Raw genomic sequence first — 60,948 nt, 5'->3', positions numbered from 1 at the left:
AGAAGGAGGTGAGGGCAAAGGGAGCCCGCAGATCGTTCAGGGTCTTGTGGGCCCCTCTGAGGGCTTTGGCTTCTACTTGGAGTGAGAGAAGAACCAAGGAGTGTTGTGAGCAGAGGAGTTTCATGAACTCGTTTAAGTTTTAAAATTATTATTATTGATAATACATTATTATTATTATTATTGGTGTTATTGTTTTATTATTACTATTCCCACGTTAGGAAGGGAGACAGGGAGTTTGAACCCGGGACCGGGAGCCCGCGCGCTCACCCATCTCGCAAAGGCGCCCTGCCACTCACCACCGGGGGGCGCCAGAGGCCCGGCGCCCGGCTTCGGGGGGGGGGCGGGGGCGCCTTGTCCCGCCCCCCCCCGCCGCCCCTCCCATCCCTCCTCCCGGCTCTCGGCCCCACCCGGCTCAGACGGCTCCGGACTGGACCGCGAGCACAGGCCGATCCGCGGGCGCCTTGAATCCCCGCGGGACCCCCGCCCAGCTCGCCCGCCGGGTCCAGCCGCCTGCGCGCCCCATCGGTGAGTGGTCCCTGACCGCAGCTGTCGCCTCCCAGCGTCCGCCCGCGGAGCCCCCGAGTCGGCCTTGGCTCCGGGTTATTCCCCAGCTCGCCAAAGACCCTCAGTCCCCACCCCAGTCACTGTGTAACCGTCTCCCGGGTCTCCCCACTCCCTTCCGGAACCTCCCTGTCTCCCCCACTCCCCCCAGCCCCTTCCAGTCTGTAACAGTGTCCCCCACTCTCCTCCTCCCTTCCAGTGTCTCCCACTCCCCCATCCTCTCAGCCGGAGGGGATCCCCTCCTTGGGGTCTCCCTCCACCGCCCTCATCCATCTCTGTGCTATTTGGTCCCTCCTCCCACGCACAAGCTCCTCTCCTACCTCACCAACCCGATCGCCTGTCCGGTCACCCCCAAAGCGTCCTCTCCAAGATGTCCCCCGGGTCCCTCCCTGCATAGGACACCACCCAGGGCGCCTTCCCTCTGCCAACATCCCAGGTCCTGGCTCCAGCCTCTCCTTTACCTCTCTGGCACACCTTCCCCGAATTCTTTTCCTTTTTTTTTTTACGTATCATTATGATTTTATGTATTTTAACATATTTGATTTGCAGTTATTTTTGATGTTCAAATTGTCCCATCTTTGGCCAGTGGGAGTCCTCTCAAGCTGAGTCTGTGTCCCTGTGACATGCCCCATCTATGTCTGAGCAGTTGCCCACTGTCTGACTCAGGCTCACTTGTTCTTTCCCCACCTCAGCCCCAGAATCAGCCAGTTCTCCAAGAAGCCTCAGTTTCTCTTTTAGTGGAAAATGGTATTTAGAGACTCCAATCTGATGAAAAGTTGGTTCTGTGAAAAGATCAGTGCAATTACAAACATCCACTTAGACTGACCAAGGGGGGGGGGAAAAGAAAAAGCAGACACAAACGACTGATATCAGGAATGAAAGAGGGGACATCACTACAGATCCTACAGAGCATGAAGGGATAGTAAGGAAATGTGGAGAACACGGTCTGGGTGCTGGAAGTGCTCACTGCTGCTGGGTAGGTACTTGTTTCTCTCCCTAACTCCTTAGACCCATGATAGGAGTGCAGGCTCTGAGGTCAGATTGCCTGGAGCCCCAGCTTGAGCACTTGCTAGCAAGGGGATCTTGGGCAAGTCATTGCTATCTTCTTGAACCTACCTTTCCTTGTCAGAAAAGTGGGGATAATAATAGCCCTACCTGACAAGGTTTTTGTGAAGATTAAGTGAGTTAGAGCAGTGTCTGGCAGGCAGTGATCATAAATGTTACTATTCTTGTGAATGCCCAAGCCCCATCATGATCTGGGGGGACCCAGGCAGTAGTTCGGACTCGTTTCTCATCCTTGTGCCCCTGTGTCCAGCCACTCTGTCCATCCATTCCACAGCTCCAGGTCATGATACCCCCCATCCTCTCTGCCTGAATGCCCTTGTCATGCCCACTCTTTAGGGAGCAGCTCAAAAGTCAGCCGAGCCAGAGCTTTCCCAATCCTGTGGTTGGCTCACCATGTCCCCCTCTGGTGCCTACAAGTCCACATGCCCGGCATTTCCCAAGCATCATTGACTGCTTGGTGCCCAGGTTCTCTCCTCACTGGAGGCTCTGACTGGGGGGGGGGGGGGGGGGGGGGCTGGTCTCTGGAGTATTTTTGCATCCATAGTTCTTGACACATGGTGTGATTTCAGTGAAAATGTGCAAAATAATGGGAGGGGTGGAGGAGAAAGAAAAAGATGAAGGAATACACTTCTTCCAATCAGCTTCTGCATCCTTCCCTTTGTTTATCTCTTGGTCTTCCACCATCAATCCCCCTTCTTCAATCATGCCACTGTTACTCTCTTTCTCTTCCTCCAGTTAGAATAATCACCTTCTTCCTCCTTCAGCCATCAACTCCTGTCATCCACCAACAGTGCTCTAAGAAGCTCCTTTTCCCTACCCATTCCACCATCTTTCTCCATCTATTCGACCTCCTGGCTCCCTTTCTTGTCCACCTCTTCCTCCAGGCAGTCCTCCATCAACATCCTCTCCTCCCACAGGTAGCTCTCCTCTCCCCCCCGTGCATCTCCATCAGCGAGCTCAGCAGGCAGTGCGCAGCCGCCATGTTCAGCTGGCTGAAGCGGGGTGGGGCTCGGGGCCAGCAGCCCGAGGCCATCCGCACGGTGACCTCAGCCCTCAAGGAGCTGTACCGTGAAAAGCTGCTGCCTCTCGAGGAGCACTACCGCTTCGGGGCCTTCCATTCACCAGCCCTGGAGGACGCTGACTTTGACGGCAAGCCCATGGTTCTGGTGGCCGGCCAGTACAGCACGGGCAAGACCAGCTTCATCCAGTACCTGCTGGAGCAGGAGGTGCCCGGCTCCCGGGTGGGGCCTGAGCCCACCACCGACTGCTTCGTGGCCGTCATGCATGGTGACACCGAGGGCACCGTGCCTGGCAACGCCCTCGTCGTTGACCCAGACAAGCCCTTCCGCAAACTCAACCCCTTTGGGAACACCTTCCTCAACAGGTGTGCAGCCAGGCGCCAGGAGTGCATCTTCCTGTCCCTGGCCCCCAAACCTGCCCCATCCCTGCCTGTGTTTCTTGCCTTTTCAGCCCCAATTCCCTTCTCTCTACTAGATCCTTCCTCTTCCTGCCTTCTCTAGGGGAGCAGTTAAGCCAGGCACTCATGGGTTCGACCGCTGTCTAGCTGGGTGGCCTTGGGCAAGTGACTTAACCTCTCTGTTTCTCTCCTATCCTCATCTGGAAAATGGGGATAACCACAGTCCTTACTCCATAGGGCTGTTGTGAGGACTAGATGAATTAACACCTACCAAGTGCTTAGAACAGTACCCGGCACAAAGTAAGTGCTCAATAAACATCAGCTCTGATTTTTTTTTTTTTTAAATATATAGTTATTATTCTCTGTCCTGATCTTCCTTTTCTCTTTCAAGATTCTTCCATTCCCTGAACCTGATTCTCCTTGGTGCAGTCCTGGGTTCCCTTCTTATGTGTCCTCTCCTCCTATACCCCTCCCTGCACTGACCCCTGACCTTCCATCTACCCCAGGTTCATGTGCGCCCAGCTCCCCAATCAGGTCCTGGAGAGCATTAGTATCATCGACACCCCAGGCATCCTGTCGGGGGCCAAACAGAGAGTGAGCCGCGGTGAGTGAGGCCTGGACCCCCCGGTCTGAAGGAGGAGGGGCTGAGGGCCTGGACCCCTGGGTCTGAGGGAGGAGGGTCCCAGGGTCTCTGCTAGGACTTGGGCCTGTGTCCGCAGGCCCTGAGCTGGTGGGGTAGCAGAAGGGAGCTGGCGGAACGCTGGGATTCCTCCACGTTGGCACACGTTGAAGGGTGGGGGAGGCGTGTGGGTGAACACATGCGAACGGGCTGCAGCTGCATGTCTGGGTGGGTCTGAAGGATGGAGGGGGAGAGATCGGGAGAGACAGAGAGAGATACACAAAGTCAAAGATGGACAGAGATTCAGAGGGCGAGGCAGCGATACAGAGAGACAGGAGACCCAGCGAGGAGGCTGAGCCGGGCAGGCAGGCCCTGGGCCCATGTGAGCTCTTGGCTCTGTGTCTGGGCCACAGATGGGGCTGAGGAGGACCTGGGAAGGGGAATCTGGGCGGGGGCCAAGGGCAGCCTGGAATTTATAAACAGCTGTGCAGGGGGAGCGCGGAGGGGAGGGGGTGAATTCCAGCGGGGCCTCCGAGGGAGCCCAGCCCCCACCCTCATTCCAGCCGGCATTTCGGTCCCCTTCCACCCCTGTCCCGCAAGGCCAGGCCTCGGAGGCCAGAAACTGGGGCAAAGGAGGCTGTAGTGTGGGGCAGAGGGGAGTGGGAGGCGACTGCAGGGAGGCAAGGAGCCTGGGCCTCGGGGTGAGGGCGCCCACGGTTACGGGAGGGGAGTCCCTGGCCGCCGCCCAGGAGATGCCTGTTCCCCGGAAGAGAGGCAGGAGGCAGCTGCAGAAGTGATGGGGCGGGGAGGGGGGGGGCTTGGGGTGTGGGCCTGGGAGAGTCGGAGCGGAAGGAGGCCTCCAAGCCAGGGCAGGGGTGCAGGGTGGGAGCCCAAAGGAAGGGGGAAGAGCAGAGAACAGGGTCTCCTTCTCTTTCAGCAGAGGTAGGGGCAGAGGAGAGTCCGTCCGCCTGTCTGTAAGGAGGTGTGCGTGTGCTTGAGCGTCTGGGAGTCGGTGCCCGCGATTGTGGCAGGGTGTGACTCTGTGTGCGGCTCTGAGGGACTCTGGAGGGGTTTGTGGGATGGCGTGTGGCAGTGACTGGTGGTGTCTCCGTGTGTGGTTGTTTTGTGAAATGTGTGTGTGAGCGTTTGGGGCAAGGGAGCTTTTCCGTGTCTGTGTGCGTCACTTAGTGTGGGTCTGGGAAAGCGTGTGATTGTGGGTGTGACTCCGAGGTGTCCGGGCTCTGCTCAGGGCTGTACCTGTGTGTGGCCGTGCAGGAAGGACCGAGGGGATTTTGCTGGATTGGGTGTGACCGCGTGTGACTGTATCTCTGTATACAGTTGTGCCCTTGTGTGTACAGTGAGGGTGTGTGTGTGTGTATGTGCGTGAGTGTCTCTCTTGTGTATGATTGTGTCTCTAGTTTGGTGCGTGTGTGAGTGTGCACGGGCTTGTGCGGACCTGCTGCTGTCACTCTGTGTGGGTCTCACAACGTCTTTGCAATTACGTGACCATGGATATCTGGATAGGTTCCAGATCGTGAGCGCGGGTGTGTTTGGGAGTTTGCATCTTGTAGTGTGTGGCTCTGATGGCGTCCAGGTGGACGCTCCTGAGTGCAGGAGTGTGTGTGTGTGCACGGGTGTGCACGGGTGGAGCATGCGGCCTCTGCCTGGAATATCTGTGAAGGCCACACGTGTGTGATTGTAGCATGGTGGAGCCTTCTGGCGGGGTTCAGATCTGGCCTCTGCTCCTTCTAAACTGTGGGACCTCGGCTGAGCCACTTAACCTCTCCGTGTCTCGGTTTTCTCATCTGTAAAATGGGAACGTGATAATATCAGCCTCACAGGTTGCCCTGAGGGTTCGATTTCAATGTCAGAATGTGTGAAGCACTTCGAGCAGTATGTGGCACACACTAGGTGCTATGGAAGTGCCCACGATGACTGCTTTTCCTCTGCGAGGCTGTCGTCGTGTGCCCCCGGGGTGCCTCTCTGCCACGTCTCCCGTTCCCGCGCTGACTCAACCTCCCTCCCTCTGTCCCTCCCTGCATGAGACACACTTTCCAAAGCTGGGCCGCTGTGTGTGTTTGTGTAGACATTGGGGAGGGAGGAGGGGCCCCAGCTGCTGTCCCTCTGGTGACCTGGCCCTTTCTCCCCGCAAAACAGTGTCACCCACACCCACCCCATCCCATCCAGTCCCCAGTGACTGCAGGAGCCTGCTTCCTCCCATGCAGGATTGGCCTGGCACCAGCTCCCCAGCAGAGCGTGGAGGCCCACGGGGCTGCTGCTCTGTTGCTTCCAACCTGCATATCTGGAGGAAATCCCTTAACTTCTCTGTTCCTCAGTTCCCCCTTTTGGAAAATGGGGGTCATATGAGTGCCTGTCTCCTGGGGTCGTTTTGAAGATTCACTAAGTTGAATCAGGAAGGGCATGAGGTGACTTCGGGTGAATCAGCGATGGCTCCCCGTTCAGCCAGTTAACTCCACATCCCCCCAGGTTGCCACTCTGTTGCCTCCTCCTGGAAGCCCTCCCTGACCACCCAGGCTGGGTCAGGAGCTACCCTCTGGGCTGCTGCACCCCAGCCTGACCACTCTGGACTGTGAGCCCAGTAAGGACAGACCCGGGGCTGCCTGAGCCACACTGTGTCCCCAGCACAGAGCAGGCGGCTCCGGGGATGGCTCCTGGAGGATCCCCCAACGGTGTCTCGCAGGCATCAAGAGTGATGTTTGTTGAGTGCTTACCATGCGCCTAGCATCGTTTTTTTTTTTTAAGAGTTTTATTGTGGTATAATTTACATGCCTAAAGCTCACTCATTTTAAGTGTATAGTTCAGTGCCAGGCACTGTTTAAGCTCTTTATATATCTTAGCTCATGTGTATTACTTAAAAAAATTTTTTTTAACTTTTATTTATTTATTTGGCCATGTGGCATGTGGGATCTTAGTTCCCCCCCCCAGGGATCAAACCCACGCCCCCTGCATTGGAAGCAAGGAGTCTTAACCACTGGGCCACCACGGAAGTCCCCTCATGTGTATTCTCTTAATCTTCACACAGTTCTAGGAGGTAGGTCCTATGATGATTTCCATTTTACTGAGGAGGAAACAGAGGTTCAGAGAGGCTACCTGCTTGCTTAAGGTCACCTAGCTGACGGCAGCAGAGCCAGGATTCAAACGTGGGTCTTCCCAGCTGCCAAGTCGGGGGTCTCAACTGCTCCTCTCCTCCCTCCCAAGCGTCACTTGTTGCTGAATGAATGAGCGAACAAGCGAAAAAGCAAACAGCGTGAATGAATGAGTGAGTGAGGAAATGAAAGGTGAAAGGAATGAATGGATGGACCCAGGAGCCAGCTGTTGGGATGGGTGCCCCACGAAGGCCAGGACCTTGTCTGAGTGTTCTCTGTGAGACCCCCAGTGCCCAGGACGGGGCCTGGCACACAGAAGACTCAGTAAATGTTGTCAATAAATTTAAACTATTTAACATCTGCTATGGCAAGAGCGTCATCAGGGCCCGAGTGAAATCTTTAGTTGCTGGATGGCGGGGAGATCTGACAGATACTGGGGAGGGGCTGGGGTGATGGAGGCACTCGGGGGCCTTGCGGGGGGGGGGTTGTCCATAGAAGCACAGGGAGTCTATTAGGAACACTTCAGTGTTTCAATAACTGGACCAATGCCCGCTGCTAATATCAGCCTAAAGAATGAATGAAAAGGGGGAGGGGGCGATTGTTCCCTGTGGTCAGATGGCTTGAGAGGCGGGGGCCAGAGTGATGGGGGGAGTTCTGAGGGCTGTGCAGACAGAGCTGTGGGGCACTCTTGGGGCCTCAGCTGTTTCTCATAGACAAAAATTTCGAAGGTTAACAACCTGAACATCTGGTACGGTCTAACTTGAGTCCAAAGGAATGGCTGCATCCCAGTGGCTGGAGGCTCGGGTGCTGACCTCTGCCCCCGGCGCCCCTGTACCGCCCCCTCCCCCTAGGGTACGACTTCCCGGCAGTGCTGCGCTGGTTCGCCGAGCGCGTGGACCTCATCATCCTGCTCTTCGATGCTCACAAGCTGGAGATCTCAGACGAGTTCTCGGAGGCCATCGGCGCCCTGCGAGGCCACGAGGACAAGATCCGCGTGGTGCTCAACAAGGCCGACATGGTGGAGACGCAGCAGCTGATGCGCGTCTACGGGGCGCTCATGTGGGCGCTGGGCAAGGTGGTGGGCACGCCCGAGGTGCTGCGCGTCTACATCGGCTCCTTCTGGTCCCAGCCCCTCCTGGTACCCGACAACCGGCGCCTCTTCGAGCTGGAGGAGCAGGACCTCTTCCGCGACATCCAGGGCCTGCCGCGCCACGCCGCACTGCGCAAGCTCAACGATCTGGTGAAGAGGGCCCGGCTGGTGCGGGTGAGCAGTAATGGGGGGCTGGCTGAGCAGTAACCGGGACTGGGGAGGCAGCGGCAGCTCTTGCCTTTCCTCTGATGCTCCTCTACTTGACTGCTGGTCCCTGGCGTCAGCTCTCTGATTAGATTAGTTAAGTTCTCGAATCTGAGAAAGTTCTCCTGCTGTGCCTGGCCCTGTGCCGGGTGGTGCTGGGAACACAGCGGTGACCAAGGCAGTCCAGGGGAGAAGACCACCCCACCCCCAGACAGTGACCATCCAACATGGTCAGGGCTGAGACTGGGGAGCCCAGGGGAAATCTGGGAGGGCTTCTTGGAGGAGAGGGCATCTGAGCTGCAAACTGGAGGATGAGGGGGACAGAGAGGGGAAGAGATTCTAGAAAGCAGGACCAGCAAGTGCGTGGACTGGAGATGAGAACATGGCCAGTTCAAGGAAGAGGAAAAAGGTCAGTGTTGAAGCCAGTGTAGACAGTGGGAGTAACTGAATCTGAGGCTAGGGGCAGGGATGGGGTGGGGTGGGTGAGAGTCAGATCACCCAGGGCTGTGGCCTGGAACTTGTGCTTTGTCCTGAGGGCACTGGGGAGCCATGGAAGGATTCAGACCAGGGGAGGGACAGGGTCAGACTCTAGCTGCCTTCTGGAGGGTGGATTTAAGGGCAGCGAGACTCGAGACTCGGCTCCCAGACCAGGGAGGGGGCTGGGGACTGAGGAACAAGGAGGAGCCTGGATCGGGACAGGGCCTCCGGGACTGGGAGGGCAGAGCACTGGTTTAAGAGCGTTTTGGAGGACGAATGGAACATTCACAGGGGAGGCTGCCTGCCAGGGTGGAGGTGGGGCAGGAAGCTGGGCAGGCAGGGAAGCCTGGAAGGTTATGGGGGATGGAGGAGCCTGAGGTGTTGGTTTAAGGAGCTGCAGAGAGGGGGTGAGTCAGAGCCCCGCCCCCACCCCAGGAATCCTCCTTGGGAGGGAGCCGCCCAGTGTGGTCGGCTCCTGAAGGCTCCAGAATCCACCTTTCTCTCGTCCTCTGCCCAGGCCCTGGACTGTCTCTGTCTTTCTGTCTCTCTGTGCCTCTCTCTCTCTCTCTCTCTCTCTCTCTCTCCATCTCATTTCTACCTCTTTCTCAGTTTCTCTCTCTCCCTTATTGTCTCTCTTTTTTTCCTCTTCTCTTCCCTCATTCATTCTCTTTTCTCTCTGTCTTTCTCCATTCTCCCTCCCTCAGTCTCCCCCTGGGTCACCCTCTTCCCCTGCGGACCCCGGTCCCCCAGGTCCCGGGGGAAGCAGACAGCAGCGGGAGGGGGAGCCCAGGGTCCGTGGGACCCAGGGGCGGGGTGGGGCCGGACACCTGGTGCCCCCGCCACGCAGGAGGTGGCTCCGGAAAACCAGACAAACCCCGGAGTCCGGGACCCAAGCCCCGGCCCACCCCGCCCACCCACGTTATCTCTTCCTGGCACCTTCCGCGGCTTCCTCTCTGGAAAAGCCATTAGTGCCTGGCCTCCTCCTGTCTTCTGGGTTCCCGAGGAGCCGCCCTTAGGCCCCGCCCCCTCTCCCCGTTGGCCCTCTCTCGCAGGCCCCACCCACCGGCCTGGCCACACCCCTGCCCTGATTGGCCTTCTCAGACCTGCAGACCACGCCTTCCCCTTCCTCCTGCAAATCCATCTGTGGCTCCCCAGTGCCAATCAAGACACGGGGTCTACAATGCCCAAGCCTTGTTGCTTCTCCCCTGCCCCGTGTCACCCGCTCATGCCCCACGTGTGATTCTGCCACACTTGGTCCAGCCATCAAACAACAGCACACACCGTTTACCTCCCCATATGCTCTCCCCCAACAGTACAAGGCCTTTCCGCACTCTTGGTAACTACCCCTCTGTGCCTCAGTTTCCCTGTCTGTCCCAGTGTCCGATGTGGATGAGTCCTCTGGCTCTGCCCTTTGGTTGAAGTGGTAGCTGCTGCTAGAAGGGGCGCTTTCACTGTGCTGTGATGCATGAGGCCAGGATCTTGGGAGGTTCCGATTCTAAAGACACTAGGATGCCATGAACCTTCATACCGAGCTCACTGAGGTGACTCGATAGCATTAATTCAACCAACAATTATTGAGCGCCTACAATGTGCTCCTGCACTGTTCTAGGTCCTGGGGATAGAGCAGGGAACAAAACCACATGAAGTTTCTTTTCTTGTAGAATTGATTTTTAATTGGGAAGTGGATATTAAACAAATTAATCTCTAATATTATACTGTATGTAATAAGGATTATGAAGAAAAATGAAGCAGAGAGACTGGTGAGAGGCTATTTTAGGGTCATTGGGGAGGGTCTCCTGGAGTAGGCGATATCTGAGCAGAGGCCTGAAGGAGGGGAAGGGATGAGCAGAGTGGAGATCTGGGGTAGACCATACCCAGGCAGAGGGAACAGCAAGAGCAAAGGCCCTGAGGCCGGGACATGCTTGAACAAGGAGCCCAGGGTGGTGGAGATGGGAGATGAGGATTCAGAGCCAGCCAAGGTGCCACCAAAATGTTTAGCATTCTAAACCTATGACTCATTAAAAGGACTTTTTTTTAAAACATCTTTATTAGAGTATGATTGCTTTACAATGGTGTGTTAGTTTCTGCTTTATAACAAAGTGAATCAACTATACATATACATATATCCCCATATCTCATCCTTCTTGCGTCTCCCTCCCACCCTCCCTATCCCACCCCTCTAGGTGGTCACAAAGCACCGAGCTGATCTCCCTTCCTTGTTCGATGCAGCCGCTTCCCCACTAGCTCTCTATTTTACATTTGTTAGTGTATATATGTCCATGCCACTCTCTCACTTCATCCCAGCTTACCCTTTCCCCCCCTCCCTGTGTCCTCAAGTCCTGCATCTTTACATCTGCATCTTTATTCCTGTCCTGCCCCTAGGTTCTTTATTAAAAGGACTTTTTTTTAAACATCTTTATTGGAGTATAATTGCTTTACAATGGGGGTGTGTTAGTTTCTGCTTTATAACAAAGTGGATCAGTTATACATACACATATGTTCCCGTATCTCTTCCCTCTTGCATCTCCCTCCCTACCACCCTCCCTATCCCATCCCTCTAGGTGGTCACAAACCACCTAGCTGATCTCCCTGTGTCATGCGGCTGCTTCCCACTAGCTACCCACCCTACGTTTGGTAGTGTATATATGTCCATGCCACTCTCTCATTTCGTCACAGCTTACCCTTGCCCCTCCCCATATCCTCAAGTCCATGCTCTAGTAGGTCTGTGTTTTATTCCCGTCCTACCCCTAGTCTCTTCATGACATTTTTTTTCTTAGATTCCACATATATGTGTTAGCATATGGTATTTGTTTTTCTCCTTCTGACTTACTTCACTCTGTATGACAGACTCCAGGTCCATCCACCTCACTACAAATAACTCAGTTTCATTTCTTTTTATGGCTGAGTAATATTCCATTGTATATATGTGCCACATCTTCTTTATCCATTCATCTGTTAATGGACACTTAGGTTGCTTACATGTCCTGACTAGTGTAAATAGAGCTGTAAAAGGAGTTTTTAATGAGTGTTTTTAATTGAAAATTTGAGACTGTCTCATGGGAAAGCACTCATGTTCTGTCAAACGTGCGCCCTCCCACCTCTGACCCCACTGGCTCTCAGGTTCTCTTCCCTGCAGGCAACCCCCCGTGAGTAGTTTCTTGTGTCTTTTTCCAGATATAGTATATTTTTATTTAAACCTATCCATTTCATTATTGAGCTTCCTATTAAAAATAGGACATATGAATGCTCATTTTTTTCTCTCCTTGTTTGCGTTTTTTAATAAAAATATTTATTTATTTGGCTGCGGCGGGTCTTAGTTGCGGCGTGAGGGATCTTCAGTTGCGGCACGTGGGATCTTTTAGTTGCAGCATGTGGGATCTAGTTCCCTGACCAGGGATCGAACCCGGGCCCCCTGCATTGGGAGTGCAGAGTCTCAGCCCCTGGACCACCAGGGAAGTCCCCTCCTTGTTTGCTTTTTGATAACTTATGAGATCGTGGCTCAAAGGTTCTCAAGTTCATTGGTTTATTCCACAAATATTTCTTGAGTCTTTTCTCTGCACACTGTGCCAGCACTGGGGAACAGAGGGAACAGAAAAGGTCCCAGCCCTCCTGAAGCTCACATTCTGATGGAAGGAGACAGAATAAGTAAACTAACAGATAGATGAAATAATGATGAATCGTGATAAGTGCTGTGAATGAAACAATAAAAGTAAAGGTAGAAGGGAATTGGATGGTGGTGCTTGCAGCACCTGCTTCCCATAGGATGGCCTCTGTGAGGAGGTGACATCAAAAGGAAGCTGAAGGAGCCAGTTGTTGGGAGACTAGGGCAGAGTTCCAGGCGGGGAGTAGCACGTGCAAAGGCCCTGAGGTAGGAAAGTGGTTGGCATGCTGATTAAAAAAGGATGGCAGGTGAGGAAGCTGGAGCAGATGGAGGGAGATAAAGTTGCATGAAGCGGCAGGAGCCAAGTCGTGTAGAGCAGTCTCAGGCCCTCATTACACTCTTAAAAATTATCGAGGCCCCCCCCAAAGAGTTTGTATGTACACGGATTAAATCTTTCTGTATTAACCATATTAGAAGTTAAAACTGAGGGTATTCCCTGGTGGTCCAGTGGCTAGGACTCAGCACTTTCACTGCCATGGCCTGGGTTCAATCCCTGATCGGGGAACTGAGATCCCACAAGCCTCGCGTTACATCAAAAGAAAAAAAAAAAAAAGTAAGTTAATACTGAGAAAATGTTTCATATTTATTTCTCTCATAATATTAATTAACCAACAATACTTATATAATTTTTTTTTCGGCCGTGCTGCGTGGCTTGCGAGATTTTAGTTCCCCGACAAGGGATCAAACCTATGCCCTCAGCAGTGAGAGCACGGAGTCCTAACCACTGTACCTCCAGGGAATTCCCAAGCAATACTTATATCCTTATTAATAAGTAACGTTTATTATAAATGTTACCTATCATTTTGATCATGTCGATGTATACTAATGAACAGATATTGATAATAATTAACATTGTAAGATCATTTAAAATAGCAAGAAAAAATCTACTACCTGTTAACCTAAGTAACAGATGTTGTATGAAAATTAACTGTTTTCCAAACCCCCCAAAAAACCCAACTTAGGGAGGACAGTGGCCCTGTTTTACATGTTTGCAAATCGCCTTAATGTCTGGCGTCAGAGGAGACATCTGGATTTGCTCATCTGTTTCTACAGTCAATTGCAATATCTTTTAGCCTTTAAAAACTCCACTGTCCGCTGGGGAGGAAATGAGAGTAAAAAAGACACACAGCACCTTAATATTCTTATGAAAATAGTTTTGAGTCTGCAAACCCCTGAAAGAGTCTCAGGGACCCCTGGGCCACGCTTTGAGAATTGCTACAGTAGGGCCTTGTCAGCTGTGGGAGGAATTTTCCACCTGGATTAGAAGCAAATTGATACATAGTAGCAGTGTCTCCCGGTGCCACACTTGTTCCTTAAAAAAGCAAAACTAAAACGACCCTCCAGCTGCTACTTCATGGGGAAAGGATTGGCGGGGCTGGAGGGGCCAGAGGGAAAGCCAGGAGTCCAGTGGGCTGACTGGTGTGTCTCCCCAGGCAAAAGATGGGACTGCTGGGACGGGGGGGTGCGGCAACTGAGGTGCAGAGACATGGAAAAGTACAAGAGAGATTTAGGAGTTAAAGGGGCTCGCTGATGAAATAGATGTGGCCAGTGAGGAGAGAGAATCAAATCAGGAATGATTTCCAGATTTCTGGGCTCCACTGGGTAGGGAGAGGTGGAGGTGCTGTTTGTCTCTCGAGATGGGCACAGCTATAGGGGCTGGAGCTGAATTCCATTGCGGGCGTCCTGAGATGGAGCTGTCCAGAAATGTTGACAAGGCAATCAGCTCTGAGTCTTGAGTTCCAGGGAGAGGCCAGGGCTGGTATGTAGATTTGGCAGTGGACATGGAGGGATGTTTATGCCACGGGAGGGGCTGAGAGTGCCTAGGAGAGATGGGAAGCCCTTGTACCCATGGCAGCAGCAGCTCACCGGTACTTGTTAGAAATGCACATTCTCAGGCCCCACCCCAGACCTAGTGAATCAGAAACTCCGGGCAGCCCATGTTTTGGGGGTTTTTTTGTTGTTGTTGTTGTTTGTTTGTTCTTCTGCGGTACGCGGGCCTCTTACCGCTGCGGCCTCTGTCGTTGCGGAGCACAGGCTCCAGACGCGCAGGCTCAGCGGCCACGGCTCACGGGCCCAGCCGCTCGGCGGCACGTGGGATCCTCCCGGACCGGGGCACGAACCCGCGTCCCCTGCATCGGCAGGCGGACTCTCAACCGCTGCGCCACCAGGGAAGCTCTAGCCCATGTTTTAACGAGCCCTGCAGGTGACTGTGAGGCAGGCTTAGGTGAGAACTGTCCCCCTCACAGGTTCACACCTACATCATCAGCTACCTGAAGAAGGAGATGCCCTCCGTGTTTGGGAAGGAGAACAAGAAGAAACAGCTGATCCTCAAGTTGCCCGTCATCTTTGCCAAGATTCAGCTGGAGCATCACATATCTCCCGGCGACTTCCCGGACTGCCAGAAGATGCAGGTGGGAGGCTGTCCAGGAGGAAGGCAGCAGGGGTGATATGATGGGAAGGTTGGCTTCCATGTGCTCCGGGATGGGACCTGGAAAACTAGAGGGATGGATGGCAGGTTTCTGAAAGCACTTCCCGCAAATGGTTCTGTGGGAGCGTGGTTTTGTGAATTAAGGGAGTGAACAGCAAACCCAAAGCAACTGTGGCTTAGTTAGAAGTTTATTTCTCTCCTTCATAAATGTCCTGGAATATGGTCCAAGGCTGGTTTGGTGCTTTACAGAGCCAGGGACCCAGTCTCCTTCTGTCTTAATTCTCCTCCAAGTCTGGCCTCCAGTCCCAAGAACCTCCTCATGGTACAAAATGGCTGTGGAAACTCCAGCCATTGTGTCTGCATTCCAGCCAGCAAGAAGAGGAGGAGGAGCAGGGCGGGAGGGGAAGCTAATGGTACAGTCTCTCTCTTTAAGAACACTTACTAGGGGCTTCCCTGGTGGCGCAGTGGTTGAGAATCCACCTGCCGATGCAGGGGACACGGGTTCGTGCCCCGGTCTGGGAAGATCCCACATGCCGCGGAGCGGCTGGGCCCGTGAGCCATGGCCGCTGAGCCTGCGCGTCCGGAGCCTGTGCTCCGCAACGGGAGAGGCCACAACAGTGAGGCCCGCATACCACCAAAAAAAAAAAAAAAAAAAAAAAAAAAAAAGAACACTTACTAGAACAGTGCTGTCCAATAGTACTTTCTATGGTGACTTTCTATGCCATGCTGTCCAATGTAGTTAGCCACTAGCCACATTAAAACTGAAATTTTAGGTTGTAATTTTAACTAATTTAAATTTAAATAACCACATGTGGCTACTGTATTGAACAGGGCAATTCTAGAGTTGCGTGCGCAACTTGTGCTGACATCCAATTGGCTAGAACTTAGTCACATGACCACATCTGCTGCAAGGGAAGCTGGGAAGTGTAGTCTTTTCTCTAGGTGGCCAGATGCCCAGGTAACATTCAGGGATTCCATACTGAGGAAGTAAGGAAGATGGATATTGGGGGATAACCAGAGGCTCCTCACGTGTCCAGGCCTAGGATTAACCAGTGTCGGGGAAAGCACTGGGTCTGGGTGTGGCAGCCTCGGGTAAATGAAGAGCCACAGGAGGTGGGCAGGGCAGGAGTGACCCGTGGACATGGGGACAGAGGTCCAGGCTCAGGCATGGAGGCAAGGACTCAGCGCCCCTAGCCCAGGCTCTGTTTCTAGGTTGTGTTAGGCTGATACTGAAAGCCTGTGACCTTTAGGTCTTAGATATTTCTAGTCCAATACTGAAGAATTATAATAGAGTGAACTTCCCCTTGGTCACTGACTAGCTCTGTGAACCTGGTCAAGTCACTTAACTTTTCTGAGCCTCAGGTTCTTCAACTGGAAAATCGGCATCCTGATAGTATCTACCTTGGATGCTTAATTGGCTAGTGTTCGCGACTTCCTTAGACAGTGTCTGGCACAGAGTTTGGGCCGAATCAAGGTTTCTCAGCCTCCACACTCCTGACATTTGGGGCCAGATAATTCTTCCTTGAAGGGGGTGTCCTGTGCATTGCAGGCTGTTTAGCAGCATCCCTGGCCCCTATTCACTAGATGCCACTAGCATCCCCGAGTTGTGACAATCAAAAATGTCTCCAGATATTGCCCACTGTCCCCTGGGGGACACCATCATCCCTGGTTGAGAGCCGCTGGGCTAGATAAAGAGCAGCTGTGAATATGACGCTGCCACTTATTGAGCACTTCATCCAGATGAATTCATTAAGCCTTTCCCACCTCCCAATGAGGGGAGTGCTAGTTCTCAACCTGTTTTACAAATCTGGAAACTGACAGGGAAATCAGAGAGGTCAAGTCACTTGACTGAGGACACACAGCTCCCAAGTGGTAGAGCTGGGTTGGAACCTGGGCAGCCTGGCCCTGGAGTCCTCCCTACTCATCACCATTAATCACACCCCTGTCTCTTTATGGTCATGATCCGTGGAGCTCTCTGCCTTGCTCTGGAAACTAATGTGGTGCTGCGATATGGGTCGGTCTTTGCTGCAACTCTTCTGGTGCTTGGGGATGGTGCCCCCTGACTTCTCTGTGTTCCCCTTCCCACAGGAGCTGCTGATGGCTCACGACTTCACCAAGTTCCATTCGTTGAAGCCAAAGCTGCTGGAGGCGCTGGATGAGATGCTGACCCACAACATCGCCAAGCTCATGCCCCTACTCCGGCAGGAGGAGCTGGAAAGCACAGAGGTGGGCGTGCAGGGGGGCGCTTTCGAGGGCACCCACATGGGCCCCTTCGTGGAGCGGGGGCCTGACGAGGCCCTGGAGGACGGCGAGGAGGGCTCGGATGATGAGACTGAGTGGGTGGTGACCAAGGACAAGTCCAAATATGATGAGATCTTCTACAACCTGGCGCCGTCCGATGGCAAGCTAAGCGGCACCAAGGTCAAGACCTGGATGGTGGGAACCAAGCTCCCCAACTCCGTGCTGGGCCGCATCTGGAAGCTGAGCGACGTTGACCGAGATGGCATGCTGGACGACGAGGAGTTCGCCCTGGCCAGCCACCTCATCGAGGCCAAGCTCGAGGGCCACGGGCTGCCCAGCAACCTGCCCCGCCGCCTGGTGCCGCCCTCCAAGCGGCGCCACAAGGGCTCCGCTGAGTGAGCCAGCCGCTGCCGGCCGGCCCTTCCCCCCTCTCGCCCTGCTGTGGCTCCCCAGCTCCGGATGGCTGCACGCACATCCCCACCCTGGCCACGTGCACCCTGCCTGCCCACTCTCGCAGCGGTGAGGCTGGGGGTCCCTCCTGCCCCCCCACTGCCAGACGGTGGGGACCAGGGGAGGGGCAAGGCTTCTCTGCCCACCCTTCACATCTCCGCGTACACTTAGCACATCATTCCGACACTGATACACACACACACACACACACACACACACACACACACACACACACACACACACAGGAGCATCCATCCATGCATCATTCATTCAGATATTTGTTTGAGCACCTACTATGTTCAGGGCTCCTTCTAGGCACTGGGGGCTACAGCAGAGAGCAAAACAGACACATCGATACGACCTCATGGAGCTGCCATTCTCAGGAGAGATCACCTACAGAGTCACTCAGACATACAGAGACACACACCCAGGCCTAACCCGTCTGATCCCTGGGTCTGAGCAGGACCCCTCACAAGTGAGCGGCCACTTGGTTGAAATGACTAACAGAGGGGTCCCCTTGCCCTGCTTCCTCTTGCCCAGCCAGGCGGGGACCCTCCACTCCATGGTGTCCTCAGGTCTTGGGACCACTGGGGGCTCAGGGGGGAGACACACCTCCTACTTCCTCGGCTGGACCCCTCAGCCCCTCCCCCCAGTTCCTGCCACACCCCTTTCTTTAAGAAGGATCCTCTGCAGACCAAAAACCGCCTTCCATCCCTGCTCCTCCCAGAAGGCGTCCACTCTGAGGCCTTTGTGTCCTCCAATCACCTGCCCTGGATTGATAGACCAGCCTGCTCCCCCCACCTCAGCTGGTGGTCCGAATTTTAGACTGCTGGGGCACAGCCTCTCGGCCCACCATCAGTCCATATTTAAGTGGAGCCCCTGCCAGATAGGCCCCAGGGCGTTATTTTAGTCCCCTTTTCAGGGACGTCGTGGGGGGAGGGGCTCTTGGTGCTACAACCCTCTCTCCCCTCCCCTAAAGGGAACTCTCACCCCCCCCCCTACACACACACACCTTTTCCTGACTTCACTATGTATTAGTGCTTGACCCTGCTGGGGGACCACACGGAAAAGATGGCGAAGAGCGAAACAGATGGGGACGATGCCCCCTCCAGGGTGCTCGCTGGGATTCCCACACCCATCACCCCTCACCCCGTGCCTGGGAGGGGACTGTGAACGTAATAGCGTTCCCACAGTGCAAATAAAGCCATGGCTTCTTTCCTTGTGGGAGTCAGGCTGTTTTGGGATGGGTTAGAGGTGGGGATCGCTCTCCCCCCCAAACCCCCTGGGGAAGGAGAGCCCTGGGTAGAACTTCAGGGGGGTACTCTCCAAGCTCTCAGGGGCAGAGGTGGAGGCCATGACTCAATGCTGCGGGAGCCTGATGACTCAGGCCTGGGCTGGGGACCAGATCGACATATTTTCCGAAGAAAAGTTACTCTGAGGCCCTCCCTCCGGGACATCCCTCCCTCAAACCTCCTGCCGCCGGGGCCTGGGAACCAAGCCCTAGGCCGTGGGGTTGTGTGTATGTGTGTGTGTGCGTGCCAACTTGGTTACAAGGTGCCCCCGTCCTCCTCCCTGCCCGCCGACTTCCACCCACACAACCTGGGTACACAGCTCCTGACACGTAACACCGAGGACAAGCGGGCTCCTGGAGGGGGAGGAGGTGATGCTACCCATCAGGACCACCAAAGTGTGCGCACGCGCTCGCTCACGCCCGGGGGGATCCCCGCTCGTGGTCCAGCCAACTCACACCCATGGCCACACCCACGGCCCCCGGGACACGCTGGCCTCGCGCCGTCCCCGCCCACGCTCCCCCGGTGGCGCGGCTCCCGGCGCCCCCTGGTGGACACACGAGAGCTAGGCTGGCCGATCGCTGAAACCCCTGCCCCAGGTGGTGGGTGATCAGGTCTCCAGGGCCAAATCCCGGGCCTGTCACCGTCCCCAGGCCGAGTTCCGCTGTGTGAACCCCCGCGTGGCGCCTTCCTTCTCTGTACCTTTTTCCTTTTCGAGTGGAGAACGGCCTTATGAGGCTCTGGATCCCTACGGATGGTTGCCAGGGCCCAAGGGCATCCGAGCTCCCTTCCTATTTGTAAACAGCATAGATTAATTGATTCTAAGATAAAGTCTCAGGGAGCGAGGTAATAACAATAGTTAACATTTAGATCCCGGCACAATCTTCAGGATTTTGTATATATTACCTTGTTTAATCTCCAGAATAACCTATGAGGCAGATGAACAATTATCGCCCCCATTTTACAGATGAAGCAACTGAGGCACAACTATGTAGCTTATCCAAGATTAATGATTCTGAGCCTGTGCTTCTAGGCTTCTAATAATGTATGTTTCTAACATTTCTCGCACGGAATGTTCTGTGCTCCCAACCTCGACATTCCGAAAACTCTGATTTCCAAGATTCTAGGTTTGGAACATTGACAGGTCAAACGTTCTGAGACTGGAAAGTCTCGTGTGCCGAATCTGCCACTGCCGGGTATAACTTTCCTTTTTTAAGAAAGCTAGGGCTTCCCTGGTGACGCGGTGGTTGAGAGTCCGCCTGCCGATGCAGGGGACGCGGGTTCGTGCCCCGGTCCGGGAAGATCCCATGTGCCGCGGAGCGGCTGGGCCCGTGAGCCGTGGCCGCTGCGCCTGCGCGTCCGGAGCCTGTGCTCCGCAACGGGAGAGGCCACAACAGCGAGAGGCCCGTGTACCGCAAAAAAAAACCCCTAAATCTTTAAAAAATTCAACAAATTTAAAATGATACTCAGATTTTTAAAGTATTCCTAGGCGGCCGGGAAAGGTATTTCGCCTAGGGCTAGAGCCCCAAACCTACAACCTGGGGCGGACCGGAATCTGCAGAAGAGGGAGGAGCCATTTATCCTTTACCGAGATAGTAGCCTCCCCGCCCCTTTGCGGCTCCAGCCACCCTACCAAGATGGCGGTAGCCGGAAGTACGTCACGAGAGGGGGCGGGATTTCTGCGTGCGCACGCCCCGAACAGGATTTCCGGACGCCGGAGGCCCAGTTCTTCCTTTTCCAAGATGGCGGTGGGAAGCGGTGGTGGTGTCGGGCTGTGCTCGAAAAGCGAGGCCAATTCTGGCTTCCTGGGGCTGCGGCCCACTTCGGTGGACCCAGCGCTGAGGCGGCGACGGCGAGGCCCAAGAAATAAGAAGCGGGGCTGGCGGCGGCTCGCTGAGGAGCCGCTGGGATTGGAGGTTGATCAGTTCCTGGAGGACGTGCGGCTGCAGGAGCGCACGAGCGGGTGAGTGGGGCGGGACTGCGCACAGCTGGGCCACGTTCTGTGTGGCGGGGTGCGAGGCCTAGCTGCCTGGGGGGGACTTCTGGGGGCCTGGGAGCCCCTGTCCGGCACCGCTGGGGATGCCGAGGGGATGTACTGGGAACTCCGGGTGACAGCCTGGGGGACTTGGTAGGGTCACCGGGTACAAGACGCCCAGTTAAATTAGAATCCAGGTAAACCACAAACACTTTTCTGGTATCAGTACGTACCATGCACTCAGCCTAGTTTAGTGCGTTTTAAGTAGTAAATTCTGCAAACTGGAGGGAGGGTCTCTGGCCTGGAGGGGTCCCAGGCGGGAAGATAGTACTTGAATGAGCACAACAGGAAAGCTGAGCCTGGAGAGGTTAAACCTGCTCCTTCCGCGGCTTCGTACTCCTCTCCCCAACATGTATGGTTGATATTCTGAATTTCCACCTCCCAGTGGCTTGATATCAGAAGCCCCCGATGAAAAACTCTTCTTCGTGGACACTGGCCCCAAGAATGAAGGTGAGGAAGGGTTTTTGTGGCGGGTGTGTGGCAATGATTAATCCTTATTTAGTGAGGCTCCCTCAGCCTCTAAAAGGATCTGTGTTAATGACGTGGCTTGGGTGGCAAACACCTGGAAAAAAAAAATGTCTTTAAAGAGGACCTGGGATGAACAGAAAGCAAGTTAGGGATTATCCTAAAGAACTCGTTTTTTTTTTTTTCCTGAGGTTTCAGAGAGGTCTCAATGCCCAGAGAATCCAGTTGGGATCTGACTTGTTACGTAGATAATCATAAATCAGGAGGTCTCCGTTAATTTGCAGAAAACCAGGTCAAGGACATGCTATAAGGAATCATGCCTGATTTACTCAATAAGATGTTTGCTCTCTAATGAGAACAAAAAGATCAACTTGAATAAGAGACTCCTCTTGACCTGCTTGCTTTAATTTGCCAAAATGCAGGGTTCGGGACCTTCTAAAACAAGTGGAGGAGAAGCAAGTTAGGGTTTGCTTCAGTGAGTAATAAGGTTTACTGTCAATACCTGGAAAAACAGATGAAGAATAATTGGTTTGTTTTAAGGAGGGGCTAGAAAAGCTAAGGGGTCCATTTTAACGGGAAAGCCTATAGCTTTAATGAGCAAAACCTCAGGCTGCTGTAACAGCAGGATGGCCTTTATTAGCATGTATGAGATCAGTCAAGGGATCTGGTGTAAGGGAAATGAAAGGACCTCTTGGGGGAGAGCGGTCTTTGAGTGAGCTGGTAAGGAAGGGGTATTGAAGAGGTCGACTTTCACAGGAGTGAGAAGATCTGCTCTGTGAACAGAAGGGTAAGGCAGGGAGCTACCCTGGTGAACAGGCAAGGAAGTAGTTACAGATTCTGCTTTAGATTAAAAAAAAAAAAAAGTAGAAGGATAACAGCGATTGCATGCTTTCACGGGTGATCACTGTGCTGTGGAATCTTGAAATACAATGGACCCTTGAACAATGCAGGGGTCAGGGGCACTGACGTTCCATGGGGTCAAAAATCCACGTGTAATTTGTAGTCGACCCTCTGTACCTTGGGTCCGCATCTGTGGATTCAACTAACTGCAGATCGTGTGTTCCTGTAGTATTTGCTATTGAAACAAATCCTGGTATAAGTGGACTCTTCGCAGTTCAAACCCATGTTGTTCGATAGTCAGCTGCAGTTATTGGGTTGGCCAAAAAGTTTGTTTGGGTTTTTCCGTAAGATGTTATGGCAAACCCCGAATGACGTTTTTGGTCAACCCAGTACATCTCCGCCAGATCCTGCGAGGTAGGCATTAAACCTCATTTTGGCAGCACAGAGGAGCAAAGTCACTTTCATGAGGTCCCTTAGCAAATGGAAGGATACGGATTCCATCCTAGTATGTTTTGTTCTAGAGTTCTTTTTACTCTTAGGCTTTAGAAGTAAAAGCAGAAAATTCTGTTGTGCTAGGAATTGGCCATCTTGGGTCCTGAGTCCAGCTCCCTGGGCCTCATGTCGCCTGACCACCTGCTTTCTTCCTTGTTAACATTAATCGTTCTGTGGCCTCTTCCCCGTTGCCTCTGGAAGCCCCTTGTCTGCAGGGCTGTGGGTCTGACTCCTCTGTGTCCCCAGCACAGGGCTGCCTCCAGCTGGCCCAGGAAATGGGTGTGGTGTGGGGAGTCACAGCTTGGGCACCCTAGGCCCTGCCCTTGCGGGGGCCTCTTTGCTCAGGTGGGAGCCTAGGGTCAGCCTGGGGCCTCCAGGTCTGTACTGGGATGCAGGTCTCCAGGGGAGCCGGAATGAGGGGAGTGGGAAGTTGGCCTTGGGTAGTGAGGGGGCCTGAGGCCTTAATTCTTTCCTTTCTCCCACCCCCAGGGCTGAACAAGAAGAGGACCAAAGGTCAGAAGAGGTCGCTGCTTCTCAAGAAACCCCTTCGGATCGACCTCATCCTAGAGAACACATCCAAGGTCCCTGCACCCAAAGAGTGAGTGTCCCACCACCCCCAGACCCTCCTTCTCCTCTGGTTCTGGCCTCACGTTCTTCTGTGCAGGCCCTACTCACTTCCTGACCCTAAAGGAATTCTGGGGAGGGAGGGTGATAGGTGAAGGGCACTGGAGGGGAGGATGGGGTCGGATTTGCACTTTGGAGAGCGGATTGGAGGCATTGAGGCGGGGGCCGGGGTGCTGTGGCTGGGCAGGCGAGGATGGGCCTGGACGTGGCTGAGGGCTCTGGGGCTGGAAGAGGGGGCTGGGTGGGCAGCCACGGCCAGGGGATGGGTCAGGCAGGGCTTAGTGACTGACGCCTGAAGTGGGGGTGGAGCGTGGATGGCTGATGGGGCGGACAGTGGAGCGATGTGAGGTTGGTTGTGAGATGGTGTGTGGGGTCCCTGGGAGACATCCAGGGCAAGGGCCCCAGGGGCTCTTGTGCGGTCAGGTCTGGGGCTCAGGAGAGAGGCCTGTGCTGGGGGCAGACATGGGGGGATGGTCTCAGAAGCTGCTGGATCGAGTGAGGAGTAGGAGAAGCCTGGGGAGCCCCCTGTGGAGGGAGGAGGCGCCGGGACACCTGGCGGGGGCAGGGGAGTCCGCCTCACCCGCTGCGCCTGCGCCGCTTCTCCCCGGCCCAGCGTCCGCGCCCACCAGGTCCCCAACGCCAGGAAGCTCAGGCGGAAGGAGCAGCTATGGGAGAGGCTGGCGGAGCAGGGCGAATTGCCCCGGGAGGTGCGCAGGGCTCAGGCCCGACTCCGCCACCCTCCCGCGGCCAGAGCCAAGCCCGGGCCCCAGGACATGGTTGAGCGGCCCTTCTACGACCTTTGGGTCAAAGACAGTGAGTGTCCCTGCCGCCGCGCACCGTGTCTCGGGGGCGCCCTGCGGGGTTGCTTTGAGGGTCTTAGGCGAGTCGGGCGTCTTGAAGCGGCACCGTGCTCCAGCTCGTGCCCCCTTCCCGAGCGGGCCGGTTCCTGCCCCTCCCTACACCTGGGGCCTCTCCTGCTACCTGGACCCCGTCCACATGCTCTTCTGCCTGGCATTCGAAGCCCTTTGGGGTCTGAGAGTCAGTCCTTCCCGGGCCATCTTAAGGGAGGAGGGCTGGGAGGGAGCCCCTCAGGGCCCCGATGTTCCCCCAGCAGCCGCCCCTCGCTGCCTCCGCAGACCCTCTGGACCGGCCCTTGGAGCACCAGGACCCTTTTTTCCTGGAGCAGACCAAGAAGAAAGGTGTGAAGGTGAGAATTGGTCAGAAGGGCGTCCTGGGTGATAGGGGTCAGAGCGCGGGGCTGGGGAGCGTTCAGGCTGTAGAGCCTCAGCGTCAGAGCCCGACCGTCCTGTGACCGGGAACCCACCTGCCGGAGCCAGGCAGGCAGTGCCGCCTCCAGGGCACAGAGCAGAGTGGTGGCAGGTCAGTGGGACATGCTTTAGGGAGATGAGGGAAGCCTTCACTGGAAAGTAAGTTGGTACTAAGGGGCCAGAGACCTGGTGTAGCGAGCGAGCCTGCAGAGATGGGGGTGCAGAGCCTCCAGCGAGGGCGGGGCTGTAGGATGTGGAGGCCCGCTGCTCGGTGGGGGTGGGGTGGGGAGAAGGCTGCGGGAGCCCACTTCGGGCTGTGGGCTTTTATCCTAAGTGCTTTTGCACACTGGAGAGGTGGGATTGTGGGATGCTCTGAGGAGGTGGGACAGGTGGAGGCGGGCACCCCAGCATGGGGGTGACCCAAGGCAAGTCGTCGGGCAGAAGCACCTAGCCTGGCGGGCAGTTGGCTGTGGGGAGGGGCAGGGGGTGTCAGGGGAGACCCCCAGGCTTCTGTTGTAGACGGGGGGCCTTTGCTGGGGTGGAGGCCAGTCGGGCAGGGATGCGCCAAGTCCAGATGGGGAGATGCTGCTCAGAGCTGAGCATGCACTCGGGTCCCCTGGGGGTTTGTTAAAGTGTAGGTTCCGGCTAGCGGGTTTCAGGTGAGCCCAGGGCCCTGCGTTTCTCCCAAGCTCCCGGGGGTGCAGGGCTACGCTCTGAGTGTCTGTCAGCCCTTGTCTGTGGTGTCCTGCGCTGACGGACACAGAACCTCTGCCGAGCACAGCTGCCGATCTCAGTGATGGCCTGACGACCGTACCATACAAGTTTTGCAAGTCTCACCCGTCCCCACCACCCTGGTGACAGGAACCCTACTCAGGAAAGACGAGCGGAGTCCCTGCGTGCTCTTGCTGGGGTTGCTGCGCCCGCAGTACCAGCTGTCCATCGTTCCGGATGCCACGGGCACTGCCCAGCCTGAAGGCCGTGTGCCGTGCCGCCTCCCAGGCCCAGGGTCCTAGCGCTTGTGGAAGCTTGAGTCATGGCGCTCCCAGGCCTTACCCTGCCTTGGTCCTGTCCTCCTCCAGCGGCCGCAGCATCTCCACACCAAGCCCTCCCAGGCGCCTGCCGTGGAGGTGACGCCCGCGGGAGCTTCCTACAACCCATCCTTTGAGGACCACCAGGTACGCCGCCCCGCCAGGCCTCTCACTCGGTGCTTGGCCACTTCGTTGGCATGACCTCTCAGGGCTCGTGGTCCAGTCGGCGAGACAGACCTGCTCCCGGACAGTGATGACCCAGAGTGGGCAGGGCTGGGATGAAAGGGCACAGGGGGCAGCAGAGCCGGCCTTGGGGGTCAGGGAGGGCTTGCTGGAGGAGGGGGCAGCAGAGCTGAGACTGGGGGCAGTTTGTTATGGTAAGAGAGGAAGGAAGGGGGGTGTTCCAGTCGGAGGGAACAGCATGTGCAAAGGCCCAGAGGTGGGTGAGACCGTGGCACCTTTCAGGAACTCTGTGGGACATAAATGCAAAAGGCTTTCAACCGTTGGCAACAAAACATGTGACCGAGTAAGCTTTGTGCAAGGGTGAGAGTAGTTTAGCAACAGGAAAAGCTGGTGGTAAGAGTCAGTGTTTATCTCACAGACATCTGTTGGGTACAGATGTCATGAACAGAGAGAGGACAAACCCCCGCCCTCTGGGAGCTCAGGTTCCCGGAGAGAAATCGAGGTCACTGAGTAGACGCAGGTGCTGCTGTGAACGCTGTTCAGCGTTGTTCACCGTGAGCCAGACTCTTAGCTGACGGGGCAGGGGGCCACGTCCCTCTGCCGGGGAACAGCATCTATGGGAGCAAACAGCGCCGCGCGAAACATTGAGAGGACGAGGCCGGCCACAGGCGGAGGCTCTTGCTCCTGGGGAGATGTTGTCGTTTTCTTCTTCTTCTTTTTTTTTTTTTAACATAATTACTTTATCGAGATAGAATTTCCATCTGTGTGATTCGTCCACCTACAGGACACAATTCAGTGGTGGTTAGTATATGCAGAGTTGTGTGGCCGTCACTGCAGTCAATTTTAGCACATTTTCGTCACCGCAGGAAGAAACCTAATGCCCATCAGCGTCACCCCCCAGTTCCCCGTTTTCCCTGGTCTCGGGCAGCCACCGCTTCTTCCTGTCTGTGTGCATGTGCTTGTTCGGGGCACTTCCTAGAAGTGGAACCCTGCAGTGTGTAGAGACCAGACTGTCCTTTAAGAGGACGGGCAGAGCAGATGTGAGGTTAGGGATTAGAAGCCCCCTTTGGCCGGTGCAGGGAGGCCGGGGGAGGAGGAGGCGCCGGGGCCGTCGAGGGGGGCGGGCTGAGCCCTGGGGTGGAGGTGCAGGTGGGAGGTAAGAGGGCCGGGTCTGGAAGTCCCAGGAGAGGCCTCCAGGGCCTGGGTCCTCACCTGCACCCCCCACCCCCAGACCCTGCTCCGGGCGGCCCACGAGGTGGAGCTGCAGCGGCAGAAAGCAGCCGGGAAGCTGGAGCGGCAGCTGGCCCCGCCGGCCTCAGAGCAGGCCGCCACCCCGGTGAGCCCAGGCCCGCGCGCCCGCCCGCTCCCTGCCCGCTCCCCACCCGCTGCCCGCCTTGAGCCTGACCCGCCCCCTCTCCCCAGGAGTCTGCCTTCCAGGAGATGTGCCAGGGGCTGCTGGAGGAGTCGGATGGGGAAGGGGAGCCGGGCGCAGGCCAGGACGAGGGGCCCGAGGCTGGAGGAGACCCGGCCACAGGAGCAGAGGCCTCGCCCACAGCCGTCCGCCCGGCCTCCGTGGAGAAGAAGACGGAACAGCAGCGGCGGCGGGAGAAGGCCGCCCGGAAGCTGGTGAGCACTGCGGCTCTGGTCTGCTCTGCCTGATCCCACAGCCTGCTTTCTCCCGCCCGGAGCCTGCTTCTTTGGGCTGTTTGGGATCCGTGAAGCTCCTTTGTCATCTGAGACCTAGTTCCTGGCATCCTCCAGATACCTCTGTGGGCTCAGAGGATGCAGCGGGGAACACGTCAGGTCAGGCCCTGCTGCCCCGGTGATGATGTTCGGGGGTAGGGGGTGGGGAGGGTTTATGAACCACAGACAGAGAAAAACGGATAAGGAAGGTCGGTTCAGAAAACAGGCACTGGGCTTCCCTGGTGGCGCAGTGGTTAAGAAGCCGCCTGCCAGTGCAGGGGACACAGGTTCGAGCCCTGGTCCGGGTAGATCCCACATGCCGCGGAGCAACTAAGCCCGTGCACCACAACTACTGAGCCCGCGTGCCTAGAGCCCGCGAGCCACAACTACTGAGCCCACGTGCCTAGAGCCCGTTTTCCGCAACAAGAGAAGCCACCGCAGTGAGAAGCCCGTGCACCGCGACGAAGAGTAGCCCCTGCTCGCCTGACTATAGAAAGCCCTGAAGACCCAGTGCAGCCAAAAACAAATAAATAAACTTTTTAAAAAAGGATTAAAAACCAAGGGCTGTGGAGAAACAGCTGCTGTGACCTGGGAGCAGGTGGAGGAAAAGCCCCCCGGGCGGGGTGGTGCTCCACCTGGCCCCTGACCTCTGACCCCGCCCCCCCCCACCCCCCCCCCACCCCCCCCCCCCCCCCCCCCCCCGCAGAGGGCGCAGCAGGCAGTGGCGCGGGCCGCCCGGCTCCGGCACCAGGAGGTCTTCAGGCTGCGCGGGATCAGGGCGCAGGTGGCACAGCGGCTGGCGGAGCTGGCTCGACGGCGGGAGCGGCGGCGGGCACAGCGGCTGGCGGAGGCGGACAGACCCCGCCGGCTGGGGCGGCTCAAGTGAGGCCTGGGCGGGGGCTCCCTGGGAGGCTGGGAGGGGCCCCAGTCCCCCATCTGGTGCCTTCCTATCTTTGCTTAACCTGGGTCTCTCCGGGGAGACCATCCCTTTCCCCCAGAGTTCTGTGTTCTCAACCCCACTGCCCGGCCTCTTGTTCCCAAGAGGGGTCTTTGGCCCTGTGTCCTGGGCCAGGCTGACCCCCCACCCCCCGGACGCCCCACATTCCCCAGGTACCAGGACCCCGACATTGACGTGCAGCTCAGCTCGGAGCTGGCTGATTCACTCAGGACCCTGAAGGTACCTGTCTGGCCGGGGTGCTGGGGTGCTGTAGGGGAGACGCCCGTGCCTGGTGATGATACCCATCCTTGCTCCCCATGTCCCCCAGGGACTATGGGCGACATCATGGCTGCCCCCAGGCTGGGCTGGTTGGGCTGATGCCTGGGGGCTGAGGGCACGGGGTCCCCGGGGCTGAGGGGCCGAGTGATGGGTAGTTGCAGCCTGGGGCCCTCAGAAGACCGTTCCTCCTGGCCAGGTCCCATTGTAGCCCCTGGTCTCCGGGCCCCACTCTCGGCGTCTTTAGTCCCAGAGGGGTCTTCCTAAAGCTCAAAATAGAGCCTGTTGCTCCCGCACTCGGAGCCTGCTGTGGCCCCCCAGTGCCCCCGGGAGGAAGCCCTGCTCCTCACGCAGCCACGGGCCCTGCGTGGTCTGGCACGCCGCGGGGCTCCAGCCAGCTGTACTTCGAGTGGGCCGACCGCGCACCCTTCTTCTGACCCCGCCTTTGTCCCTGCTTCTCCCCCTGCCGGCCACGCCCATTCCCCCTTCTCCAGCCTCCTTCGTGTTGCTTCTTCCAAACCCAGTTCAGGGCCAGCCCATGGGTCAGTACCTGTCACCCCATGAGCTCAGGGCCAGGCTGAGCCCCTGGTGTACGTGAGGCCAGACTGGGGGCTTTGGCTAATGGGACTGTGGCGCCGACTCCCCGCCTCCACTGGACCCTGTGGGGAGCGGTCAGGGCCCTGGGGTCTCTGCCTGGCACCCGCTGAGAACTCCCTGTCCGTGTCTCGCAGCCTGAGGGCAGCATCCTCCGAGACCGGTTCAAGAGCTTCCAGAGGAGAAACATGATTGAGCCTCGGGAGCGAGCCAAGTGAGAGCCGGGGGCTGCCGTGCGGGGTGGGCGTCAGGAGCCTCTCCGCGCCGGATGGACTCGAGGTCGCCGACTGCTCTCTTCTCCCTCCCCCAGGTTCAAGCGCAAGTACAAAGTGAAGCTGGTGGAGAAGCGGGCGTTCCGCGAGATCCAGTGAGTGGCGCCCCCATTCTCCCCAGTGGTCGCCGGCGGTCCCGGGGCCCCTCCCAGACCCGGTCGCCGTGGCCAGTGATGGAGCGATGCTCCCTTGGCCGGACCCGGGACAGGGTCAGCCTGCCAGGGCCACCGGACCCCAGTCAGGCCAGGGAGGGTCCCCGAGGAGAAATGGAAGGGCCCAAACCGGAAGAGGGGGTGGCACGTGGATGAGGATGTGGGCCCCACTCCCCCGTCCACCCTCTGTTCCCAGGCTGTAGCTGCCGCGAGATGTTGGAGCCCCCGCCCTTCAATAAAGCACCTTCTGACCAACACCTCAGACTTCGCACGTGACTTGTCTCCCTCTAGCACACAGGGATGTGGGTACCAGGGCCTTCGTCTCCACCAAAGGCTGGTGGGAAGCCAGGGCGTGGCAGGGGCCTGTCCAGCGGAGGCACGGGCGGCCGTCTTACGGAAGTAGGCAGAGGAGACAGGCCTGCCGCTGTGGGGTGTGGGAGAGGGGAGGGCTGCACTTGGGTTTCTGGTGGGGGAAGGTGGCCCGTTGCACCGCAGTGACAGGGAGGCGGACCTTGACCGCAGGCGTGTCACATTGTCCAGAGCAGCAGCTGACGTTTGCTGCCCACCTATCCTTTCTCATCAAGCCTCGCGACAGCCAGTTTAGGAGGGCTGGCATTACCTGTCCCCGCCCCGCGTGGCATGTAGCATCTGTTACCTGACCGGGGATTGAACCTGCGCCCCCTGCAGTGGAAGCACAGAGTCTTAACCCCTGGGCCGCCAGGGAAGTCCCCGTTTTAAAGGTGAGGAAACTGAAGTCCATGAAAGGAGGTTGATCCTCCCCCCCACCCCCACTATAAAGGACTTTTAAAAACACTTATTCTGCAAGTAATAAAGGACTGTGGTCTCACTGTGACTCATTGATACGGTTCATACACATACCAAAGAAACGTGAACATCACCCTTGACCTTTGCCCTCTTTTTTTTTCCCCCACTTTCCCTTTCTATAGAAGGGGAAACTGAGGCTCCTGAAGAAGTAATTCCCCCAGTGTTACAGGAGGAAGGAGAGACCCAGGGCAGACGGAGGGGAGAGAGGTGTTTGGGTTTTTGTTTTGTTTTTTTAATATAAATATTTATTTATTTTTGGCTGCATTGGGTCTTTGTTGCTGCGCGCGGGCTTTCTCTAGTTGCGTTGAGCAGGGGCTGCTCTTTGTTGCGGAGCACGAGCTCTAGGCGCGCAGGCTTCAGTAGTTGTGGCTCGTGGGCTCAGTTGTTGTGGCTTGCGGGCTCTAGAGCGCAGGCTCAGTAACTGTGGCGCACGGGCTTAGTAGCTCCGTGGCATGTGTGATCTTCCCGGACCAGGGCTCGAACCCTTGTCCCCCTCATTGGTAGGCGGATTCTTAACCACTGCGCCGTCAGGGAAGCCCTGCCCTCCATTCTAATCCTCTGCAGAGGTAGCCAGCTCTGCAGTTTGCTCTGAGGTGTTCCGTCGTGTTCCACGTGTGAGTCTGTTAAATTACATACGTATACATTAGAAAATAGAAGGGTTTTACTTTTTCTGTGTCTGGGATAGGATCATACCATATGTGCTTCTGTAACTTGCCATTTAGCGCATGTTGGGGAATTTATGTCTGTGTAGGGTGCGTCCTCATTCTTTTTCACAGCTGCAGAGAATTCCGCTGCACAACCGTGCTGTGATTCCACTCACCCAAGGCCCATATTGCTCCTGGTGAAGCTGGAGGGGATACCTGTGTACCTGTGCCATTCCACATGTGTCTGTAGGACAAGTACTTGCAAGTGAATCTCTGGGCTACAGGGAAAGTGTATCTAAAAGGTCATTTGGATCCAGCCAAAATGCTCTCTGCTTATAGGAGCCCCCCCCCCCCTTGTTTGCTCATAGCTTTACCATGGTATGGTCTCACTATTTTTATTTTATTTTTATTTTATTTTATTATTATTTTTTTTTTGTGGTATGCGGGCCTCTCACTGTTGTGGCCTCTCCCGTTGCGGAGCACAGGCTCCGGACGCGCAGGCTCAGCGGCCATGGCTCATGGGCCCAGCTGCTCCGCGGCACGTGGGATCTTCCCGGACCGGGGCACGGACCCATGTCCCCCGCATCGGCAGGCGGACTCTCAACCACTATGTCACCAGGGAAGTCCTCACTATTTTTATTTTATCGTGCATGGTTACCAGTAAGGTTGAGCACCTTTCCATATGATCACTGGTGGTTTCTTCCATGCTGGTTCAAACGTTTGGATCATTTTCCTCCTGGGCTGTTTTCTTGTTTGTTTATAGTAGCTCTTTATTTATTATGGATCCGAAGACTGTCATACATGTCACAGACATTTCTCCCAGGCTCTTCCTTTGACTTTGTGCATGGTATCTTGTCAGGAGTGTCCATTGCTTTTAGTTTTCTGTTAGTCTTCCTCTATTTTTTATCATGGCCTTTAGGCAGGTTGCTCCAGGACAAGATGTTTATAAAAATAGAGCAGGCAATTTATAAAACAAATGGCTGAAGGGAGAGACTAACGTCAGAGCCTCCTCCTTCCCCCCACATCACAATTTAAGGAACTGTTCCTGCTGTTCCTCCCCCTCTCCCATCTTAAAAAGGACTGTTGTACAGGCAAGAAAACTGCAGTGTGCGTGTGTGTATAGGGGAGGGGCCAGAGGATGGTAAGCTGAGGTACAAATGGAAGCCACTTGGTGTCTGCTAAAGCCTTAAGCCCCAGCCTTTGACCCAGTAACTTCATCCTGGGAAGGGAGTCTGAAGAAAGCTGCTGGAAAAAGGGAGGAAACTCTTAATGTCCAGAGATGCATCTGTCAAATGCTGGGATACCCAGGGGATGGAGTGGTCCCAGCTACCCGAGGGCAGATCCTGCCAGCCGGGGCATTAGGCAGAGTCCTCAGGAAGTTCTCACTGTTTAATGTCCTGGGGAAATGCGTCTGTTCCTCTGTGTGCAAAAAACACGGGGTAACAGCAAAGACAGGTTTGCGGGTTTCCCTGCCTGTCAATTACATTTCACTTCTGATTTTTACATTAAAAGACAAAAATTTAAAATGCTGAACTCCAGTTAGAGGTTGGCAAGCTGCAGTGGTGCCCTGATGTCTGCAACTTCTTTTTGAAATGCATAAAATAAAGGGGATGAATGGACAGACAGGGGAGGGACAGATGCCCAGATGTGTGATCAAACAAGTTCAGGGAAATGTTAACGATAGAATCTGGGTGCTGCTGCATACGGGTGCTCCCAGGAAAACTCGCTTGCCTTTACTGTTTGAAAATCTTGCTAATAATTATTGGGGAAAAGCACATTCGGATTTAGCGTGATGCTGATGGAGCCTTAAGGTTCAAAGTCAATTACTTGCACTGGTCCCTTCCAAGGTTCTATACCTCCTTTTGAACTTGTAACTTAACTATTTTTCCTGTAGCGGGTCCCCCAAATTGTAAAAGCTTCAGACACCACAAAACCTGAATCTGCCCAATTGTGGTATTAAAAAAAGTGAATTACCCACCAGTTGAGTGGTGCCTGAATAAATGATAGTGCATCTATACTGCAGAAGGAGCTAGAGTTGGTTATTTAAAGGATGAAGGAGGCCATCTGTAGGCAGCAGCCTTAAATTGTGGTTAAGAGCATGGACTTGGGAGCTAGAGTCTTGATTTCAAATCCTAGCTCCGTTACATACCAGCTGTGTGACCTCGTGAAGGTTACTATACCTCTCTGTGCCCAAGAGTCCCCATCTGCAAAATGGACATAATGATAGTGCCTACTTCATTGGGTTATTCCAAGGGTAGAGTCTGCACACAGAAGTGCTTAGGACAGGGTCCTGGTACAGAGTAAGCCCTAGATGAGTGTATTATAATGTTAGGGAAAAACAAAAATGGGAAAAAAAGAAGTGTGGAAACTTGCAATCTGTGCCAAAGACTCCTCACACATGCTCTTACCTTTTGACCCACTGATTGCACTCTTGGGAACATGCCTGAAGGAAATGGCCGGAAATTTGGGGAAAAGCATAATGCAGAGGCAGGTCAGTCAGAGCACTGTGTAGAATGGAAGGAAGCGTGGTAATGGCCGTGGGGTGGTCCTGGCCACTCGGGGGAGGGAGGCCTCTGCGGCCACTAACCCAGGGGTCGGAAGCATGTGTAATAACCGGAATGTGTTTATGTTCTGCTCTTTTGTGGAATAAAGCAAACAGGATCTGCTCCCATCCATGCTGGGGTTCATTGAACTAACCCCGTGCCCAGAGTCTCTTGGGCGGGGGATTCCAGGAGATGCTTTTTCCATCTTCAGCCTTTTTCCAGCTTTTCCAAACTTTTTTAAAAATAGGAATTCAAAATATGGACATAGATGCCTTGATGTGCTGTTTGGAAGATTAGAAACAGTCCAAATATAGACAATGGGAAATGGGTTTTTATAAGTGAGATGTCTACACAATGGGATATTTCATAGCTGTTTAAGGAAAAAAACAGCTTTGGGGACAATATTTGGGGGGGGGAGGGGAGGAATTTTTAATGATCAGGGGAAATACTTCTTATGGTCTGTCTCAGAGAACTGTTAAATGGGGAAAGGATTATGACCCCGACTAGTTTAAAAATGTAAATAAACACATAGGCAGAGAAAGGCATGTGGGAAGATGTACACCAGGGTTAACAGGGACTCTTCTCAGACGGTGAGTGATGCTAGAGTTGGATCTTCCTCCTTAAATCTGCTTTTATGTGTCTTCTCCACTGGGGCGAACTCGGTGGGCTTTGCCGACCTCCACCCACCCTCCTTACAGCAGGGGCTGGAGGCAGCAACTGCATTTCCCAGACACCCTCGCAGCTGGATTCTAGATGTAGAACAGACCTCAGCAGACATGGACGGCAGAAGTGACCCCAGGGTCACAGCAGGACTGGGCGTTCTTGAGCCCAGAGGTTCCCTGGAAGCAGGTGGGTTCTGTGCAGCCATCCTGGGCATTATCCCTAGAGCCCAGCCTAGGGCCCAGCCTAGAGCCTGCTGCTCCAGACTCCCCTGGTTTTGTAAGCACCTGATTCCCTGTATTAAATCCCTTCCTGTTTAAAACACCTGGAGTGGTTTCCAGTTAGGCTCTGATCCCTGCCCAAGATGCATTGTTTTTATGCTCAGGAAAGTAATTTTTTTAATTCTAAGAGCTTTCCGAGGTCTGCAAGAAACTAAACCATTTCTGTGACGTTTTTGCTGTGTTCATTTGCCATCCAAAGAGATGTTGGCCCAGAGAGGGCAAGGGGCTTACCCAAGACCACACAGTTGCTAAGAGTCAGGGGCCAGGCAGAACTTTGTCCATTCCACTGAGAGAGCCCAGCCTTCCATGAATGAGACAGGAGCACAGAGGAGAGGAGAGAGGGGGATGGGTGAGGGAGGGCAGGAGGAGTGGAAGTGGGCGGGGATCAGCAAAAGGGACCCAGCAAAAGCGGCCAGAGAGGTGGGAGGGAATCTGGGCTGCGGAGGAACCACTCCCACGAGGCTGGACGTGCCCCATCAGGGAGGAGTGTTGGCCAGGAGGTCGGGTCCGGGATGGATCGCTGAGAACTGTCCTGGGGATCCAGGGCGGGGACGCCCCTGGTGACCATACCTGGAGCGGTCTCGTGGCGCCGCCCGTGGTCCTACGTGAACATTAACGTCCCCCTCTCCCGGAGTGTCGGCGCAGACCGTCAGATGCAGGATCTCGGAAGTTCTAGGCCTTAGCGAGTAGAGATGCTGGAGAGACGGTGGCCGCCAGGGGGCGCCGAAAGCCCGGAACCAGCTGGCCTGGAGGTTCCCGGGCGACCCTAACTCCCCCTCCCCCTTACTCAAGACCCCTCAAAGGACCACACTGCAGCAGGCGGGATAAAAGCTAGACGCCCCCCCCCCCCCCACACACACACCGCCAGGCGAGGGGCAACGCTTTTTGAATGGGTGGAGCAGATCGGAGGCGGGGGTCGGCAGGGGTCCTGGACATGGAGAGGTGGTGGTGGGGTGAGCTGTTAAAGGGCGAGGCCCAGAGGGAGCGTAGGAGAGACAGGGATCCCGCCATGATGGGCTTGTTAGATCTCGGTGGGGGCGAGGGCAGGAGGGGCAGAGACAGTTACTCAAAGGTTCTTGTCTCTTTGCTGTAGGCAAGGCGTGTCAGGCCTCACTTCTGACTACTGCCCTGTCCCACCTGCCCTGTCCCTTCCCCCATTTGCCAGGCAGAGACCTTACCCAGAACCTCTAGGGGCTGGCAGGCATCATTTCAGCCCATCCATCCATCACTGGATCCATCTATCCATCTATCAATCCATCCATTTCCATCCACTTATCTGTCCATTGGTCCATCCATTTATCCACGCAACCAAACATAAAGAGTGCATGCTGTATGGTTTCGTTTATTCAAAGTTCTAGAACAGGCCGAACTCACGTACGTATGGTGAGAGAGGATTGTGGTGACCCTTGTTGGGTAACTGACAGGGAAGATGCGTGAGAAAACTTCCTGGGGAACCGGGAATGACCTATATCTTGATATGGGAGGTGGTTAAATGGTGTTATACATGTGAAAATTACACTGATCTGTAACTTTAATATTTGTGCACTATACTGTGTTAAAAAGGTAATTTTTTAAAAAAGAGGATGGTCAGGGAAGGCCTCGCCTAAGAGGTGACATTTGAACAAACACTCCTGTCACCAGCACCACTGAAAGTTCGGAGGCTTCTGCAGGTACCGTATTTCTCAGTGTAGCCCGCACCAAAATACTTGCCCTAGTTCCTTTGGGTACCATATTCACCAGAATATGTCACACGAGATTCCTGCCTCCTACCGTTTGCACCTGTGTCGGTGGCTCATTATGCCCCATGTGAATGAAAGAGGCCTGATGGAAACTCGGTGGGACATTGGACAAATCTGCCTCCAGTGGAAGAAGAGCCTATAAGCCCTACTTTACAACATTTCAAATCGGAAATATGCCCTTTCCCTTTAAGGATGTAAATTGGCTTCTTATCGGCCAAGGTCCAGTCTGCAAGGAAGTGAACCCCCTGCCCCCACTCTCCCCGCTCCAACTTGCCTGAATTCTAAGCGCCTGGTACTCGCCTAGAAAGAGATAAGAATTATCACAGGAAGAGGAAGATAAGAATTCTCCTGGTGTTAACAAATGACTTAGTTTGCATTCCTGTTTCACAGACATTAAAAAAAATAAATTTATTTATTATTTTTGGCTGTGTTGGGTCTTTGTTGCTGCGCGCGGGCTTTCTCTAGTTGCAGAGAGCGGGGGCTACTCTTCGTTGCGGTGCACGGGCTTCTCATTGCGGTGGCTTCTCTTGTTGCGGAGCACGGGCTCTAGAGCGCATGGGCTTCAGTAGAAGCGGTGCGTGGGCTCAGTAGTTGTGGCTCATGGGCTTAGTTGCCCCAACTCATGTGGGATCTTCCCGGACCAGGGGTCGAAGCCGTGTCCCCTTCATTGGCAGGCGGATTCTTATCCACTGCGCCACCAGGGAAGCCCCACATACATTTTTTATACTATTCAATTGTATCCATTAATATAAGAGACTCTCTAATAAGCTTACTAAATATTTTCGTAAAGATGTGTTTATCTGACAAGTATTTACTGAGTGCTTGCGTGCCACTCACCACTTTAGATGCTGGACACATACCAGGAGGGAAGAAAAAACAGAAAAACACGGAGTGTACATTCTAGGCGGGGGAGACGGCTAACAGCTTAAAAAAGAAAACCAAACAGCAAAAAACGAAAGTAAGATACATAGAATGTCAAGGGTGTAAGTGCCATGAGAAAAAGGGGGTACAGAGGGCTGGAGGAGGTGTTGCATTTTTCAATAGGGTGTCAGGAAAGAAATGACATTTGAGCAAAGATCTGAAGGAAATAAGGAAAGAGCCCTGCAACTGTCTGAAGGAAAAGTGTTCTAGGAGTGGGAACAGTAAATGCAAAATCTCTGAGGTGGGGACTTCCCTGGTGGGCCAGTTGTTAAGAATCCGCCTTCCAATGTTGGGGAACTAAGACCCCACATGCCTTGGGGCAACTAAGCCTGCGTGCGGCAACTACTGAGCCCGCGCGCTCTGGGCCCCATGCACCACAACCAGAGAGAAGCTCGCGCGCTGCAACAAAGATCCCGCGTGCCGCCATAAGACCCAACGCAGCTAAATAAATAAAACAAACAAACAAACAAAAGCCCAAATCTCTGAGGTGGATACATGCTAAAATGCAGACGAACCTGGAAAAAGTTATGCTAAGTCAGACACAGAAGATCATGTAGGGACTTCCCTGGAGGTCCAGGGGTTAAGACTTCGCCTTCCAGTGAAAGGGTGCAGGTTCATTCCCTGGTCAAGGAGCTAAGATCCCACATGCCTCGCGGTCACACACACACACACACACACACACACACACACACACACACACACAAAGCATAAAGCAGAAGCAATAAAGACAAATTCAATAAAGACTTTAAAAATGGTCCACATAAAAAAAAAAATCACATATTGTATGATTCCATTTACACGAAATGTCCAGAACAGGCAAATCCAGAGACAGAAGGTAAATTAGTGGTTTCCAGGGGCTGGGGGGAGGGGGAGAGTGGGGAGTGACGCTTAATGGGTACAGGCCTCCTTTTGGGGTGATGAAAATGTCTTGGAACTAGACAGAGGTGCCGGTTGCACAACATCGTGAGCGTACCAAATGCTTCTAATGTTAAGTGTTAGATTAGGTGTATTTTACCACAATTAAAACACACAACTCCCATCGCCACCATTTCCTATAAGAAATGATGACAAGACCATTTTTTTAAAAAACAGGATGTACTCTGTGAATGTACCAAATGCCACTGAATCGTACATTCTAAGATGGTTAATTTTCTGTGATGTGAATTTAACGTCAATTTTTAAAAAAGGAAAAAACTCCACAAAACCCCAAAAAAACTCTGAAGAGCCGTGTCAGTTTTGTTCCGGGAAGAGCAAGGAGGCCAGAGTAGTTGGAGCGTAGTGAGGAGGGCATAAGATCAGAGAGGTAAAGAGGGGGTCAGGACATCTGGGCCTGCGGTCCACGGTGATGACTTTGGGTGATGAAACCGGGCGTGAGCAGACGCTGGCGGGGACCGGCGCCCCCTGGCGGCCGCATAGGGAACAGACTGTGAGGGAAAGTAGGGCAGGGCAGGAGCTCCCCGAGTCTCCAACAGCGCCCGCAGGTGGAGGTGCGGAGGGGTGGGTACATCCGGGATACGTCGTGAAAGTAAATCCACCATCACTGACTGATCTACAAAGAAAGAAGCCAATGGACTCCAAGTGTTTTTTTTTGCCTGGTCTGGAGTTGCCATTTCGAGATGGGGAAGGCCGGAGAAGGAGGGGCCCAGAGGTGGGGTGGGCGAATCAGGACCTCAGGTTGCTGGTGCCCGTTAGACGCCCAATTGTCGGTGTCAAGTAGGCAGTTGGATGTAAAAACCTGGCACTCAGGATGGAAGTATGCGTTTGGAATTTGCATTAATTATACCCCAAACCCGTGAAAAATGCCCATTCTCTCCGTACCTAGTGCAGTAGAGTAGAAATTTCATAAAGCGATTCCTGGCAGCCCCCTCAAGCCCACACACAATGGAGCAGCGAACAGCGTGGCATGGTTTGTGTTTTAGACTTTTTCTTTTGCGCACCCTCCTCCCTCTGGGTCTGACCAGGCTTACCAGTTGTGTCAGGGTCCCCAAACCAGCCCCGTGTTCAGGAATTTGCTAGAAGGTCCTAGAGGAGTCTGTACAGAGTTGATGGATTGATTTCTTTTGGCCGCGCCATGCGGTTTGCGGGATCTCAGTTCCCCGACAGGGATTGAACCCGGGCCACGGCAGAGAAAGCCGGGAATCCTAACTGCTAGGCCACCAGGGAATTCCCTGGAGTTGATTTATTATAGTGACATAGTAGGACATGCAGCGGATCATAATGGGAGAGTCTGGAGAAATCCTCGTGCAAGACTCCTTATGCTCACTCCCTCCCATGAGGACTCACCCTGAGCGCGTTTCCCCAGCAATGAAACTGCGGCAACGTTTCTGCACAGAGAAGCCCATTAGAGGGATTTCCCTGGTGGCACAGTGGCTAGGACTCTGCGTTCCCAATGCAGGGGGCCCAGGTTCTATCCCTGGTTGGGGAATTAGATCCCACATGCATGCCGCAACTAAGAGTTCGCATGCCACAACTAAGGAGCCCATGTGCCGCAACTAAGACTCGGTGCAACTAAATAAATTTTTTTTTTAAGTTATTGGTTTAAAAAAAAAAAAAAAAAAAGAAGTCCATTAGAGACCCAGGACCCAAGCGTTTGGGGGAGGCTATTCACATAGGTACCCTCTACCCAACATGTACCCAAATTCCAGACTTCCAGAAGACAAGCAGACAACAGCAGCATAAACCATATTGTTTTGCACAGTCTAGGCCGACTGAGCATTCTTATCTTTAGGAAAGTTTCATATCAGTGGAGGAAAATGTTTGTCAGCCAATTTCTCCAATGCTAAGCAAGGGCCAACCTTGCATGCAGACTCTTCTGAGGCTAGCCGACCCAAGACTGCTATAGTAACTGCTTCTGGCACTCTAGCTCCCTCACCCCTTTGACGCCTGCAGGTTGAATCTTTATCTCTCCAAGAGGCCAAGTGGCAGCGATGGAGTTGAACAAGATGAGAAGCCAGATAAGGAAAAAAAAAAAAAAAAAAAAGCATAAGCTCTAAAAGAAGATCTAAAACCCTTCAGCTTCTCTAAGAAAATAGAGGAAGAAATTTTAGTGACCTTAGGTTTGATGTAGATACCTTATAGATGACACCCAAAATCATGAAGTATAATTAAAGGAAAAAAATACAGTGGACTCATCAAAATGAAAGTCTTGCTCTTCAAAAGACACTGTTGCATTGGGCTTCCCTGGTGGCGCAGTAGTTGAGAGTCCGCCTGCCGATGCAGGGGACGCGGGTTCGCGCCCTGGTCCAGAAAGATCCCACATGCCGCGGAGCAGCTGGGCCCGTGAGCCATGGCCGCTGAGCCTGCGCGTCCGGAGCCTGTGCCCCGCAACGGGAGAGGCCCACGTACCGCAAAAAAAGAAAAAAAAAAAAAAAAAAAAAGACACTGTTGCAGAAATGAAAAGGCAAGCCACAGACTGGGAAAATATTTGCAAAACAGATACCTGCCAAAAGACGTATCTAGAATATATAAAGAGCTCTTAGAATTTAATAAGAAGACAACTCAGTAAAAAATGGGCAAAAGATGTGAGGAAATAGACTTCACTTCACACCACACTTCATCACAGAAGACATAGGACTGGCAAATAAGGGCATGAAAAGACTTCATTAATTTTTAGGGAAATGCACATTTAAATCACAATGAGATACTTCCCTAGGCCCATTGGAACGCTGAAATTAAAAAGACCGATTCTCCCACGTGCTGGCGAGGATGAGGACGGAGCAACTGGAACTCTGGCACCCTGCTTGGGAATAGGAAATGTTACAACCACTGCGGACAACAGTTTGGCAGTTTCTTAAAAAGTTAACCATACACCCACCCTCTGATCCAGGGCTTCTACACCTAGGTATCTACAAGATAGAGGAAAGCAGGTGGCCGTGCAAAGACGTATGTGCATGAAGGTACAGAGCAGCTTTGTGAAAAGCTGGGGGAGCCCCCCGGGCAGGACCAAGCCCTGAAGTTCACGGGGCTCCCGGCACAGGTCTACCCGCAGGCGCTGCTCTAATTGCTAAAACCTCAGGCCTTGGGACGGGCTCGGGGCTCGGGGCAGCCAGCACCTAGTGGGAGGGCGAGGCTCAGCAAGGGGTGGACTTGCCAAGGCCACCCAGCCAGGTCTAGCTCTTAGGACCTGAGGGTCCCACGTCAGCAGCCCCAGAGAAGGCAGAGTGTGGGGAGGAGCGTGGGGGTAACCCCAGACGGCGAGGGGCACCCTGAGGTCACTGTCCTGTCCCTCACGTCCCCGATGGAGGGCTTCTCCCCACCCCTACCTGGGCTCACGGTACCTCGGCTCCCGTCGCCGCCCCTGGCCTCCTGTTCCTGCGTGTGCAGCACCTCAGGGCTGTTGGCGAAGATGCAGGTGGGGTGCAGCACGGCGCCCTGCTTGGTCTCGGTGTGGGAGATCTGGAGAAGCTGAAGGTGGGCGCCGGTGACAGAGGCCTCGGACCTGCTCTTCCCACTGCCAGGTTCCCTCCTCCTCGTCAACTCAGAGTCCCCTCCTCCAGGAAGCCCTCTCCTTGACCTCCTCCCAGGCTGGTCAGATGCCTCCTTTGGATGCCTCCAAACTTAGCCCCGCCCACTCTGGGTCTTCTCCGTCTGGGGACAACATATATCAGGGTCTCCGTGAATGTTTGTTGAATGAATGAATGAATGAGTGAATAGTACTAAACAGTTTGGACCTGTCTAGAGGGCACTGGGGGGCCCACAGAGAGGGGTGACAGGGTCAGGTCAGTGCCTCAGGACACGCTCCAGGCTCCCCCTCAGGCGGGGGCCTCTGCACGTGCTGGTCCCATGAATGGAGTCAGGGTCCTCCGCAGACAGGCCCGGCCCGCGGAGGCTCAGTGGTCGTCCCTGGGGTGGGGGTGGGGCGCACAAGGAGGAGCCACAGCCTCAGGGAGGCCCTGGCCCCGGGCAGAACGACGGCCAGATGGGGTGCCCCGCCGCTAGCCTTACCTGCATTCAGGTGTTGAAGACATTGAAAGCGTCACGGGGTTCTGGGTCACTCTCCAGGGCCACCGTCTCCCCCGGGGCAGGGATGAGGCAGAGGCTGGAGCTCCTGGCTTCTTGGAAGTCCAGGCCCCCTTCACCCCTTGGAGCTTTCGGGGTCCCTGACAACCCCCCATCCCACCTGCCCCCCCTTTTCTCCGTCTTGCTGACAGGAAGGTGGTTCAGAGCACAGGCTCCACAGCCAGACAGCGGGGTCACATCCATGCTCTGTGCCTGGTGTGACCTCATCCAAGGACCTCAGTTTGCCCATCTGTAAAATGGGATAACACATTTCCTGCCATTTAGGCCCGAAGGAGGCTTCTGTTTCCTTGTGTATTTAATAACAGAGCTGCCTTCCCTGATCTATTTACAAAACTCCCCTGCCCAGCACTCCCTGCCGTCCTTCCTGGCTTTATTTTTCTTCCCAGCACTCACTAAGCTCTACATAAATAGGAATCCTTATTTATTTATGATTCCCCACGTCCGTCTCCCTGACCATAACATGAGCCCCAGGAGGCAGGGACCATGTCTGTTCGCTGCATGTGCCCGAGCCTGGGCGTGGGTCACGGTGAGGCTGTGAGCGGTAGCCTCCAGGTGCCGTGCGATTGGGCTGCAGCGTCTCTGCCTGGGTGTGTCCCTGGGGTGGTGTGTGGGTGTGCAATGGTGTCCATGCCCAGATGCATCCAAGTGAGAGTCTGGCTGGGAGTCTGGCTGGGTTATTTGTAGGTTAATGGTGTGTGTGTGTGGGGGGGGTGTGTATTCCGTGGGCATTACTGATCATGTCTCTGTGTGCAGCTGTGCGGTTGTGTATCAATGTCCGTGGCCAAATCTGGCAGTGTGTGCTCTGTATACAATTGTGGGTCCCAGTGAGCGCGATCTCTGCGTGAGCTGTTGTTGTCTCTGTCCGGATGCATGTGTGTTGTGTTACTGTGTGTCCAGGGTACAGCCGTGTGTTCCACCCCGTGGCCGGGTAGAGGCGGCAGCCATCGTGCGTGAGTTGCGCATTTGGAGGTGTAGTTGTTGTGACCCTGGCTGGGTATGGGCTTGGCTGTTGTATAGGGAGAGCCTGGTGTGCTTTTGTGTCATTGTGCAGCAGAATAGAGGCTTATGCTGTTGCGTTGTGTCTCTGGCTGGGCTGTGGTTTGTCTGGATGTGCAGTTGTGTAGCCAGGAAAGGGGGAGAGCTGTGTGTTACCATTTGTGTGTGTGTGTGTGTGTGTGTGTGAGAGAGAGAGAGAGAGAGAGAGAGAAAGAGAGAGAGAGAGAGAGAGAGAGAGAGAGTGAGGGATGGATTCCCAACCCCAGAAGCATGACTGCTGCCTCCAGCCTCCACCACTCCTGGGCAACAAAGACCTCTTTGTTCTCAGTAGCAGAAGGGGGGCGTCTCTCACTCTTCAGGCCCCTGGCAAGTTCTCAGCCCTAAGCCCAGTCAACAGAACAGCCTCTGAGCATGTGCTCTGTGCCCAGCCACTTGCTGGGTGTGCTGAGAAAACGTCAGACCTGGGACCACCAGAGTGGTTGGGGCAGTGACTGGGGAGCCCCACGGGGACCCTGGTCAGCCTGCGGGGTTTGGGTGGCCTTCCTTGAGGACAGCATTATTAGAAGATAATTTTGGGGGAAAAAAGGAAAATCATGACTCATACAGATCTAAAACTGAACACATGTTAAAGCTTCCACTTAACACTGTGAGGTGTTATAACTGGTTCAAAGGAAAATCAACAAACAGACGCATTTACAGATCAGGAATATTGAAACAAAAATGCAAATAGAGGCAAAACATTTGGGGGGTCTTATGGTCTGAATGTTTGCATTCCCCTGAAGATGATGGAATTAGGAGGTGGGGCCTTTGGGAGGTGCTTAGGTCATGAGGGTGGAGCTCTCGTGAATGAGATTAGTGCCCTTATAAAAGAGACCCCACAGACATCCCCTGCCTCTTCCATCAGGTGAGGACACAGTGAGAAGGTGGCAGCTATGAACCAGGAAGAAGGCCCTCACTCAACCATCTGGCACCTTGATCTTGGACTCTGAAGCCTCCAGAACTGGGAGCAATAAATTTCCGTTGTATATAAGCTATAAACTGTAGTATTTTGTTATAGCAGCCCAAACAGACTAAGGGAGAGAGCGTTGTCCCTCCACCAGACAGAATTCATTTGCATGCCTGTACAGAAGAATTATTTTGTAATGCCGTCATTTATCTACAGTTTATGGACTTGTAAAACAGAACCCCACAGAATCAGATAACTCTGAATGGCTTGTTACAGGCTGAATTATGTCCCACCAGAATTCATATGTGAAGTCCTAACCCCCAGTACCTCATAATGTGACCTTATTTGGAAACAAGGTTGTTGCAGATGTAATTACTTAAGATGAGGTCATACTGGCATAGGGTGGGCCCTAATCTAAAATGACTGGGTCACGGGAATTCCCTGGTGGCAAGACTCTGCACTTCCACTGCAGGGGGCATGGGTTCGATCCCTGGTCAGGGAACTAAGATCCCACGTGCGACATGGCATGGCCAATAAATAAAATAAAATAAAGATAAAATAAAGTAAATAGGGAAATTTGGACACAGGGAGAGTGCCACGTGAAGTTGAAGGCAGATATTGGGTGATGCTCTTAGAAGCCAAGGAACACCAAAGATTGCCAGCAAAACACCAGAAGCTAGGAGAGAAACATGGAACAAATTCTTTCTCACAGACTTTAGAGGGAACTAACCCTGCTGACACCTTGATCTCTGCCTTCTGGCCTCTAGAACCGTGAAATAAATTTCTGGGGTTTAAGCCACTCAGTTTGTGGTGCTTTGTAATGACAGCCCTAGCAAACTAATACAGATGTAATATGGAGAAGGTATAATTTATCACGACACAAAATTTTCCCTACAGTACGTTGGAGCTGATTTCTGGAGGATAAGCAGGATCAGGCAGTAGGAGAGGGTAGAAACAGCATGTGCAAAGTCCCAGAGGCAGGTGAGTGGGTGAGGTCCCTGATTCCACGTGGCTGAGGCACTAAGAGAGGGGCAAGAAGGGAACAATGGGACCAGTCAGGGGCAGAGCATGCTAAGGCTTGGGGTTCTTTCGCTTGTTTTCTTGGCCAAGCCGGGCAGCTTGCGAGATTTCAGTTCCCCCACCAGGGACTGAACCCCGGCCACAGTAGTGAAAGCCCGGAATCCTAACCACTAGGCCACCAGGGAACTCCCAAGGCTTGGGTTTTTGTTCTGAGTACCCTGGAAGCCTGAAAAAGACCTCTATTTATGGGACACTGACTAGCCCAGCCACATGTTATCTGCTCTACATCACAGGCTCATTATATCTTCCCAAGACCACTGCGATCAGAGGACACACAGCCAGCAAAAGAGGTGGGGCGGAACTTGAACCATGTCTGCCAAGTGCCCCGAGATGTCAGGGTCACAGCAGGTGAGGACCAGCGGATCAAAGACAGAAGTTGCGGTGGGAAGACCTCGGGCAGAGCTAAGGGCAGGGACTTTGTCTATTTTTTCACTGCTGTATCTTCAGAACCTATGACTGCAGGTAGGTACCCAGTACGTATTTGTTAGATGGGTAAATGTTCTCTGAAGGCGATCGTGCCCATCTTCCGGAGGAGGAAACTGAGGCTCAGAGAGAGGCATCGCGCCCTAAGCCTTTAACTCACCTGCCAGCTTCCAGCACTTTCCATGAACACCTTGCCACAGAGAGGACTGGAAAGAGCAAAAGGGGGGGTTGCCAAGCTGATCAGGCGGCGCCCGGGTGCGGATGCCAGGCTTTAAAAAGGCAGCGGGGGCCCTGAAGCGCTCACTGGAAACCCCAGCTTCAGGGGCTGCCCTGAGTACCCCGAATCCTTTCGGACTCGGCCCTCTCGGCCTCTCCGCCTCCCCGCCCCCCAGGTGCTCGCCGCAAAACAACCTCCTTCGCTTCTACTTCCGTTTTCTCCTAGTAGCAGTTGGCCCTGAACCCCCGCCCCGCGAGGCCATACCATTCCAGCCCGGAGGGGGAGATCCGGGAGGGGGCGCGCAAAGGCTTCTCCCGGGACTCCCTCTGCCGGCATGCTCCCTGGCCTCACAGGGCGAGAGGAGGGAGATTTGCGTCGGGGGCCCCAGGGTGGTGGTGGGCCGCAGGGCCCCCCTCATCCCCGCTGTGGGGCCTGTCTCACCTCATCCCCCCCGCCGGGGTTGGTCCGCTCTGTGGACCGCCCAGTACCAGGCCTCTCTGCGCATGCTCCGCCTCGGGGCTTCCACCTAGTTTTTTCTCGCTGGGGTGAGGATCGGGCGTCCGGACGGAAGCTGATGCTCCGGTCCGGAATCATGGCTGTTCCCGTTCGAGTCGTTTATTGGTGAGCACGAGGGCCGGAGGTCCCCTCTTCGAATTCCCGCCCGGGCCCCGCCCTGTCCTAGCGGAGCCGGGCGCTGGGGACGTCGGGGGCAGGACCCATGGGGATCGTTCCACTGGGAAAAGGATTCCGTGGGGGTGGGAAACAGAGGGAGTTGATTTCTCTGCCCTCCCCCTCCCCGTCCCCAGTTTGTAACATTCTAGACGTCTTAGGTCACAAAAGGTAGAACTGCGACACGTGTGTGTTTTAACCCCCCCGATTCCGGGCCTCAGTGTGGGGAGCAGGTGGGGGTCAGTTTGTAATGAGAGAGGAGGTTCCGTCAGCGCTTAGGTTTCCCCGCCCCCAGTACCTGGAACAATCGTGGGGTGGGGCCGGCCAGAGTCGAGAAGGTTCGAGAAGGTTCCGGCGTGCGTTTGGCAAGGACTTGAATGCATACAGTGGATGCCTTTCGCTACTAATCCTAGTCTTTTTCTGACCTCGCTTTTCCCGTCCGTAGAGGGAGTGATTTTAGTGATCTTAACGTTACCGCGGAGGGAATGCTGTGTGTTGGGTGTTAAACATTTGATCTGATTGGTCCGTTCAGAGTGAAAAAGTGCCAGGTCTGCAGGGAATGTTCTGTCCTGTAGACTGCTTGATCGCCCTGGCATTTAGGACTCTGCTGGCGTGCACAGGCATGCTGGCCTGTAGGCGCTGAATAAATACATGTTAAGTGAATTTCCTCTCCCGCAAACCCCTTGAGTGGGGGTGGGGGAGGGTTGTGTCTAGCTCCATTTTACAGGTGAGGAAACTGAGGCTGGGAGTGGGGCAGTGGCAGGTCGGTAGCTCGAGGTTCAGGCTGCAGATCACAGATTACCCGAATCTGGGTCCACTGGCTGTCATGTCTGTGAGATGTCCAGAGGGGGTTATGAAAGGCTCTGATCTGTCACAGCATTAGCGGTGTCCCTGACCTCTCTGTCACGCAGCGGGTGGAGTGAAATTTTGAGGCCTGGGGGGCCTGTGCACCAGACTCCAGTTCCAAAATAGCCTCCCGTGGGGGGTTGGGGAGGCGTTTAGATTTCCTCCTCGGGCCTGGCAGGGCCTTGGGGGATCCAGGAATAATGGTTTCCTTTGGACGGTCGGGGGTGGAGCTGTTATTTCAGCAGTTGTCCTAACCCAGTTCTCTCCATTGTCTCCGCCTCTGCTCTGCCTCGTGCTGTGGCCTCTCCTTGTCACCCCTTGTTTCTGCACCCCCGCTCGTCTCTTGTCTCCCTTGCTCTGTGTCGAATTTTCCTCGCGTGGGTGGCTCTCTCCTTCTTGTGTCCCTGCCTCCCCATCTGTGTGCTGCTCCCCGACTCTCGGGCGTGTCTCTCCTCTCTCTTGAGGATGTCTGTGCCTTGCTTGGTTTCGTCATCTGTGTCCCTCTTCATCTCTTCCTAACCCCCCCCCCCCCCCGCCCGCCATTTCCCTCCATCTCTGCTCCTGCCTCTCCCTGGATCCCCACCGTCTCCCTCTCTCTCCCGGGACCCACTCTCTTGGACACTCTCCCACCAGTGGCGCTTGAGGCTACAAGTCCAAGGTAAGCAGAGTGGTCCCAAGAGGCACCCCTGGAAGATGGGGGAGGGGGGCTAGCTGGCGGGGCTCCTGTGGACCCCGGTTGTGACCTCCCACCCCCTTTTGCAGTATCTTCAGCTTAAGAAGAAGTTAGAAGATGAGTTCCCTGGACGCCTGGACATCGTGGGTCTTGGGGATGGGGAAGGAGTCAAACATGGGTCACGTCCGTCCCTCAGCCCTGGCTGTCTGTCCTTCAGCCCTGGCTGGCAGCGGGGGTGGTGTGGGTCAGCCCCACCCTTCACCCCCGTTCTCCATTCCTTGGGAAATGGCAGGTGTCCCCAGGAGGGCATCTCGGCCCTGCCAACACCTCTCCCTCTCCCTCTCCCCAGTGCGGCGAGGGGACGCCCCAGGTCACCGGTTTCTTTGAAGTGTTGGTAGCGGGGAAGTTGGTTCACTCCAAGAAGGTATGTCTGTCTGTGTCCATTCTGCCCCCTTTTGGGCTAGTGGGCTGTTGGGACTGGGGTTGGCGTCTTGGTCCCAGCTCATCCCTCCCCTCTCCTCCCTCCTCCAGGGAGGCGATGGCTATGTGGACACGGAGAGCAAGTTTCTGAAGCTGGTGGCCGCCATCAAAGCCGCTTTGGCTCAGGCCTGATGGGCCCTGAAGGCAGAGGTGAGGGGACCCAGCTCCTAGACAACAGGATTGACGCCTCCTAGTTGCTAATGTACTCCAAACCCAAGTACTAGTGTCCAACCCAATACCAGAGCAAGTAGCAATTTTCGTGTTGTTCTCTGGATCATAGAACTGCTTTTCAGCACTTTCTGAGCCTGCTTTGGAATTTTGAAGCCTGTACGTTGTAGATGAGCCCCAAACCCAACCTGTCCTGGAACTGGGCCCTGGTTACTAACCTAGTCCATAACCGAGCTCTGGCTCCTGGCTTTTGAGAGCCTAGAAGCACTTTCTGCCCGCCTCTAAGCTTGCGTGCCAGTTCCCACCCCATGGAGTGCTAGCACTGAGTGTCCTGTGCCAGGATACTTTGGACCCGGGACCTGCCCCCAGCATGCTTTGCACCAGGAACCTGGTTCTCAAACGCTTTGAACTCAAGTTCCATTTCTTGTCATCCTTACTAGAGCAGAGTGAGGTTGCTGTCAGTGGGAATTTGGACCCGCAAATTTGAACTAAAGCAGTACAAAAATATGAATGTCTTGCCTCCTGTGCAGGTCTGAAAAGCAGTGAGTCTTCCCAAATTAAAAAGAGAAAATCAAGAATTTCATAATTCCAAAGCTGCACGAGCTGGCAATGTGTGGGCTGTTGCTATGGGGGGTGGGGGTGGGTGTCTCCTTTGTGGGGTTTGAACTCCTAAAGACAAACAGCGCATCCCTTGCATAAACACACCATTTGCCACTTCCAAACTGTCAGTAACTCAAAGGCATTTGCTTAAACCAGCACAAGGTTTGCTTGGATTCCAGAGGAGTCCCCAATGGATGATTTCATCTAAAATAAGCAAAAGTGGGATTTATGTAAGAGAAAAGAGAGGAGAAGAATGATTCTTGTTTGCGTGGATTTTGAGTGCAGTTTCAGGAGTCTCGAGACCACCGTCAAGCTCAGCGATTCTCTTGAAGGGCTCACAGAACTCAGCAGAGCTGTTTTACCCATGGTTATAGTTAATTACAGAGAAAGCTTCGAGAGGAAAGTCAGTGAAGTGACTCCCTTTAATCTGGCCTCTCTCCCTGTAGTCTGAAGCCCCCTCCCCCCCTCTCTCTGCGCAGGCCAGTGACCTTGGCCCAGCCCCTCTCGGCAGACGCTTCATGACAGGAAGGACTGAAATGTCTCGTCGACGCCTGGTCCTTCCCTGATGTTCTCACGGCTGCCGGTTGGGGTAGAGATGGGCACCGCTGGCCTTTGCCTGTGTGTGGGGGGGAGTGTGTGTGTGTCCCCAGCAGTCTAACTTCGCGCGCTGGTCCTGCTGCTTCCTTCCTTTCCCCCCCGACGTCCCTCATCTCCCTGCACCCCCCGCCCATGTCTTCCTTCTACCCTCTGGTGTTTGGGGTGGTCCCGCTCCAGGCTTCCTTTTCACGGGGAAGCCGAGAGCGGGGTCAGGATGCGTGAGTCTCAGATTTCAGCAGCGGTTCACGACTCAATAAAAGTTGATGAGGTTGACAAAATGTGCCCGTGTCTGCGTGAGTCCATTTTACCCCGGGACCTCCTCCCCCTGGTTCCAGCCCAGGAGTTCAGCGATTTGATATGTACAGAGCTATAACTAACTTCAAGGTTGAACTTTCAGTGGTCCCCAAAGCCAAGGTTATGGTGGCCTCTGGACGCCACCTGGAGTTGCGTGTAACCATCACTGGTGTAAGTCCTCCAGTGGGAAGTGGGTCCCTGGTTGCTGTGTTTAGGAGAGAGCTGGCAATGATTGGAAGAAAGGTGCCGGGTGGAGTCATAGATTGTGTTTGGGGGCCGTGTATTTCACCCCCTGCTCGCGTGTATGCCTTCCCCCCTTTACCGTCCTCACCTCCTAACTTTGGGTTCGATCACATGACTTGCTTTGGCCAATGTGATGGGGCAGAAGTAACGGGGGTCAGGTCTGAGCCTGCGGCTCAAGATGCCTTGTTCTTCTGCCACTGCTGAGAACACCGGGAAGTGCCTGGAGGTCTCGCGGGCCCACTTCCTGATATTTCATGTGACAAGACTGTAAGCGTTAGGGGTGACTGGCCACTTTTGTACAAACCACAGTTATTTCATTTTTTAAGAACTCCGTCTTGCCATTATCCCAGCTGATTACAGTTGGGATCGGGCTTGAAGATGTGTGTGAGTCACTGAGGTTTTAAAAACTACCTTTAGGATCCATTTTGTAAAGGGTAGGTCCTGGCGGGTATCAATAAATTAAGGTATTTTGAAATTTCAAAATTTAAAATAGGTTCTTTCAGAAGTCCTTTCACTGAGGGCCATTATATCTTACATGCATCTGCGTATCCTGAAAAGTTGATTCACATCATTAAGACATATGAACAAACTTTGGTCTATATAAAATCCACTACGATATTTATAAAAGGCGCCCCAAACAGGAGGGTGCTGTTCTTGTTTTGACGGCTCTCACCTTCATTGTGGGCTGACAAATTGGGAGCTCTAACAGCTCTACAAAAACTCTGGAAATACTGTAGCAAATGAACCAGGCCTGGTTATGCCTCAATTCACCCTCTCTGAGCCAGGCCATTGGGTGGCCTGGGTGAGGTGAGGAGGTCCACTAGACGCTACAAAGAAGCCCTTGGATGCCGAAGTCCCATCTCGAAGGTTTCTAAGTTGGAGACGTCTAAGAAACCGCAGCTGGAAGAGACCAGTCACTGGGCAAAAGATAAGAGGATAAGTGTCTGAAAATGAGAAAAAATCACAGCCTCAGAAATAGTTTTTTCTTTTAAAATAGCTTTACTGAGATATTACATACCATGCAATTCACCCATTTAAAGTATACAATTCGATGTTTTTTACTATATTCACAGATATGTGCAACCGTCACCACAGTCAACTTCAGAACATTTCATCACCTCATAGAGAAACCCCCGCATGCTTTAGCACCTCTCCAATCCCCAGCCCCGAGCAACCACTAATCTACTTTGTTTCTATAGATTTCCCTATTCTGGAGATTTCGTAAAAGTGGAGTCATACAACATGTGGTCTTATGTGGCTGGCTTCTTTCACTCGGCAGAATGTTTTCAAGGTTCATCCGTGTCATGATGTAGCTGGCGTCAGAACTTCATCCTTTTTTATGGCTGAATAATATTCCACTGAATGGATGGACCACATTTTGTTTATCATTTCATCAGTTGATGGGCATTTAGGTTGTTTCTACTTCTTGGCTACTGTGAATAGTGCTTCTATGAACGTTCGTGTACAAGTTTTTGTTTGAACACCAGTTTTCAGTTCCTTTGGGCATACACCTAGGAGTGGAACAGCTGGGTCAACAGCAATGATTTTTTTTTTTTATAACCTTCCTGGCAGAAGGTCATATGAAGACCGTTAGATTCCCTCAGAATTGAGGAACTCTTAATGCTTTTGATGGTCACGAAGTCCACACTTATCTCAAATATAATTCAATTCTAACCCGATGAACTCTCAAACCTTGAGCCACTCGTTCTGTGAGGACGGAAATGGTTTCTCCCCTAAGACAAATGCTGATGACCCATGAGACTGTGCCTGTACCCCATGGGTCCATAGCCAGTGACATCTGGGAAAACTCCCATGACAGCCATCAATAATGGCGACAAGAAACAAAGTCCCCACACGCCTTCATTTCTAATGATTCTGACAGTTCTCTTAGTAAAACAATTCTTTGGAGGTTTAGATCTAAACCAGGTAGGTGGAGACAGACCACAGAGAGAGGCTAGTGAGCGACTAACGCTCCATGGAGCTTGATCTTAACCCCCCTGGAGTCTGCGTGGTGTTACCTTCAGCTCTCCATTTGGTTTACCCAAGTCACATTACGCCACCACTTGATAATTTAAATGACATAAGACTCTCAAGTCCTTAGTTTAAGCAAGAAATCTGGTGGGTCAGGCTAGGCTGGGTAATGCTTCAGTGGAAATACACGAAACCAAACCCAAATCTCAATGGGTTAATGCAACACATGCAAAGCCCTCTCCAGGGCAACTGTCCTCCCTGCACCCATTCAGTGACCTAGAGCAGCACTGTCCAATAGAGTTTTCTGTGGTGATGGAATTTTTCTGTATCTGCTGTAACACCATGGCCACTGGGCACATGCCACATAGTGCTTTCGAGACCTTGAAAGGTGGTGCATGTGACTGAGGAACTGAATTTTTATTTCACTTTATTTAAACACATTCAAGTTCACGGCAACTGTGGCTAGTGGCTATCTCGTTGGATAGTGCAGATCTAGACAGATGGAGACTGTTCTCCTGTTGCTGCACCTGGACCCACAGCATCCTTAGTCCACATGGCTGGAAAAGAGCACAAAGAGACACGTGCTAGCTCTTCAAGACATCGGCCGGGAAGTGACACCCATCACCTCTAGTTGCAGCCCATTGGCCAGAACCGTCACACAGCCCTGCCCACCTGTAGAACCTGCCTGGGGACTGTAGTCAGGAAGAGGAAGAGAGCTGGAAAAAATGGGGAGCACCAGAAGTATCTGCCACCGTCCTTTTATTTTAATTGTACCTTTGCATGGAGGGGAAAGAGAAAATGCGGTCATCCTATTTTGGCTTAACAATTTGGGCTAAGACAATTCACATCCTCAAGAAAAGGAGGGGACTTCCCTGGTGGCGCAGTGGCACTGGCGCCTGCCAATGCGGCGGACACGTGTTCGAGCCCTGGTCTGGGAAGATCCCACATGCGGCGGAGCAACTAAGCCCATGCGCCACAACTACTGAGCCTGCGCTCTAGAGCCCGCGAACCACAATTACTGAAGCCCGCGCGCCTAGAGCCCGTGCTCAGCAACTAGAGAAGCCACCGCACTGAGAAGCCCTCGCACCGCAACGAAGAGTAGCCCCCGCTCTCCGCAACTAGAGGAAGCCCACGCGCGGCAACGAACACCCAACGCAACCAAAAATTAAATAAGTAAGAAAAGGGAATTCAGCAAGAGCATCACTGGAAGCCTGAACCGGGAGAAACAGTGATTTCTTTTCCGACAGCGCCACCATGTGACCAATTGGGAGAACTGCATCTTCCTCACATCACCTTGGATCACTACGAATGAATATGGGACCATGGAATCACTTCCGCTCATTGAGATTTAGTGCAAAGAAAATCACCATCTTGGGCTTGGTGACATGACACTTTTTTTTTTTTTTTTTTTTTTTTTTTTTGCCGCACTGCAGGTCACGTGGGATCTTAGTTCCCCGACCAGGGATCAAAACCATGCCCCCTGTAGTGGGAGTGCGGAATCCTAACCACTGGACTGGCAGGGAATTCCCTGACATGACACTTTTCAAAGAAGTCAGGAAGAGGGAAAAATACATCTTCTGTCTTTTCAAATCCTTTCTCTCTCTGGACCCCTCCCTGTCCCAGCTTCACCACTTGCTGGCTTTGGGACCTCAGACAAGTGACCTCACATCTCTGGGTGAAGATTTGGTGGAGGGAGGAAGCAAGGGAAAAGGGAGTGGGGGCTCAAGGCAACCCCAGGCTGGGACTGGGCATGACTCAGGTCATGTGCAAAGTGACAGATTTTACCCTCAGTGCCTCTGTTGCCTCCTTCGTCCCTTCTTGACTCAGAACTGCTTCTTATGGCTCCCTGCCTTTCCTCACTTCTCTCCATCCAGGGGAGAGACTGAGTCCTCCTGTCCTCTTAGCTTAACCCTTCGGCAGGCTCCACTTTGCAGCACCTCATGACAGGCAGCTCCATCCCCCCCACACACCCTTTTTAAAAAAAACTTCAAGGATATTTATTGTTAAGAAGTCTTAAGGTTGGTAGTCAGCTCAACAACGTAGTCAAGGTTTCCGAATTTTTCTATCTTTTCATGCTCTCCTTTCTTTAGCTTGTTGGGTTTGCATCCACTTGGGTTTTGCCTCATGGTGGCAAGATGACCATTGCAGCTCCAGGCATCACATCTGTGTTCAAAGCAGGAAGAAAGAGGAGGGCACCCTGCCAGCACACTTTCCTGTTGTGCGTGTCCTCCTGCCATTTAAAAATATTGAAGTAAAATACACATAACATAAAATTTACCATTTGAAAGAAGCCAGACACAAAAGAACACATATTGTATGATTCCACTTATATGAAATATTCAGAGTAGGCAAATCTATAGAGACAGAGAGTGGATTCATGGTTACCAGGGGCTGGCTTCTTTCACTTGGCATAATGTTTTCAAGATTTGTCCATGTTGTAGCACGTGTCAGTGCTTCATTCGTTTTTATGGCGGAATAATATTCCATTGTATGAATGTACCATATTTTGTTTATCCATTCATCCTTTGATGGACACCTGGGATGATTCCATCTTTTGGTTATGGTGACTAATACTGCTATGAACATTCATGTACAAGTTTTTGTTTGAACACCCGTTTTCCGTTCTTTTGGGTTAATTTTTGTTTTTACAGGACAAGGCCATCATTGCATCTAACAAAATTAGCAGTAACTCCTGAATATCATATAATCAGTCCCTGGTCCATTTAAACATGTCCCTGATTATGACAGAGATGCCTTGTTGCAGTCGGTTTGTTTGAATATGATTCCCAAATAAGAGAGACACATTGTGTCTGTCCCATACGTCCCTTGAATATCTTTTTACTCCAAACCTGTTCTCTGTTTCTCCCTTGTTTTTATTCTATTATTTAATAATGCCTGTCTTAGAGGGTTGCTAGCCTCCCTTGCTTATGAATCTCTCCATCAGCCCTTTACCTAAGCGAGGTGCTTCCTAACCTCGGCTGCTCACAGGAATCACCTGGGGAGAGATTTGAACACTCTCCGTGCTCAGCCCTGCACCCAGGCTAATTCAGAGACCCCACGTGTGGGGTCAACGTCCCTATTTTTAGAATTTTTATTTTTTAATTGAAGTATAGTTGATTTACAATGATTCAGGTGTACAGCGCAGTGATTCAGTATATGTATATATATATATATATATTCTTTTTCAGATTCTTTTCCCTTATAGGTTATTGCAAGACATTGAATATAGTTCCCTGTGCTAACAGTAGGTCCTTGTTCTTTATTTTATATATATTTATTTATTTATTTATTATTTTATTTTATTTATTTTATATATATATTTTATATATATATACACACACACACATATATATATTTTTTTTATTTATTATTTTATTTTATTTATTTTATATATATATTTTATATATATATATACACACACATATATATATATATATGTGTGTATCTGTTAATCCCAAATTCCCAAATTATCCCTCCCCTGTTCCCCCTTTGGTAACCATAAGTTTGATTTTTATGTCTGTGAGTCTATTTCTGTTTTGTAAATAAGTTCATTTGTATCATTTTCTTAGAGTCCATTTATAAGCGATATCATGTACTATTTGTCTTTCTCTGACGTACTTCACTGAGTATGATCATCTCTGGGACCATCCATGTTGCTGCAAATGGCATCATTTCATTCTTTTTTATGGCTGAGTGATATTCCATTGTATATATAAATATACATACCACCTCTTCTTTAGCCATTCATCTGTTGACGGACATTTAGTTTGTTTCCACGCCGTGGCCCTTGTAAACAGTGCAGCTGTGGATACTGGGGTGCGCGTATCTTTTTAAATTAGAGGTTTCATCTCCGGACGTATGCCCAGGAATGGGGTGGCTGGATCATATGGTAACTCTATTTTTAGTTTTTTTAAGGCAGCATCTGTATTTTCAATTTTAAACAGCCTTTCGTTTTTAAAGAGCAGTTTTAGGTTTGCAGCAAAATTGAGCTGCAAGTCCAGAGATTTCTCTTACATCCGTCCCCACCACGCATGCGCAGGGTCCCCGCGCTACCAGCACCCCCAGAGTGGCGCGTTTGTTACAATGGATGGAGCTGCACTGACACGTTATATCACCCGAAGTCCATAACTTCCATTAGTGTTCACCCTTGGTGTTGTATATTCTGTGGGTTTTGACAGATATATAATGACGTGTATTCATTATGGTGTCACACAGAACAGTTTCCCTGCCCTAAAAATCCTCCGTGTTCCTCCTCTTCATGCCTCCCTCCCCTCTAACCCTTGGCATCCACTGATCTTTTTTTTTTTTTTTTTTTTTTTTTGTGGTACGTGGGCCTCTCCCGTTGCGGAGCACAGGCTCCGGAAGCGCAGGCTCAGCGGCCATGACTCACGGGCCCAGCCGCTCCGCGGCATGTGGGATCCTCCCGGACCGGGGCATGAACCCGCTTCCCCTGCATCGGCAGGCGGATTCTCAACCACTGCGCCACCAAGGAAGCCCTTTCTTTATTTTTTTAAAAAGTATTTATTTATCTATTTTGGTCTGTGCCGGGTCTTTGTTGTGGCATGCGGGATCTTCAGTTGAGGCATGCGGACTTCTCAGTTGTGGCATGCATGCGGAATCTAGTTCCCTGACGAGGGATCGAACCCAGGCCCCCTGCATCGGGAGTGCAGAGTCTTACCCACTGGACCACCAGGGAAGTCCCTGACATTCTTCTTTTGCAGCTCAAATAATTCCACCTTTGGCTTCTTCAAGTTGGCCCCCAAGTCTTTGGACAGAACCCCAGTCATCCCGGAGAGCTTCATATTTTTGGTGTGACAACACGTTCTAGGCTCGCCTTGATTTTTCCTGCCTCTGACCTGGAGTCAGCCTTTCCGCCAAAACTTGGGTTACTTCCCAGAGGGAAATAATATTTTAAAGACAATAATCTGTACTCTTAGCAATCTAGATGAGAGGTAAAATCTCCAGGCTCTCAAGACGCCAACACTGCCCACGTGTCTATGAGTGGGAGAGACTCATTCTAATTGGTCAGCGCCTCTGCCTCTCGGTTTCCCTCCTCTGCTCCTGTTTCCTCAGTGTGCTTCTGTATTTATCCCTAACAGGGTCTGTTAGATAAGCAGGAAGAGCTTCTGTTTTATCCTGGCAGCCACCAGGGCTGTCCGCCCCTCTCCCCAACCTCTGTAAATAACCTGCCCCATGACTCCCTTCCCTCTCTCCAATCTGATCTAATTCTCTCCCTGCTCTCTTGAGCTCTCTTATGCTCTCTCTTATGCCAGCCTGGCCTAAGAGGATTTGGAGCATTTGCTAAATGGGACCAGGACAGGGTCAGAGGACCGGCTGTCGGGAGACTCGGGGACCAAGATGGCCACAGGAGGGCGGTAGAGGACTAGGGAGACGGAGAGACAGTGGGGCCGAGAGGAGTGAGTGAAGCTCCCACCTGAGACGGGGGTGGGGGGGGGGTGAGGGGAGATGACAGAGGGATGGCGGACATGCTCCCTGGCTGTGATGTTTAGCAGAATTTGCATGGTCACTGGATACATGTTTATTCTATTTTATTCTATTTATGTATTTATTTTTAAGATTTAAATGTATTTATTTTTGGCTCCATTGGGTCTTTGTTGATGCGCGCAGGCTTTCTCTAGTTGCGGCGAGCGGGGGCTTCGTTGCGGTGCCCGGGGTTCTCACTGCAGTGACTTCTCTTGCGGAGCACAGGCTCTAGGCGCGCATGCTCAGTAGTTGTGGCGCACGGGTTTAGTTGCTCCGCGGCGTGTGGGATCTTCCCGGACCAGGGCTCGAACCCGTGTCCCCTGCATTGGCAGGCGGATTCTTAACCACTGCGCCACCAGGAAAGTCCTGGATGCATATTTTAAAAATAAAATAAGGTAAAATATAAATGAAGAGGGTGTGAGAAAGACAGGGATGGAGGACCCGAGAGACAGAAGAAACATTGTCTGGAGTTTCAAGTGGTACGTGCTAGTCATCGTGCAAAGAACTAGGATCCCATCAACTCCTCATAAACCTCGTTTATGGACATACAAAAACTGTATATATTTAATGTACACAACTTAGTCTGGAGATAAGTGTAATGAAGTTTTGATTAAAAGTGCAAATGCAACCGAGTGTGTCTCTGAATATGAACAACATGTGCCATCCACTGCTCAGGTCATCGCAGATAAATCAGGGAAAGGAGATCCTGCAGCCTCATCTTTCCTTCCTGAGAGCATCTCCCCGGGACTTATGTTGGGAAGGGCATTCCAGAAACCCTGTCAGCACCAACTGCTGAAATGTAAGTCTCATGGCCACCAGGGAGGCATGAGAAGATGTGAGCGGGGGTTTGAGAAAGGTTTGGGCACCATCTGCCAATATGTCCCATGTCCCCTTCAGCTCTCCTCTGACCACACTGAGATTCTGCAGGTGCTGGCCTGGCCTGGCCTAAGAGCTTGGGGCACGTGGTGCGTCAGACTAGGTCAAGGCCAAAGAAACCTGCTGGGGAGAAGCCCAGGGACTGAGGGGGGAGGGAGAGAGACCCGAGAGGGAGAGGAAAGGGGAAGCGAGGGTCTCCGCAGGGCAGACAGGTGGAAGATGGGTGAGTCAGAGGAGGGAAGAGTTGGAGGTGGGGGTGGGCGGTTGTTTACACGGCAGAACAGTAAGACTGCCCACTTCCTCCGCGCTTCCTGTGTATCAGGCTCCGTGCCCAGTGTGCAAACGGCACACTCTGTGTAATTCACACCCACCCCCAGGTGGTGGTTACCCAAAGCGTCATGGACGTCCAGCTGTCCACATGGCTTTCTCTGAACGGTCCAAGAAGCAGATAGACTTGGTAAAACTCGAGAGAGCAGAGAGGGGTTAAGGGCTGTGGTCTCCGGCTGGGCAGCCTTGTTCACTCTCAGCTCAGATGCCTGAGGTCTTCTCAGAAAGGCACTTGAGTGCTCTGATATTCGGTGTGACCTCAAGGGATTAGGCTGCTGGCCTTAAAGGACCTTTTGTAAGGGTATTAGAGCCTAAAGGGCAGCAGCTGTCACATGGGGAGTGACACAGGCTGCGGGGCCCTTGCCAGTTTGGGGTTTTTTTTTTAAATTTTATTTATTTATTTTTGGCTGTGTTGGGTCTTTGTTTCTGTGCGAGGACTTTCTCTAGTTGTGGCAAGCGGGGGCCACTCTTCATCGCGGTGCGCGGGCCTCTCACTGTCGCGGCCTCTCTTGTTGTGGAACACAGGCTCCAGATGCGCAGGCTCAGCGGCCATGGCTCACGGGCCCAGTTGCTCCACGGCATGTGGGATCTTCCCAGACCAGGGCTCGAACCCATGTCCCCTGCATTGGCAGGCAGATTCTCAACCACTGCACCACCAGGGAAGCCCGCCAGTTTGGGTTTTGAAAGCAAGACTTGGCTGCCTCAGTTTCCTCTCCTTTCTGCCCCACCCCCATCTCCCCCTCTCTGCCCTGCTATGTCTCCTCTCTCTGCCTCTGATCTGTCTCCTCTGCCCCTCAGTCTCCTGGAGGGGTCTTCGTGGTCTTTTCTGTCTCCATTCTCTGATAAGCACAAAGGGTCTCATTCTATCCTGGCAATTGTCTCTCCACCCCCAAACCACAGACTGTCATGTGGACCTCTAAATCCCTGTTAATTCTCACTATATTTTGCTGAGGCCGGCCTGGCCTAAGAGGATTGGAGCATTTGCTAAATGGGACCAGGACGGGGCCAGAAAACTGGCTGTGGGGAGACCCAGGGGTCCGGATGGCCACAGAGAGAAGCAAGAGAAACTGGAGACAGAGGGAACATGAAATTGGTGCAAGGTTATAAAGACCATGGACCCCAAATAAACACTTTGTAGATATCTATCCATCTATGATTGGACCCTTGATTTATGCCAAATTACCCAGCCTCTCCATACACTGACCATTGGAAATCCATGAGGAAAAACCCAAAAGAAATCCCTATCTCACACTATACATCCACAATCAATTCTAGATGTTTTAAGACCTAAATATGGGAGTTAAAACTGTAAAGATTTTAGAGAAGAAGACAGTATCTTTATAACCATGTGATAATGAAGTGTCTTAAACAAGAAAAAAGAAAAAGCGTTAACGCTAGGAGGAAAAAGAGCAACTCCACCCCGGCCCCCCAAACCCCTGAGCTATATTGAAAACAGTAGGCTGGGGATATCAGACTGATGTTATCTGTAAACCGTTTTCAGTTTGTGACAAGGCAAGTAGACCTTGAACTTCAGCTTTTATAAACTTTTACGTCAACCTGGAAATGGGGGCATATCTTGTGAAAATCATTTTAAATTGTTTAAAATAAATTTATTGTTTTACAGCGTATCAGCTTGCCACTGATGGAAAGGAAAGAAAAACACTGGCTCATCACAAAAGATAATGGGAGGCACTGAAATACACAATAAAGAAATTCTACTTACAGAAAAAATACACATCGGAAAAATGTTTGCAACACTTTAACCACCAAAAGGGATAGACACATAAATTCAAACAAATTAAGAAAAATGGGGGGGGGACAATTTACAAGTATTCCTAGTGTCCGATTAACATGTGAGACGAGCTTGCTTAACTTCTGCATCATTGGAGACATCAATATTAAAACTACAAAGAAGCCACAAGACGGCAGATCAGCAAACATTAAAAGGTCTCAAATGCTAAACGTCCG

General features: G+C 53.1%; 3 protein-coding genes, 1 long non-coding RNA gene and 1 other non-coding gene across 10 annotated transcripts; 4 read left to right on the top strand and 1 right to left on the bottom strand.

Annotated features, from left to right (window-relative positions):
• The first annotated feature begins 399 nt into the window (after nucleotides 1-399).
• On the top strand, nucleotides 400-18,538 carry EHD2 (EH domain containing 2). 2 transcript variants are annotated; one of them, XM_059045753.2, is made up of 6 exons: nucleotides 402-525; nucleotides 2,544-3,010; nucleotides 3,550-3,647; nucleotides 7,621-8,033; nucleotides 14,448-14,612; nucleotides 16,718-18,538. In XM_059045753.2, the coding sequence occupies exons 2-6, from the start codon at nucleotides 2,607-2,609 to the stop codon at nucleotides 17,267-17,269; spliced, it is 1,632 nt and encodes a 543-aa protein (XP_058901736.1). In that variant the 5' UTR covers nucleotides 402-525; nucleotides 2,544-2,606; the 3' UTR covers nucleotides 17,270-18,538. The 2 variants fall into 2 exon arrangements, with proteins under 2 accessions (XP_066875389.1, XP_058901736.1); XM_067019288.1 differs by lacking the exon at nucleotides 2,544-3,010 and having other exon boundaries at nucleotides 400-525.
• Nucleotides 18,539-20,336: 1,798 nt separating this feature from the next.
• NOP53 (NOP53 ribosome biogenesis factor) lies at nucleotides 20,337-29,715 on the top strand. Of its 2 annotated transcripts, XM_059045754.2 has the most exons (13): nucleotides 20,337-20,572; nucleotides 21,030-21,094; nucleotides 22,931-23,039; nucleotides 23,679-23,878; nucleotides 24,202-24,272; nucleotides 25,413-25,508; nucleotides 26,776-26,880; nucleotides 26,967-27,170; nucleotides 27,934-28,109; nucleotides 28,338-28,404; nucleotides 29,172-29,248; nucleotides 29,345-29,401; nucleotides 29,655-29,715. In XM_059045754.2, the coding sequence occupies exons 1-13, from the start codon at nucleotides 20,352-20,354 to the stop codon at nucleotides 29,659-29,661; spliced, it is 1,455 nt and encodes a 484-aa protein (XP_058901737.1). In that variant the 5' UTR covers nucleotides 20,337-20,351; the 3' UTR covers nucleotides 29,662-29,715. The 2 variants fall into 2 exon arrangements, with proteins under 2 accessions (XP_058901737.1, XP_058901739.1); XM_059045756.1 differs by lacking the exon at nucleotides 29,655-29,715 and having other exon boundaries at nucleotides 29,345-29,405.
• LOC131745648 (small nucleolar RNA SNORD23) lies at nucleotides 28,451-28,561 on the top strand. Its single transcript, XR_009332383.1, has one exon. It is a non-coding gene; the product is annotated as a small nucleolar RNA SNORD23 (small nucleolar RNA).
• A 10,937-nt stretch (nucleotides 29,716-40,652) lies between the features above and the next one.
• LOC136793112 (uncharacterized) lies at nucleotides 40,653-45,963 on the bottom strand. Of its 3 annotated transcripts, none has more exons than XR_010837939.1 (3): nucleotides 45,696-45,963; nucleotides 41,349-41,658; nucleotides 40,653-40,807 (listed from the first exon to the last, which is right to left on the bottom strand). It is a non-coding gene; the product is annotated as an uncharacterized lncRNA (long non-coding RNA). The 3 variants fall into 3 exon arrangements; XR_010837941.1 differs by having other exon boundaries at nucleotides 40,653-40,810; nucleotides 41,334-41,658; nucleotides 45,696-45,957; XR_010837940.1 differs by having other exon boundaries at nucleotides 41,334-41,658; nucleotides 45,696-45,917.
• Nucleotides 45,964-46,035: 72 nt separating this feature from the next.
• Nucleotides 46,036-50,063, top strand: SELENOW (selenoprotein W). 2 transcript variants are annotated; one of them, XM_059045788.2, is made up of 6 exons: nucleotides 46,036-46,373; nucleotides 47,901-47,925; nucleotides 48,030-48,083; nucleotides 48,290-48,364; nucleotides 48,472-48,570; nucleotides 49,668-50,063. In XM_059045788.2, exons 1-5 carry the CDS (start codon nucleotides 46,087-46,089, stop codon nucleotides 48,550-48,552), a joined length of 522 nt encoding a protein of 173 aa, XP_058901771.2. In that variant the 5' UTR covers nucleotides 46,036-46,086; the 3' UTR covers nucleotides 48,553-48,570; nucleotides 49,668-50,063. The 2 variants fall into 2 exon arrangements, with proteins under 2 accessions (XP_058901771.2, XP_058901772.1); XM_059045789.2 differs by having other exon boundaries at nucleotides 46,131-46,373; nucleotides 49,635-50,063.
• Nucleotides 50,064-60,948: the final 10,885 nt, after the last annotated feature.

Source organism: Kogia breviceps, chromosome 18 (assembly GCF_026419965.1).
Source record: "Kogia breviceps isolate mKogBre1 chromosome 18, mKogBre1 haplotype 1, whole genome shotgun sequence".
Classification (NCBI taxonomy): domain Eukaryota; kingdom Metazoa; phylum Chordata; class Mammalia; order Artiodactyla; family Physeteridae; genus Kogia; species Kogia breviceps.
This window is presented reverse-complemented; position numbering and strand designations above follow the sequence as displayed.

Coding starts and splice junctions, on each gene's coding strand:
- EHD2 (XM_059045753.2), top strand. CDS start 2,607: ATGTTCAGCTGGCTGAAGCGGGGTGGGGCTCGGGGCCAGCAGCCCGAG. Junction 3,648..7,620: donor CAAACAGAGAGTGAGCCGCG/GTGAGTGAGGCC, acceptor CCCTCCCCCTAG/GGTACGACTTCCCGGCAGTG. Junction 14,613..16,717: donor CGGACTGCCAGAAGATGCAG/GTGGGAGGCTGT, acceptor CCCTTCCCACAG/GAGCTGCTGATGGCTCACGA.
- NOP53 (XM_059045754.2), top strand. CDS start 20,352: ATGGCGGTGGGAAGCGGTGGTGGTGTCGGGCTGTGCTCGAAAAGCGAG. Junction 20,573..21,029: donor CTGCAGGAGCGCACGAGCGG/GTGAGTGGGGCG, acceptor TCCACCTCCCAG/TGGCTTGATATCAGAAGCCC. Junction 23,879..24,201: donor CGACCTTTGGGTCAAAGACA/GTGAGTGTCCCT, acceptor CTGCCTCCGCAG/ACCCTCTGGACCGGCCCTTG.